Source organism: Phoenix dactylifera, unplaced genomic scaffold (genome assembly GCF_009389715.1).
Source record: "Phoenix dactylifera cultivar Barhee BC4 unplaced genomic scaffold, palm_55x_up_171113_PBpolish2nd_filt_p 000889F, whole genome shotgun sequence".
NCBI classification, from domain to species: Eukaryota; Viridiplantae; Streptophyta; class Magnoliopsida; order Arecales; family Arecaceae; genus Phoenix; species Phoenix dactylifera.
This window is the reverse complement of record NW_024068251.1, coordinates 28,083-100,171: the sequence shown is the minus strand read 5'-3', so window position 1 is coordinate 100,171 and position 72,089 is coordinate 28,083. Positions and strand designations below refer to the sequence as shown.

Sequence of the window (72,089 nt, the reverse complement as noted above, 5' to 3'; positions counted from 1 at the left end):
ATGCAAACAGCATTTTCATTATGCCCAATGATTCATAGCTTATCACAAGTTATTTTGAATTAGAGATTTGAGGCATAAACTTGTGTATTTCATGGTTATGCATTATATAGGAAAAAGTAAACTTCAATTTAATCACACCATGAAACAATCATCACTAGCATGAGAATGAAGCATGATATCAAGATGATCAGCAATTAAAGGTTTAATCATGCTACCATATAATTTCAGACTATTGATTTTGCTCAACTAACTCACAAGAGAAGAGTTTAGATTACCAGTGCATTTAGCATTCTTCAAGCCAAATACCTTTTAGATTCTTTACACCCTTGGCTGAAGAAAATCTTCCTCTTTTTTTGTTTCCAAGGGAATGTTTATTGTATCTTTCATCGAGGTGTCCTTCAAGTTGAAATTTCTTGCTCACAAATCCTATATCATTAGCAAAATCTTTTTCTTTTCTTGAAGGCAATTCATTAGGTTCTCTAGGATACAAAAACATTCATACAACATATCTCTTAACTAGATGACTCAACATGAGACATGACAATAATTGAATTTGAGTCACTTTACTCAAGAGATTGCCTAAATATAAGCAAGCACAAGTCACTTGAACTGAAGAGATAACTTTATTAAATAATATGGTTCAAGGACACCCATGTGAGGCAATAAGAAGATTTATCAAAGTCAAACCAATTTCTTATTTTCAAAAGCAATTTAGCTTAGATTCTATTTGCTTAAGATAATTATCAATAAGATATACCAGTTAAGTTTTAATCAAATTATCTTAAATAGTTGTTTCTATCAAAATTCAGATTGTTACATAGAATCAAAGTGATAAACTATATTCTCAATAAAAGATCTAGTTTTAATAAGAATAATATAAATTGATCTTTCTACAACTAGTATCTTTTCATTGAATATTCTATATGCATTGCTTAAAGAGTAATATCCAAAGAAATACTTGTTTTATCAGATTTGGCATATATTTCATTCTTGAGAACATAATATGTATAACTGAAAAACATGAAGGTATGCAACATTTGATTTTCTGTTTTTCATGAGTTCACATGGGGTTTTCTTTAAAAATAGATTTAATAGAAATCTTATAATATGACAAGCTGTGATGATAGTTGCTATCACAAAGCATTGTCCTTACACAACAAAGGTTCTATATTTTTTTTTATATATATTTTTATAACCCCTATATGCAATAGTGTTCTTGGTGCAAGCACAATTGTATTCAATACCATTTTATCAACAAATTGGTTTTCAAAGCTGTGCCATGAATTTTCACAGTTTGCAAACCTTTTTCATTTGAAACCTTTTGTAAGTTTGTGCCAAAACAGAAAATATTTCAATTTAAGTGCCAAGAATAAAACCAACATTAGCTTTGAGAAATCATCCATAATTACAAAATTAGAGAGCTTATCTCCTAGGTTCACAATCCTAGAGATCCAAATAAGTTCTTATGGAGAATTTCCAACGGCTAAAAGGTGGAAACAATGTTTTCAAATTTAGAAATGATTCTAGTTTATTTTTCTAGATGACATACATAGCAAACTTTGACCTTGCGAGAATTAATCTAAGTGAACCAATGACAAGGTCTTTTGAGATTAAGTCCATACTAGTATGAGTTGATTTTATATGCCAAAAGTGGTTTCTTTAATCTTGGTATTCATAGTGCATATATTTAAAGGCATACCAAGTTGAGGATGATAGTGTTATTTTGATGATTAACAAGCAATTATCTAAAGCATGCTATAAGCTAAATTGATGCTTCATTTATAAGTTCATTACTCTCAGTACATTTGTTTAATTGAGAATATATATATGGTCTTGTTCATTTGAGTGAATCTAACCTTAAGAATGCAGCAAAGTGTGGATTGAGTCGACCCAAGGTTGATTGGGTCGACCCCGGCACATCAAGGAATCATCTGGCACACTCCTGCAAAAACAGCACAAATGAACAGTGAGTTGGGTCGACCCAAGGTAGGCATGAGTCGACCCAACCTCCAAAGAACCTCAAAACATGAAGGAAAAATGGTTCTCTGGATTTACTGAGAGGGTCGACCCAAGATGAAGTTGAGTCGACCCAAGCTTGAGTCGACCCAAAGAAAGGTTGAGTCGACCCAAGTGAAGAAAGGCTGAAATTCAAGGCTCTGAATTTTCTGAAGCTGACCTTGGGTCGACCCAAGAAAAATGTTGAGCTGACCCAAGGTTTGAGTCGACCCAAAGAAAGGTTGGGTCGACCCAAGGCAACAGAAGGCTGAATTTCAAGTTTCTGTGTTTTCTGAGAGGGTCGACCCAAGGAATGTTTGAGTCGACCCAAGTGAAGGTTGGGTCGACCCAAGGACAGGTTGAGCCGACCCAAACACGGGCTGAACATAACGGCTAGTTGTGCAGAAATACTTTTTGGACTCCCAACGGCTATAAACAGCTAGTTTCTTCAATCCAACGGTCAGAAAGGACTATTTGGAGGTTGGAGAAGTATTTAAGAGGGAGTATTCATCAGAGGAAGCAAGCTTTTGGGGAAAATACATCAAGTGCATTCAAGAGAGAACCCTAGCAAGACAAGCTTCATCAAGAGCTTCATTCAAGAATCAAAGAAAGGGATTGAGCAGATTCAAAGAGGCATTAAGAGCTCCTTCCCCCATTGAAGAGTGAAGCTTCCTTGACCAAGAAGAGCAAAGCGACTTCAAAGCGATAATTTCTTTCTAACTCTTCTTGTTGTTCATATTGCTTTATATGCTCATCTAGGAGTTTAAATCTTTTCTTTTCATTTGTTTAAACACTTTGTAAAGGTTCGTTGGTAAGCCCGCAAAACCAACAAAGGTTCGTTGGTAAGCCCGCAAAACCAACAAAGGTTTTTGGTGAACCCGGAAAACCAAAGTTGTATAGGTTCGTTGGTGAGCCCGCAAAACCAACAAAGATTTTTGGTGAACCCGGAAAACCAAAGTTATATAGGTTCGTTGGTGAGCCCGCAAAACCAACAAGGTTCTTGGTGAGCCCGGAAAACCAAGTGTATAGGTTCGTTGGTGAGCCCATAAAACCAACAAGGTTTTTGGATTGTGAGCCCGGAAAATAATCCAACTGTAATCCGCAAGATTATAGTGAATTCCCAAGGGTACGCTTGGGAAGTGGACGTAGGTGCTAAGGAGAGCACCGAACCACTATATATTGGTGTGTTTGCATTGTGTTTGTGCTTTCATTTTCTCTTGCTTTATCTTCTCTTCTTGCATTAGATTAACTCACTTAAATAACCTAAGAGAGCATCCATCGCACTTAATTTAGAAAGTTTTAAAAGTACCAAAAATTTAGAAAAAACCAATTCACCCCCCCCCCTCTTGGATTGTCACCTTGGGCAACAAGTGGTATCAGAGCAAGGTGCTCTAATAGTACTCATTGATCTCACAATCAAGAGTTAAAGATCATGACAACCCAAGTGGGATATTCTATGAGTGAGGGACAATTAATTGATAGACCTCCACTATTTGATGGTATAAACTACACATATTGGAAAGCACGCATGCGCATTTTCATTCAAGCACATGACTACGATTTATGGAGTATCATAGTCAATGGGCTACACACAAACACTAATCATGATAAAGAAAGGGCTCAGCAAAATGCAAAAGCCATGAATATTCTATATTGTGCATTAGATGATAGTGAACTTAATAGCATATCTTTTTGCATAACTGCTAAGGAAATATGGAATATGCTTGAAGTTAAATATGAATGTACTAACGTTTCTAGTAAATTTGAAACTAGTTCCGAAGAAGAAGAGCATCAAACTGAAACTGAAAATCTATGCTTTGGAGCACCTGAAGATGAGGTATGTACTCGAACACAAAGTGATTTCTCATTCAAAAATCAAGTACATACTGAAGCTCAATCTGATTTTACATTTGATGAACTTCATGATGCTCTTCATGATCTATACTTTGAATATAAGAAGCTTAGGTTAAAGAATAAAAAGCTAAATCAGAAAAATCTATCTCTTGCTGAAAGCTATGATATAACTCAGAAAAATAATAAATTACTTTCAGAAGACAATGAAAGGCTAACTAAAGAAGTTAACAAATTTAAGTCTATAGTTGAAAAATCTACTATCAGCTCTGAAAAACTGAACTTAATGATAAATAATCAAAGAGCTGAATTTGAAAAGGCTGGATTAGGATATCAATCTTGGTACACACAAAAATTCCTTAATGACATGTGTGTTAAATCCTCTACTATCTGTCCTAAAACAGATTCTAATTTATCTGATGAACCTAATAGGCAAAAACAGAAAATTGTAAGTTTATCTACTACTCATGTTAAATCTATGTTTGTCAAATTTAACAAGATGATGCAGAAATTCACTCCTTGTAATCCTAAAATTTGCAAGTCTATGGACAAAATAGCTATTAAGAAAATATGGGTTCCAAAAGGAACAATAATAGCTAACCTACAAGGACCCAAAAGAGCTTGGGTTCCTAAGTTGAAAATCTGAATATTTTCTGTAAGTATATCTAGCACTCAAGGCTCCAACCAAAAGATGTTAATTTAGACATTGGGTGCTCTAGACATATATTAAAGAATGAAACTTAAAATATACTTAAGAAAAGTAATTGAAATGAAAAGAATAATGAAATTAGTAATCCTTGCATATATCATCATTCTCTTTGCCTTAGTATCCAATTAAAACATAAATTGCAGGTATTAATCATTTCTGTGATATAAGTGATACTTTTGGCATGAAAAGAAAATATATCCAAATCACTCCATCTTTCTATATTATGCTTCAGTTATTGATGGATGACTTGCTTAATCAATACTCTTAGAATAACTCTTTAAATTCTCTATATGCTTGATTGAGAGGTCTTATCCATGACATTATCTTCTATTGATCACAAACATAAGAATGTCTACTTGGTATAATTTTTTATATATGCATTAAGAATACCAAGATTAAAGAGTCTAATTTTGGCATATAAAATCAACTCTTACTAGTATGGACTTGATCTCAAAAGACCTTGTCATTGGTTCACTTAGATTATTCTTTGCAAAGTCAAAGTTTGCTATGTATGTCATCTAGAAAAACAAACTAGAATCATTTCTAAATCTGAAAATATTGTTTTCACCTTTTAGCCTTTGAAAACTCTTCATAAGAACTTATTTGGATCTCTAGGATTGTGAACCTAGGAGATAAGCTCTCTAATTTTGTAATTATGGATGATTTCTCAAAGCTAATGTTGGTTTTATTCTTGACACTTAAATTGAAATATTTTCTGTATTGGCACAAACTCACAAAAAGGGTTCAAATGAAAAAGGTTTGCAAACTATGAAAATAAAATTGTATCATGGCATAGTTTTGAAAACCAATTTCTTATTGAGTTGTGCACAGAAAATAATATTGAATACAATTGTTTCTACACCAAGAACACCATAAATAAAATAGAGTTGATAGAATCCTTGAAGAAATGAAAAAGACAATGTTGTATGATAGTCATCTACTTAAATGATTTCTGTTAAAAGCTATCATCATTGCTTGTCATACATATGGTTTCTATTAGAAAACTCCTTTTGATCTTCTAAAAAATAGAAAATGATATATTGTATATCTTTTATATTTTTCAGTCATACATGTCATGCTTGATATATTCTTATGAAAATAATGTCAAATCTGGTAAAACAAATATTCCTTTGGATATTACTCTTCAAGCAATGCATATAGAATATTCAATGAAAAGATACTAGTTGTAGAGATATCAATTCATACTATTCTTATTAAAACTAGATCCTTTATTGAGAATATAGTTTATCATTTTGATTCTACGTAACAATCAGAATTTTGATAGACACAACTATTTAAGATAATTTGATTAAAACTTAACTGGTATATCTTATTAATAATTATCTTAAGCAAATAGAATCTAAGCTAAATTGCTTCTGACAATAAGAAATTGATTTGATCTTGATGAATCTTTCTATTGCCTCACATGCTTGTCCTTGAACCATTTTACTTAATGAAGTTATCTCTTTAGTTCAAGTGACTTGTGCTTGCTTATATTTAGACAATCTCTTGAGTAAAGTGACTCAAATTCAATTATTGTCATGTCTCATGTTGAGTCATCTAGTTAAGAAATATGTTGTATGAATGTTTTTGTATCCTAGAGAACCTAATGAATTGCCTTCAAGAAAAGAAAAAGATTTTGCTAATGATACAGGATTTGTGAGCAAGAAATTTCAACTTGAAGGACACCTCGATGAAAGATACAATAAACATTCCTTTGGAAACAAAAAAAAAGAAGATTTTCTTCAGCCAAGGGAATAAAGAATCTAAAAGGTATTTGGCTTGAAGAATGCTAAATGCACTGGTAATCTAAACTCTTCTCTTGTGAGTTAGTTGAGCAAAATCAATAGTCTGAAATTATATGGTAGCATGATTAAACATTTAATTGCTAATCTTCTTGATATCATGCTTCATTCTCATGCTAATGATAATTGTTTCATGGTATGATTAAATTGAAGTTCACTTTTGCCTGTATAATGCATAACCATGAAATACACAAGTTTATGCCTCAAGTTTCTAATTCAAAATAACTTGTGATAAGCTATGAATCATTGGGCATAATGAAAATGCTGTTTGCATGATATATATTTATATGCAGCATATTAGATTAATTCTTTATTCTGCTCTTTCATGTAACTACTTGAAAATAACAAAAAGAGAGAGAGATAAAGAAAAAGAAAATGAACATTGCTCAGAAGAAGTAAAAGCTAAGTAAATACTCCAATCTTAAGTAAAAGCAGCGCAAGCATAATATATTCAGCATATTTGTGAGACTTGTGTGAACATTCTTTTGGAAGGGATAAAATCCGTAATTAATTATATTTAAATAGGGAGAGTTTGGAGTGAATATCTTGTTGCTAAAGAAAACAGTTAAACCTTCTATATTGCTCATCATAGGGATGGTGCCAATGGGGAGGCTAGTGGTAGTACCCGGCACTATTTGACCCAACTATTCGGTGCAGGGCATATTAGGGACGGCACAAGAGGGAGGCTAGTGGTAGTACCTCGTGCCCCTTCCAACTCCACCGGATAGGGAGCAAATAGAATATAGAGCATAGAAAAGTAAAACCGAAAAATAAATGAAGATAATCAAAATGTTCATTGAATGGTTAAAGAAAGAAATTAAAAAATTTGGGGAATGAATGATAAATAAATAAAAATATATAAGAAGGTTGTGAAAAATCAAATGAAGTTTGAATCACTTGAAAACACACCTTAAGGATAAAATCAGTGCTAAATTGTATTTAAATAAAGGAAATTTTATTTGAAAAGAATTGATTTTGATCCATGACATGCTTGTTATGTTTTGCATATTTTGAATTATGTGTTTTCAATATTCAAATAGCAAAGATCTTTCCTAGATATAACTTGTAATGCTTCATGCCTATAAATTTTGATTGAAACATGTTATTACCAACAACAACATCATTTTGTTTTAATGAATATATTTTGAAAAATAAAAAAAAATTTATTTGAAATTGCAAATTAGGCAAAATGGATTGATTCTGACATATCTTTTATCTTGCCTAACATTAGTACATAATATCCTCCAATTTGTACCAAAATTCAATATGAATTACAAAGATTCTGGATGTGCTCTAATGTTCTTGAAATATGTGTCTTCAATCTTAATAATTTAAGATGAGCTACAATGTAGAAGATGCATATCTCAAATTATAATCCTGAAAGGCTCCTTGAAAATTTTTATGAAATTCAGAATCTGATGTTGTATAAAAGCTTAAACTTAATTTAAAAATGCCTCTATCATTGTATTTTTGTAACCTTCATTATATGCTTCAATGATTGCATCATTTTGGGAAATAACTCAATATGAATTTCTAGATAAAATTACAGCTTAAGAAAAATAGAATAATTCTGATGCCTTGATTGCTTGCCCTGATACGCATCTGAAACATATCATTTCTTATCTTCAAAGTGTACTAATATTGGTCTGAATGATGTGTCTTTTGATGATCTTGATTGCAAACAAATATTTTTTAATATATGATTTTATTTTGATATTGAAAAGATTTATTGTGCTTCATATATACATTGCTGAAAAACCTTGATTAAGAAATTGAGTTCTATAAATACATATACTTCAATGGTCATCTATATATTTTTTCCTCTCCTACATTGTTAAAGACTTTCATCAAAATATATATGTATATATATTATTAAAAGAGTGAATGATCTCAAGTCTAGAAATATTTCAGCTCACTTAAATGATTCTTAAAAGAAAGAAAATGTAAATGCTTTTGAAAGAATTTGAGCTTCAAATGAATCATTTTCTGATTAATATTTCAGTACATTTTCTCAAAGATTAAGAGGAAGCATAACTTGTTCTTAAAAGATTAAAAAAAGAGTGATTGCTATAAATTTTGAATAACTCTAGATCACTCTACATTCTTGATATCATAAAGTTTCAGTTTTATTCACGTTTATCATTAAAATCTGAAATTCAACAAAAGAAAAGAAAGTTTAAAAGAAAATGCATCTTTTGAGGGGGAGCTTTAAATACTCAATCTCTTTATTGAAAATTATCTTCAAACTCTAAACTCTCAAATGGAATGATTAATTGAGGGGGAGAAAGAAAATTTCAGAGGGAGAGATCATATAGAACTTAATCATGTAAATTCACAACTAAAGATGAGAGAAAGAATACCAAATGTAAAGTGGTATTAAACTCTGTGCTTCATTGAATATCTTTTGAAAGTTGGATTTTCATCTGTACTTAATTGGTAAATCACTTGTTTTGAAAACTAAGTGAAAAGGATTCCATTTGTCTTAGTATTGGAAATTTACTTTGGAATCTACTAATGAGCTCTTATTGGCTTGCACTTTAGCGTTTCAATCATGAGCCAATTCATTTTAATTGATTTTGATGCTATGATCTTTAAAGGAGTAAAAGAAAGTCTTTAAGAGAGGTTTAAAAGAACTTTCAAAGCCCTGAATTTTATATATCCTACATTGCATAAATTCATGTCTTGGTGTCTATGCCCCAATACTTTTATATCATGAAAGAACTTTAAAGTCATTAAGAATTAAGGATTCAACATAATCTTATGTTTTTCAAGTATATAAGGTTTGATCTTTATTTGATCTTATACTATACTCTGAAAATTAATTAGATTGCTCTCATTTTGCTATATACTTAATATATTAAAAAAAAAATGTTGGATTTTCATCCGTGCCTTTCTTTGAATATTATTCTTGATACTCCCTAAAATAACTTGAAAAAGATTCCATCTACACTTGATTTCAAAACTATCCTTGGAATCTACATTTAGAGATCACTTCCGGCTTACATCGTAAATATCTCATTCCTAAAGCCAAACAAAGAGAAATAAGATGTCACTTTATTAGGGATCATGTGCAAAATGGAAACATATGTGTTGAGCATATATGCACTGAAAAACAATTAGCCGACATACTCACAAAACCCTTGAGTGAAGATAGATTCTGCACGCTAAGGAGAGAATTAGGTATATGTGATCCTTTTTATTGAAGAAATATAAAAGGGAGCAAGTAGTCTCATGATACATTCCTCCAATTTCTAAAAATCTATGAAACATGAGTCAAACTTGTTATCTATAGATTCCTTACTCATGTATCATTGTCCCAGAAAGAATTTATAAGGATCGGAAGCAAGGAAAATTTTTAGAAGCAAAAAGGAAGAGAAAAGAAAAATTCTGCACTTGGGTCAACCCAACCCAGAATAGGGTCGACCCAACGTTGAGTCGACCCAAGAAATTTCTTGAGTCGACCCAACGTCGGGACCCCACTATTAAAAGGGGGACCCGTGAGCTATCTAGGGCACTGTTTACCCTTTGTCCTCTTCCAAAAATCCTATTTCCCACTCTCAATTAGAGTCTCCCTAGGCTGATCTTAGCATCTATATTTAGAGCCTAGGCTAGAAATCTAGTTCTCGTATGTATCTTGCCTTTTCTCATATGTATCTTGCTTTTTCCCTTATGAATCTTGTCTTTCCCTTATATCTTTAAATCTTGATTGTGGAACATTGTACTTTTCATCATTTTGAGCATTAATATATGAAAATGTTCCTATTTTGATCAATGAAGTCTGAAGTTTGTTCTTTATTGCATCTTTTCCCATATATATGTTTTTTTGATGATAACAAAAAGGGGGAGAAGAGAAGGAAAGAGTATATAAAGGAGAAGAGAAGGAAAGAGTATATAAAGGGAGAAGAGGAAAGAGTATATAAAGGAGAAGAGAAGGAAAGAGTATATAAAGAGAAGAGAAGGAAAGAGTATATAAAGGGGGAGACGAAAAGATAGAGTATTCACTCTAAGAAAAGAAAGAGTATTACTTTTGTGAGAAAGAGTGAGTAAAGAAGTTATGAAAAGAAAAGAGAAATAAATGGGCAAACAAATTGAAAATCATATAAGAAAGCTTACATATCTAAGGGGGAGCAATTTGTAACAATGAAAATCATCAAATCAAAAATTTTCTATCATAATTCAGAATTTGGCACATATAAATTCAGAATTTGGCACGCTCCTTTCGCACCCCGATACATAAGCTGAAACTCATATGTTATCTCAAATTTTTGAAGTTTCATTGCTAATGAATTATAAATGAAAGGGGGAGCCATTCAAAAAGTCAAATTGGCAACTTTTGAATGATATAGGGGGAGATTTCACAAGTATATATGAAAAGCTGAAATTCAGAAATTTAATCCCTCTTATAAACTGATTTTAAAGACAAGTATCAATAGGCTTATACTCTTTATTTTGTAATCATCAAAAAGGGGGAGATTGAGGATGATAGTGTTATTTTGATGATTAACAAGCAATTATCTAAAGCATGCTATAAGCTAAATTGATGCTTCATTTATAAGTTCATTACTCTCAGTACATTTGTTTAATTGAGAATATATATATGGTCTTGTTCATTTGAGTGAATCTAACCTTAAGAATGCAGCAAAGTGTGGATTGAGTCGACCCATAGGTTGATTGGGTCGACCCCGGCACATCAAGGAATCATCTGGCACACTCCTGCAAAAACAGCACAAATGAACAGTGAGTTGGGTCGACCCAAGGTAGGCATGAGTCGACCCAACCTCCAAAGAACCTCAAAACATGAAGGAAAAATGGTTCTCTGGATTTACTGAGAGGGTCGACCCAAGATGAAGTTGAGTCGACCCAAGCTTGAGTCGACCCAAAGAAAGGTTGAGTCGACCCAAGTGAAGAAAGGCTGAAATTCAAGGCTCTGAATTTTCTGAAGCTGACCTTGGGTCGACCCAAGAAAAATGTTGAGCTGACCCAAGGTTTGAGTCGACCCAAAGAAAGGTTGGGTCGACCCAAGGCAACAGAAGGCTGAATTTCAAGTTTCTGTGTTTTCTGAGAGGGTCGACCCAAGGAATGTTTGAGTCGACCCAAGTGAAGGTTGGGTCGACCCAAGGACAGGTTGAGCCGACCCAAACACGGGCTGAACATAACGGCTAGTTGTGCAGAAATACTTTTTGGACTCCCAACGGCTATAAACAGCTAGTTTCTTCAATCCAACGGTCAGAAAGGACTATTTGGAGGTTGGAGAAGTATTTAAGAGGGAGTATTCATCAGAGGAAGCAAGCTTTTGGGGAAAATACATCAAGTGCATTCAAGAGAGAACCCTAGCAAGACAAGCTTCATCAAGAGCTTCATTTAAGAATCAAAGAAAGGGATTGAGCAGATTCAAAGAGGCATTAAGAGCTCCTTCCCCCATTGAAGCGTGAAGCTTCCTTGACCAAGAAGAGCAAAGCGACTTCAAAGCGATAATTTCTTTCTAACTCTTTTTGTTGTTCATATTACTTTATATGCTCATCTAGGAGTTTAAATCTTTTCTTTTCATTTGTTTAAACACTTTGTAAAGGTTCGTTGGTAAGCCCGCAAAACCAACAAAGGTTCGTTGGTAAGCCCGCAAAACCAACAAAGGTTTTTGGTGAACCCGGAAAACCAAAGTTGTATAGGTTCGTTGGTGAGCCCGCAAAACCAACAAAGGTTTTTGGTGAACCCGGAAAACCAAAGTTGTATAGGTTCGTTGGTGAGCCCGCAAAACCAACAAGGTTCTTGGTGAGCCCGGAAAACCAAGTGTATAGGTTCGTTGGTGAGCCCATAAAACCAACAAGGTTTTTGGATTGTGAGCCCGGAAAATAATCCAACTGTAATCCGCAAGATTATAGTGAATTTCCAAGGGTACGCTTGGGGAGTGGACGTAGGTGCTAAGGAGAGCACCGAACCACTATATATTGGTGTGTTTGCATTGTGTTTGTGCTTTCATTTTCTCTTGCTTTATCTTCTCTTCTTGCATTAGATTAACTCACTTAAATAACCTAAGAGAGCATCCATCGCACTTAATTTAGAAAGTTTTAAAAGTACCAAAAATTTAGAAGAAACCAATTCACCCCCCCTCCCCTCTTGGATTGTCACCTTGGGCAACACAAGTATACATTCTCATGTCTATGATCAATAAGATAACCATTGATAAAAACTCTCAATCAAGCATATAGAGAATTCATAGAGTTATTCTTAATAAATTGATTAATCATTTAGCAACTTATCCAGCAGTAAGTAAGGCATACTATAAAATGAAGTGATTTGATTATATTTTTTAAAAATATTACCTATATCACAAAAATGATTAATACCTCCAATTTATGTTTTAATTAGATACTAAGGCAAAGAGAATGATGAGATGCAAGGATTACTAATTTCATTATTCTTTTCATTTCAATTATTTTTCTAAAGTATATTTTAAGTTTCATTCTTTAATATATGTCTAGAGCACCCAATTTCTAAATTAGCATCTTTTGTTGAAGCCTTGAGTGCTAGACACACCTACAGAAAATATTCATATTTTCAACTTAGGAACCCAAGCTCTTTTGGGTCCTTGTAGGTTAGCTATTATTGTTCCTTTTGGAACCCATATTTTTTTTAATGGCTATTTTGTCCATAGGCTTGCAGATTTTAGGATTATAAGGAATGTATTTCTGCATACTCTTATTAAATTTAACAAACATCGATTTAATATAAGTAGATGATGGATTTTTAATTTTCTGTTTTTGTTCATTAGGTTCATCAGATAAATTAGAATCCGTTTTAGGATAGATAGTGGAGGATTTAACACATATATCATTAAGGGATTTTTGTGTGTACCAAGATTGATATCCTAATCCAGCCTTTTCAAATTCAGCTCTTTTGATTATTTATCATCAAGTTCAGTTTTTCAGAGCTGATAGTAAATTTTTTCAACTATAGGCTTAAATTTGTTAACTTCTTTAGTTAGCCTTTCATTGTCTTCTGAAAGTAATTTATTATTTTTCTGAGTTATATCATAGCTTTCAGCAAGAGATAGATTTTTCTGATTTAGCTTTTTATTCTTTAAACTAAGCTTCTTATATTCTAAGTATAAATCAGAAAAAGCATCATGAAGTTCATCAAATGTAAAATCAGATTGAGCTTCAGTATGTACTTGATTTTTGAATGAGAAATCACTTTGTGTTCGAGTACATACCTCATCTTCATGTGCTACAAAGCATAGATTTTCAGTTTCAGTTTGATGCTTTTCTTCTTCGGAACTAGTTTCAAATTCACTAGAAACGTTAGTGCATTCATATTTAACTTCAAGCATATTCCATATTTCCTTAGCAGTTATGCAAAAGGATATGCTATTAAGTTCACTATCATCCAATGCATAATATAGAATATTCATGGCTTTTGCATTTTGCTGAGCCATTTTCTTATCATGATTAGCATTTGTATGTAGCCCATTGGCTATGATACTCCATAAATCGTAGTCATGTGCTTGAATGAAAATGCGCATGCGTGCTTTCCAATATGTGTAGTTTATACCATCAAATAGTGGAGGTCTATCAATTAATTGTCCCTCACTCATAGAACATCCCACTTGGGTTGTCATGATCTTTAACTCTTGATTGTGAGATCAATGAGTACTATTAGAGCACCTTGCTCTGATACCGCTTGTTGCCCAAGGTGACAAGCCAAGAGGGGGGGGTGAATTGGTTTCTTTTAATTTTAACTATCTTACTTGTGTTAAATGATGAGTTAGTGAACTTAAACAAATCACAATACAAACAACAAGAAGTATAGTGGTTCGGTGCTCTCCTTAGCACCTACGTCCACTCCCCAAGCGATCCCTTGGGAATTCACTATAATCCCGCGGATTACAGTTGGATTGTTTTCCGGGCTCACAATCCAAAAACCTTGTTGGTTTTACGGGATCACCAACGAACCTTTACACTTTGGTTTTCCGGGTTCACCAAAAACCTTTGTTGGTTTTATGGGCTTACCAACGAACCTTTGTTGGTTTTACGGGCTCACCAACGAACCTTTACAATTGGTTTTCCGGGTTCACCAATCAACCTATTCCGTTGGTTTTGCGGGCTAACCAACCAACCTTTACAAGTAGTTTAATAAACAAAGGAAGAAGATTTAAACTCCTAGATGAGCAAATATAACAATATAATCTACAAAGAAGAGTTTAGAGAATATTTATCGCTTGATGTGACTTCTCTCTTCTTTGTCAAGGATGCTTCACTCTTCAAGGATGGATGGAGCTCTTGATGACTCTTTAAATCTGCTCAACCACTTTCTTTTGATTCTTGAATGAAGCACTTGGATGAAGCTTGCCTTGCTAGGGTTCTCTCTTGAATGCACTTGATGTATTTTCCAAAGCTTGCTTCCTCTAATGAATACTCCCTCTTAAATACTTCTCCAACCTCCAAATAGTCCTTCCTGACCGTTGGATTGAAGAAACTAGCCGTTTATAGCCGTTGGGAGTCCAAAAAGCATTTCTGCACAACTAGCCGTTATGCTTCTGCCCGTGTTTGGGTCGGCTCAACCTGTCCTTGGGTCGACCCAACTTTCACTTGGGTCGACTCAAACATTCCTTGGGTCGACCCTCTCAGAAAACACAGAAACTTGAAATTCAGCCTTCCTTCCCTTGGGTCAGCTCAAACTTTTCTTGGGTCGACTCAAATCTTGGGTCAGCTCAAATTTTTCTTGGGTCGACCCAACTTTCAGAAAATTCAGAATCTTGAATTTCAGCCTTTCTTCACTTGGGTCGACTCAACCTTTCTTTGGGTCAACTCAAGGTTTACTTGGGTCGACTCAACTTCTTCTTGGGTCGACCCTCTCAGTAAATCCAGAGAACCATTTTCTGAGTTGTTTGAGGATCTTGATGTTTGGGTCGACTCATGCTTTCCTTGGGTCGACCCAACTCACTGTTCATCTGTGCCATTTTTGCAGAAGTGTGCCAAATGATTTCTTGATGTGCCGGGGTCGACCTAATCATCCTTTGGGTCGACTCAATCCACACTTTGCTGCATCTCAAGGTTAGATTCATTCATATAAACAATGAAATGTATCTATATCAATTTATACAGATATACTGAGAGTAATGAACTTATAAATGAAGTATCGATTTAACTTATAACATACTCTTGTTAAATGCTTGTTAATCATCAAAATAACACTATCATTCTCAGAGTCGACTCCTGATCGTGCGAGTCGACTCCGATCCCAACGGTAATATTGTCAGGAGGTGCAGACTGTGTCCAACGGCTCTATTTTTGTCTCTAACGGCTAGATTCTTGTTTCCACGCCATCTAAAGCTATAAAAACAAGAGGAGAGCTAGGGAAGAAGGCATGGAAGTGGGAGAAAACATTTAGGGAAGAGATTTGAAAGAGATTACAAGGAAAATCTCCCATAAGCACAAAAGGGCCATTCAAAGTGAAATAGAGAGAAGAAGAGCATCCAAGTGAATCCCAAAGCTTCCTCTTCATCCGTGTGCTGCCTCGGAAATCCTCTACTTCGTGCCAAATCAGAAGAGGGTCAAGTAAAGAAGAAGCCGAGCTCCTTCATCTTCAAAACTCGGTTGAGGGCTTCTCTTTACACTATTTTGTTTATATTGTTATATATGCTTGTGTAAGAAGCTTTGATTTGTTTTAAACTTTGTTTTTAATATCTTGTAACTTGATTCAATCAAGGGATTGAATCAAGGGGTTAAGGGTTGTTGGTGAGCCAAAGAAAAAACCAACGGTAATAGGTTTGTTGGTAAGCCTAGGTTGAAACCAACGGTGTAAGGGTTCGATTGTGATCCCGAGAAAACAATCGGAGTGGTTCTAGTCGGTGAGCCTGGGAAAACCGACCGAGTTCGTTGTGCGCTCGTAAAACAACAAGTTGGGTTGTGAGCTTGTAAAACAACCGGCTGTAATCTGTAGGATTATAGTGAAATTCCCAAGAGGTCTTGGAGAGTGGATGTAGGTGCTGGGGTGCACCGAACCACTATATGTTTGTTGTGTTTGTAATGCTTCTTGTTATTGTCTAACGTACACACTTACTCACTTAGATAAATAGCATGCTTAACTATTATCCGCAAATTCTTTAGTAGCAAGCATATTCAATCAAGTCACATTCTACACATCAAATTGTTGCTAAGTTTAACTTTCACTGTGCATCTATACAACTTAGCATAATTAATCAAAAACTTATAGAAGTAGGTTAAAAGTATTAAAAGACCCAATTCACCCCCCATCTTGGGTTGTATCTACTGGGCAACAAGTGGTATTAGAGCAGGTGCTCTATAGTTTCTTGCCTTGTGTTTTTGACCTAACCGTCAAAGAGCCAAAGATCATGACAACTCAAATAGATAGTTTTCTAGGAGAGGGACAATTAATTGATAAACCTCCACTATTTAATGGCATAAACTATACACATTGGAAAGCACGCATGCGCATTTTTATACAATTACTTGATTATAATTTATGGAGCATTATAGTCAATGGAACACACACAAACACTAGTCATAATGAGAAAATGGTTCAACAAAATTCAAAAGCCATGAACCTATTATATTGTGCATTAGATAGGAATGAGTTTAATTGCATATCTTCTTGCATGACTGCTGAAGAAATATGGAATGTGCTTGAAGACAAATATGAATGCACTAACAAATCTAAAACATCATGTGTAGAAGAAGAGCAGTATCATATTGCAAATTCATGTTTCATGGCACATGAGGTACATGCTGAAACTAAAAGCAATTTTACATTTGATGAACTTCACGATGCCTTTTCTGATTTGTATTTAGAATATAAGAAACTTGTTTGTAAGAACAAGAACTTGAAGAATGAAAATCAAATTCTAATAGATGAAAAACTGAAACTAACTAGTAAAACTGAAATCTTAATTAAAGAAAATCAAGAACTAAATCAGAAAAAACCAACTTCTCACTGAAAGCCATGATAAACTTAAGAAAAATAATGAATTGCTTTCAGAAGATAACAAAAGATTAACTAAAGAAGTTGACAAATTAAAACCTGTTGTTGAAAGATTTACTTTCAGCTCTGAAAAATTGAACCTAATGATAAATAATCAAAGAGCTGAATTTGACAAAGTTAGATTGGGATATCAACCATGGTACATCCAAAAATCTTTCAAGGATACAGTTGTTAAATCCTCCATTGCCTATCCTAAAACAGACTTTTATAAATATGATGAACAAAAGTTAATTAAAATCCCTTTTGCTCATCCTGAAATAGTTTTTCATAAATTCAATGAACCTAATGAACAAAATCAGAAAATTAAAAAATTCATCATCTACTTATGTTAAATCTATGACTGTTAAATTTAACAAGAATATGCAGAAATACATATCTTGTAATCCTAAAATCTACAAGCCTATGGACAAAATAGCTATTAAGAAAATATGGGTTCCAAAAGGAGCAATAATAGCTAACCTGCAAGAACCCAAAAGAGTATGGGTTCCTAAGTTGAAAATCTGATTATTTTTCAGTAGGTGTGTCTAGCTCTCCAAGGTTCTAATAAAAGATATTATCTGAACAATGGGTATTCTAGACACATGCTGAAGAATGGAACTTAAATGTAATCAAGAAAAATAATTAAAGTAGAAGAAATGACTTCAAATTTCTCCATCTTTCTACATTATACTTTACTTATTGTTGGATAAGTTGCTAGATGATTAATCAATTTATTAAAAATAACTCTATGAATTTTCTATATGCTTGATTGAGAGCTTTTATCCATGGCATTATTGTTTATTGATCATAGATATGAAAATGTGTACTTGGTATGCCTTTGAATATTGCACTATAAATACCAAGATTAAAGAAACCAATCTTTGGCATATAATATCAACTCATGCGAGTATGGAATTAATTTCAAAAAGACTTTTGGCATTGGCTTACTTAGAGTATCTTCTGAAAGGTCAAAGTTTGCTATGCATGTTAACTAAGGAAACTGTTGGGGGAAAAATGGACCACCCCACAAATACAATTAAAGCACCCAAATCCGACAGCGAGCCGAGCTCATAGGCCGAGCCGAGCTCAGAAGGCTGCCGAGCACAGAAGGCTGCCGAGCTCAGAAGGCTGCCGAGGCCGAGCTCCGAAGGCTGCCGAGCACAGAAGGCCGAGCTCATAGGCCGAGCCGAGCTCAGAAGGCTGCCGAGGCCGAGCTCCGAAGGCTGCCGAGCACAGAAGGCCGAGCTCATAGGCCGAGCCGAGCTCAGAAGGCTGCCGAGGCCGAGCTCCGAAGGCTGCCGAGCACAGAAGGCCGAGCTCATAGGCCGAGCCGAGCACAGAAGGCTGCCGAGCACAGAAGGCTGCCGAGCTCAGAAGGCTGCCGAGGCCGAGCTCAGAAGGCTGCCGAGCTCAGAAGGCCGAGCACAGAAGGTCGAGCTGACCTCAGAAGGCCGACCTCGTCGTCTGTATGCTGCGGCCATGCCCTACAGCAGCCTCACCGCACCATGCTTTGCTTGCCGACATATCAATCAGGAACCATACCCTGCTACGACTGTCAACGCCTCACCATTCCTAAGAATGTACTGCACTGCGCGCCACAAGCAAGCTCTGGCTACACGCCATCTCCTCCCATGATGGGAACGGGCCATCCACGGCAACTCATTACTTCACACGCCCACGTCCAATCGTGACGGTAACCCATTAATTCGCCCAGTCACATCACAGGTAACCCTGCCACTCTCCCTATAAAAAGGAGGCTTCTTCCTCCCGAGGGGGGACTCCTCCTAACTCTAATTTTCTGGCTTGGACTGCTACATACGAACTACAATCTCCTTCTCCAAAATTAAGCCCCCCTCTGACTTAAGCATCGGAGGGCCGGCGCCGGGGAGCCCGGCCACCGGCTTCTGCAGGTCTCCCGGAGGACGCCGCCCGCCGACGGACCGCCACCCGCCATTCTCAGCGCCGGACTCCTCCTCCTCAGCCGAACGGCCGCCCCCGGGTCCAAATTCCAGCAACAGTTGGCGCTAGAGGAAGGACCGAGTTGCGGCCATGAAACTAAGGAGCAGAGGAGTCTTTAACGCCTCTCAGCCATCATGCTCCAAGTCCCGAACGCTCAGTCCAGAATTCACCACCAAGATCTCCGGTAGATAAGTCCACAAGTCCAACTCGAGCACTTCGATGCGTAGTGCAGCAAGTCCAAGCGCTAGCCATTGCAGCTCAAAGCCTGCAATAAGTGGAGGCCCCTCCTGTGCCGCCTCCACGGGATCATGTTAAGCAGAGGAAGAAACTTTCTCCCGAGCCATCTCGAATCAGGCATGGCTCCCGCTGCAACGACGTATGTAGGGGCAACCAGTGAGTAGTCCAAGTCTCACGCCAACGAGTGGAGGGAAAGAGAAATAAAAGCTGAGGTCTGGAGAAGGAGAGTTATGGAGCTTTAAAATGAGATTGTAAGCCCCTGTGACAAAGGGTACAGCCCCATTAAATTTCATTGTCCTTCCAAGTCTTCTGTCTTCCGGCAGCAAGCAAGAAACCAGCATGTATTCTCTCTCACGAGCGTAAGTCCTTAGGAAGCGCCCGCGACGTAGCTCCCCTTCAGAGCGTCGCCATCACAGAAGCCCCCGCCGAGCTCATGCAGATCGAGCTCAGAAGACCAAGCTCATGCAGGCTGCTAAGCTCAGAAGGCCGCCGAGCTCATCCAGGCCGAGCTCATGCAGGCTGCCGAGGTCAGAATGCCGAGCTCAGAAGGCCGCCGAGCATAGAAGGCCAAGCTCAGCAGGCCGTCGAGCTCAGAAGCCCGAGCGCAGAACACCTCCAGAAAATCGAGCCAAAGAAGGCCGGTGCCGAGCCAAGTCCTGAGGGACTTGGAGCTCGGAGCCATCAAATATCTCCAAAAGTACAGGACGCCACTTTGGCTTTCAAATAATTTCAATAGTTTATCTATTTTCAGGTCGGAGAATCCAAAAAACGACTAACGGGTATCTCATCTCCAACGTCGCCCCGGCTGCCTGATCGACCACAAGCCAAAGAAGCCGCTGAGTCAACCTGGAGCACTTAACTCCAACTGCATTAGAGGTAATCCTACTTGGCACGTACATCTCTAATACATATTTGGCTATATACAGGATGATCGACGCTGGACTACTTCCTTCGCCGAGCCAAAAAGCAGCTCGAACTCGGAAGTCGGGGGGTAGTGTTGGGGGGAAAAATGGACCACACCACAAATACAATTAAAGCACCCAAATCCGACAAGCGAGCCGAGCTCATAGGGCCGAGCCGAGCTCCGAAGGCTGCGAGCCACAGAGGCTGCCGAGCTCAGAGGCTTGCCGAGGCCGAGCTCCGAAGGCGTGCCGAGCACAGAAGGCCGAGCTCATAGGCCGAGCCGAGCTCAGAAGGCTGCCGAGGCCGAGCTCCGAAGGCTGCAGCACGAAGGCCGAGCTCATAGGCGAGCCGAGCTCAGAAGGCTGCCGAGGCGAGCTCCGAAGGCTGCCGAGCACAGAAGGCCGAGCTCATAGGCCGAGCCGAGCACAGAAGGCTGCGAGCACAGAAGGCTGCCGAGCTCAGAAGGCTGCCGAGGCCGAGCTCAGAAAGGCTGCCGAGCTCAGAAGGCCGAGCACAGAAGGTCGAGCTGACCTCAGAAGGCCGACCTCGTCGTCTGTATGCTGCGGCCATGCCGCTACAGCAGCCTCACCGCACCATGCTTTGCTTGCCGACATATCAATCAGGAACCATACCTGCCTACGACTGTCAACCCGTCACCATTCCCAAGAATGTACTGCACTGCGCGCCACAAGCAAGCTCTGGCTACACGCCATCTCCTCCCATGATGGGAACGGGCCATCCACGGCAACTCATTACTTCACACGCCCACGTCCAATCGTGACGGTAACCCATTAATTCGCCAGTCACATCACAGGTAACCCTGCCACTCTCCCTATAAAAAGGGAGGCTTCTTCCTCCCGAGGGGGACTCCTCCTAACTCTAATTTTCTGGCTTGGACTGCTACATACGAACTACATCTCCTTCTCCAAAATTAAGCCCCCCTCTGACTTAAGCATCGGAGGGCCGGCGCCGGGGAGCCCGGCCACCGGCTTCTTGCAGGTCTCCCGGAGGACGCCGCCCGCCGACGGACCGCCACCCGCCATTCTCGCGCCGGAGCTCCTCCTCCTCAGCCGACGGCCGCCCCCGGGTCCAAATTCCAGCAACAGAAACAAACAAGAATCAATTTCTAAATCTAAGGATGTTGTTTCCATCACTAAGTTTTCAAAAGCTTACATTGGATTTGTTCTTGGCAAATAAAATTGAAGTATTTTCTGTATTTGCTAAATCTTGTAAAAGTGTTTCAAATGAAAAAAAGTTTCCAAATTGTGATAAAGAGTCATGGCACAGTGTTGAAAACCAAAATCCTGATAAAGTTTATACAGAAAATAATATTAAATTCAATTATTTCAGCACCAAGGACACCTTAAGTAAAATAGGTTAATGGAATCCTTGAAGAAATGAAAGCAATTTGTATGATAGTCATCTACTTAAATGATTTTTTTAAAAGCTATCATCATTGCTTGTCATACATATATTTCTATTAGATATTTTTGATGAAAACTCCATTTGATCTTCTGAAAAATAGAAAATGATCATTGCATATCTTTCATATTTTTCAGTAGTATATATGCTTGATATGGTCTTTTGAAAATAATGCCAAATCTGATAAAGATATTTCTATCTTGGATATCATTCATCAAGCAATGCATATAGAACATTCAATGAAAAGATTCGTTGTAGAAATATCAATTCATTTTATTCTTATGAGACTAATGATTTATTATGAAGATACTAAAATAAATTATATATGTATATGGTTAATCTTTTACATATAACAATCTGAAAACTTGTTAATAATAACCAAATTGAGTTTTTCAGAAATGCACTTAATGAAGAAAAATTGATGACTACTAAAAGACTAAATCAAGAAAAGATGAAATAGATCTTGATTCTTGCATGATTAAAAGTAAAGATCACCATTATCATTTGCTTGCCTCATGAGCTTTATATTCTGTCAAATGAATGTGTAGAATTCACTCCTATGTGGTTATTTCATTAAAAGATCTATGTTAAATAACCACCATATTTAAAAACACTCATTACATATATGATAAAGCAATATGTGATTTGTAACAAGCATCAAAAGCATGATATAAAAGCTTGAGCAACTTTTTGATAAAAGTAATATGATAAATCTATCAAAGAGAGAATCTGTGATATCTTGCTTGCTCAAAGCACACATTGATGGCATCATTTTTGTTCTACTAATGAAAATTTATATGAGATTTTACTAAGCTCATGCAAGTGAGTTTGAAATATGTATGATGAATGAATTAACATCTTCTCTCAAACTCCAAATTAAGACAAACAAGAAAGGGATCTTCATTGACCAAAGTTAGTCACAAGAAAACTCTTATAGAAGATTGGTATGAAGAAGGTATGTCTATGACCCCATCTTGTAGAATTTGAAAAGGATGAGCAAAGTAGATCTATTTTTAAAGCTGTATTGAAGCATGATAGAATAATTATTTTATATACACTAGTAGACCAGATTGTATGCTCATTATGTGCCCTTGTGCAAGACTTCAATCTAACTCTAATGATTCATAATTTGAATAGAAACAACTGTTTAAGATAATTGATTAAAACTTAGCTAACATGTCTTATTGATAATTATCTTAAGCAAATAGAATCTAAGCTAAATTGATTCTGAAAATAAAAAATTGATTTGACCTTGATAAATCTTCCTATTGCTTCACATGCTTGTCCTTGAACCTTCTTGGTTAATGAAACTATCTTTAGTTCAAGTGATATGTGTTTGCTTATATTTAGGCAATCTCTTGAGTAAAGTGACTCAACATTCAACTATTGTCATATCTTAATTGAGTCATCAGTTAAGAAATATGTTATGAATGTTTTGTATCTTGAAGAAACTAATGACTTTCCTTCAAGAAAGAAAAGAATTTTGTTAATAATGCAGGATCCTTGAGCAAGAATGAGAGATTTCAACTTGAAGGATATCTCCATGTAAGATACAATAAACATTCACATGCAAACAAGAGAGAGGACCTTCTTCAGCCAAAAGTTCATACATAAGAAATCTAGGTATTTGACTTGAAGAAATAGAATGAATCGGTAATTTAGATACCTCTCTCATAAATTAGCTAAGCAAAGTCAATAACTTAAATCTTATTATGGCATGATTAAAATCTTTAATATTAATTTTGATATCATGTCTATATATGCATTAATTGACTTATGCTTTTAGAAATTGTTTCATGGTTTGCTCAAACTAAAATATTTCATTGCCTATATCATAACCATGAAATACACAAGTAATGCTTAAAATTTTGATTTAAAATAACTTGTGAGAAGTTATGAATCCTTGAGCACAATGAAAATGTTGTTTGCATGATATACATCTATATGATACATAAGATTATTTCTTATTCTGCTCTTTCATAAATTACTTGAGAATAACAAAAAGAGAGAGAGATAAAGAAAAGAAAATGGATATTATTCAAGAGAAGTAAAATCTAAGTAAAGGCAATTACTCCAATCTTAAGGAAAAGCAAAACAAGCATAATATTATTCGGTGAGCATTCTTTTGGAAGGGATAAAATTCGTAATTAATTACACTAAACAGGAGAGTTTGAAGTAAACATTTTAACTTTCTATATTGCTCATCATAGGGATGGTGCCAATGGGGAGGCTAGTGGTAGTACCCGGCACTATTTGACCCAACTATTCGGTGTAGGGCATATTAGGGACGGCACAAGAGGGAGGCTAGTGGTAGTACCTCGTGCCCCTTCCCAACTCCACCGGATAGGGAGCAAATAGAGTATAGAGCATAAGAAAGTTAAAAATGAAAGACAAAGTAAATGAAAGTATATAAGAAGAATCAAGTCAAATTTTTAATCACTTGAAAACACACTTTAAGGATGAAATCAGTGCAAAATTATATAGGGGGAGTTTATTTGAAAAGAATTGATTTTGATCCTTGACATTCTTTTTCTTAATATTTTAATGCATGACTTAACACATAATATATTATGCATGTGGCATGATGTTTTGAATTATGGGTTCTCAATATTTTGTAATGCTTCATGGTTGGATAATTTGATTGAATGTTTGAAATACTGCATAAATTTTTTTTTGGTATTATTGAAAAGAAATTTCAGATTTGTCGGTCACAATCATCTTTAAAATCTGAAAGTTGAATAAATCTGTAAAAAGAAGAAGAGAAAGATATCTCTATTTAGGCAAAATGAATTGATCTTGATCTATCTCTCAACTTGCCTAACTTTGATATATAATATCCTAATACTTGTTAAAATATCCTCCATTTTGTATCGAAACTCAATATTAAATACAAAGACTCTGAAAGTGATCTAATGTTATTGAAATATGTGTTTTCAATCTTGGTAATTTAAGATGAGCTACAATGTAGAAGATACATGTCTCAAATTATAATTTTGAGATCCTTCTTGGAAATTCTTATGAAAATTCAGAATCTGATTTTGTATAAAAGCTTAAACTTAACTTAAAAATGCTTATATCGTTACATCTTTGTAACCTTAGTCATATGCTTCAATGATCGTGTCATTTAGGAGAATAACTCAATATGACTTCTAAATGAAAACTTTAACATAAGAAAAACAGAATTAATTTTGATGCCTTGGTTGATTGCTCCGATACGCATCCGAAACATATCATTTCTTATCTTTAAAATGTACTAGTTTAAGTGATGTTTTTCAACGATCTTGATTGCGAACAAATGTTTCTAAATATATGATTTTATTTAGATATTAAAAAGATTTATTGTGTTTCATGTATACATTGCTGAAAAACTATGATTAAGAAATTGAGTTCTATAAATATATATACCTCAATGATCATCTATATGTTTTTCTCTCCTACATTCTTAAAGACTTCCATCAGAATTTATATATAGAGTGAATGATCTTAAAGCTAGAAATATTTCAGCTCACTCAAATGATTCTTAAAAGAAAGAAAATGTAAATGCTTTTGAAAGAAACTGAGCTTCAAATGAATCATTTTCTGATTAATATTTCTATACATTTTCTCTAAGATTAAGAGAAAGCATAACTTGTTCTTGAAGGATTAGAAAGAGTAATTGCTACAAATTTTGAATAATGCTAGATTACTCTACATTCTCGATATCATAGAATTTCAGTTTTATTCACGTTTATCATTAAAATCTGAAATTCAACAATAGAAAAGAATGATTAAAGAAGAATGCATCTTTTGAGGGGGAGCTTTAGATATTCAGTATCCTATCCTAAAGTTACTTTAATTTGAAGCATACCTTGATTTTTATGGATTGATTTTGATGAACCTCCTTATATTGCAAGACTTGCTTTAATATAATAAGTTTATACCTTGAGATGAGTTCTATAAAGGTTGTCTTATCTCAAACCTTGAGTCTTATGAAAATAAGCTGAAACTTATAGAAAATATATTTTTGAGATTGACAATTTTATTGAACATTATCTTCAAATTCTAAACTCTTAAATGGAATGATCAATTGAGGGGGAGAAAGAAAATTTCAGAAGGAGAGATCTTATGGAACTTAATCGCATAAATCTATAACTAAAGGAGAGGAAAGAATACTAAATGAAAGTGATCCTAATACTCTCCAATATGTATCATTGAAATTTAAATCTGAAAATCTTTATGATACACCTTGAGGCTTGTTATTTGGTTAGTATATCTTATGCATCATCATGAACCAAATTCAAAAGTTGATCTTAAGAGCCTCTAATTTGAAAAAGGGGAGAATAATGTGTTGAATTTTCTTGAGTATCTCTAGAAAATCTATTTTGAATTCACTAATGAGTCCTAATTGGCTTGCTCTTTAGAACTTCAATTTTGTGCCAATTCATATTTTTTATATATCAAATTGTGCTTATTTTCTAAAGAAATAAAAGAAAGTCTTTAAAAGAGCTCTAAGTATCAAAAATTGCATAAATTCATATTTTGGTATTTGTGCCCCAATGCTCTTATTATCATAAAAAACTTTGAATCATAATCCAACATGATGATATGTTTTTCAAGTATGTAAGTTTTGATCTTATACTCTGAAAATTATTAAATTCTCTCATGTTGATAAAATACTTAATAGATTGGGCAAAAGATCTTAAATGAACAAGCTTTCATACTTATTATTGAAGAGAGGTTAGATTTCCATTAGTGTTTCCTTGAATATCATTTGTGGTACTTCTTGAATTAACTTAAGAAAGATTCCACCTACACTTGATTAGAAAACTATCTGTGGTATCAAATTAGAAAACTTCTTGAAATCACATTCGATGTGTTCTGCTCTGAAATTATCTTAATTGGCTCTGATCTATGCTCGTTAATCTGATTCTAATATTATTGCCTTGAGTTATATGATTCATATCCTTGCAATAATTTGACATGCAAATCAGAGTACAATAAGGAAAAGAAATATTTGAGTATTCTTATCTTTGTGCTTAATGTTTCACTATCTTTTTGATATTGTCAAAAAGGGGGAGAAATATCTAAGTATATGCTCATAATGCTCATAATGCTTTATGTTTTGAATTGAATATACAAATCAGCTTAAATTGAAATATGTTGATTGTGGTAAGCTGATTAAATCTAAAGCATTATCATGAAGTATGTTTTAAATATATATGTTTTCTACTTCATGCAACTTAGCTATGCATTACTTCTAGAACACAATATATTTTATATTGCATATACTCCAAGTTTTGTCATCATCAAAAAGGGGGAGACTGATGACCCAAAGATTGATTTTGATGATCACAAAACCTTGAAATATAAATACTAATGTTTGTGTTGCAAGGAGAAAGATAGTTATTTTGCAAGGAACATAGCAAGTTGAAAGAACACAAGAAGGCCTCCAAAGCTCTCAAGAAAAGTTGGAAGAAAGCTGCAATTTATTGGCCCAAGTTTCAAGTTCAAAGGATTCAAATTGAGGAGCAAATTCAAAGAAAAATTCAAAAGAATAGTCTTCGAGTCGACTCCAGAGTAGAACGAGTCGACTCCAGGGTGTAACAGGCAGAAAAGTCAGAGAGCGATTTTCGACCCTGAGATTCGAGTCGACTCCTGTGGAACGCGAGTCGACTCCGATGGTTGGCAGGTCGACTCCAAAGAAAGCGAGAGTCGACTCTCAGTGTTACACAAGGGAAAAGTCAGAGAGCAGTTTTTTCGGACACTGAGATTCGAGTCAACTCCCACAAAGTCCGAGTCGACTCAAAGACAGCGCAACCCCAAAGACAGAATACGGTATTTTCGTCTCTGAGAGGCGAGTCGACTCCCAGACAGCTCGAGTCGACTCCAAGGCAGCGCTACACCAAAATGGCAGAAGGGTGTGTTTCGGAAACTGAGAGTCGAGTCGACTCCAAGACCAGACGAGCCAAAATACAGAGGATCAGTTTTCGGGCTCTGAGAGCCGAGTCGACTCCAAGAGAATCCGAGTCGACTCGAGGAAGAAAATCAGAAAGTATGTCCTCTGGATTCATGGGATGAGCCGACTCCGAAAATGCCAAGTCAGCTCCAGATGTTGGCGAGTCGACTCCGGGTTAAGTCGAGTCGACTCCCAGTCGAGGATGCACAATAATTCAAATTTGGAACAGTGGCCGAGTCGTCTCCAGTGAAGCACGAGTCGACTCCTGCAACAGGCGAGTCGACTCCTGATCGTGCGAGTCGACTCCGATCCCAACGGTAATATTGTTAGGAGGTGCAGACTGTGTCCAACGGCTCTATTTTTGTCTCTAACGGCTAGATTCTTGTTTCCACGCCATCTAAAGCTATAAAAACAAGAGGAGAGCTAGGGGAGAAGGCATGGAAGTGGGAGAAAACATTTAGGGAAGAGATTTGAAAGAGATTACAAGGGAAATCTCCCATAAGCACAAAAGGACCATTCAAAGTGAAATAGAGAGAAGAAGAGCATCCAAGCGAATCCCAAAGCTTCCTCTTCATCCGTGTGCTGCCTCGGAAATCCTCTACTTCGTGCCAAATCAGAAGAGGGTCAAGTAAAGAAGAAGCCGAGCTCCTTCATCTTCAAAACTCGGTTGAGGGCTTCTCTTTACACTATTTTGTTTATATTGTTATATATGCTTGTGTAAGAAGCTTTGATTTGTTTTAAACTTTGTTTTTAATATCTTGTAACTTGATTCAATCAAGGGATTGAATCAAGGGGTTAAGGGTTGTTGGTGAGCCAAAGAAAAAACCAACGGTAATAGGTTTGTTGGTAAGCCTAGGTTGAAACCAACGGTGTAAGGGTTCGATTGTGATCCCGGGAAAACAATCGGGGTGGTTCTAGTCGGTGAGCCTGGAAAAACCGACCGAGTTCGTTGTGTGCTCGTAAAACAACAAGTTGGGTTGTGAGCTTATAAAACAACCGGCTGTAATCTGTAGGATTATAGTGAAATTCCCAAGAGGTCTTGGGGAGTGGATGTAGGTGCTGGGGTGCACCGAACCACTATATGTTTGTTGTGTTTGTAATGCTTCTTGTTATTGTCTAACGTACACACTTACTCACTTAGATAAATAGCATGCTTAACTATTATCCGCAAATTCTTTAGTAGCAAGCATATTCAATCAAGTCACATTCTACGCATCAAACTGTTGCTAAGTTTAACTTTCACTGTGCATCTATACAACTTAGCATAATTAATCAAAAACTTATAGAAGTAGGTTAAAAGTATTAAAAGACCCAATTCACCCCCCCTCTTTGGTTGTATCTACTGGGCAACACTACCCTAGGTTTAAGCAATGCCTTGATGAGAGACTAATCAGTTCATACTGTTAAACTTAGAAACTTCTGCAACAAGCCTCTTCATCTGTATCATGATTAACTACTTAGGCAAATTTCTTCCCAAAGATGCCATGACTGGCATTATCACTGGCTCACTGCTCACAATCCCTCCCTCTAGCCATTCAGAAACTAGCAAAATCTTACAAGACTTTTCTACCTGATCCATCCAAAGGATGCACACTCCAGGCCGCCTCATAGAATGGGGAATCAATTATTGGGGCAATACACTTCTGAATTGAGTCAATAGCTAGAACTCTGAGTACCATAGGTCTTACCTATTGGGGCAATACCTATGTTAGAACTCAAGATCTACAAGGGAAAAAGAAAAATGAACAAAGAAACCCTAGATCTACGATAGGCGATCATTACCTTCTTTCTGAGGCCCGAAGTCCCGGGCTTCTGCCCCTCAAAAGGAGACGTCTCCTTCCGAGTCACCGTAAACATCACCATTTTCTCCTTCTTTCTGTCGAGATTGAGATCAAGATCGACAGAGCGTGCGAGAGGTGGGGAAAGAAAGGAAAGATAGACACGGGAGCAACGACGGAGGACGTGTGGTGACGAGAAGCGAGCACGGATTTAAAGATCCAGAACATCTAGAATTTAAAGATCGAAGCAAGATAAGAAGATCCCAAACCTGGCCTTGTCCCTGTCGTTGCCGGCTCTAAACTTAAACGCCGTGTATGCTATCTGCGCGGAGGAGGCCATATCACAGAGAGGAGGCCAACGGAGAGGGGGAGAGGGAAGGAGATGCGACGGAACGCAATTTGGAGTCGCACGAAGGGGAATGGCTGAGATCGGCGGAGGGAGGGGGAGTCGGTCGGCGTGAGCTAGCTAGGGATAGTAGGATTTAAGGGCGGAGGGAGAGGGTCGACGGTTTTGATGTGGGAGAAATGAATCCGACGACGCTTATAAGCGTCGTCGACATTTCTCCCTTATGCCGACGCTTATAAGCGTCGGTGATTAAACAATGCGACGCGTCAAAAGCGTCGCGGAAGATTTTGTACCGACGCTTTCTCAAAGCGTCGGCATTTACTGTCGCAAGAAAAAAAATTGCCGACGCTTTTATCTAGCATCGGCAATTTAAGTCGGCAGACACCTTTTTTGTTGTAGTGCCGGCACGGCCCATAAGGGCTGGGCTGGCACGATTCGTGGGCCAAGTATGCACGGCCCGCGGGCCGCTGGAACGGCCCATAAGGGCTGGGCCTGGCCCGCACGCCTCGGGCTCGCCCACAAGGGCTGGGCCGGGCCAGGCACGGCTCGTCCCCTTTAAAATAAATGAGAATAAAATTTTTTATTTATAAATTTTTTTAATAAATTAATAAATGTTGGGAATTAAGGATTTATTAATATAAAGCCCACCTTAATGGTGGGAGGTTTGGCATAGACCCCTACCAGTTTACTAATTTAAATCAAAATGGTACATGAAAGGAGGTTTGGTCTGACCTCCAGAATACAATAAGAAAGGAGAAAAATAGAGATGACCACTTTAACCAAATTAAAAAATAAAAATGTACAATTATAAAATTAAGAAATAAAAATAAATGATCAAAATCTTACTAATCATCGAGTATTCACTATTCAGTAGTGTTTGTATCATCATCATCAGAGGATGTTGTATCATGTCCACCTTTATCTTGAAGTCTTGCCTCAACATCCAACCAATCTTTGAAGCATAGAAGCATCTCAACCGTTTCGCCAGTCATCCTACTTCTCTTTTCGTCAAGAACACGCCGTCCTGCACTAAAAGCGGATTCCGATGCTACTATGGACATCGGCACAGCTAAAATATCACGTGCAATGGCAGACATAACAGGATATTGATTTTTAACACTCTTCCACCAAAATAATACATCTAGACTCTCTATTTGATTTTCATTATATGCAGACTGAAGATCATTTCGTAAATAAAATTCTAATTCACTACTTAAAGATGAAGAAGATGAAGATGAACTTGAAGCATGTGTGTGTTTTCTCTGTGCAATGAATGAAAAAATAGATGAACGAACGAGAACTACTAGAAGAAGAAATAGAGCTTTGTACGGAGAATCTAGATCCACGAATTTTTTTCATCATATATAGTATAATATCATTAAGAAGTTGTGTTACCTCAATTTTAGCAGGTTCAGGATCTTGACATCATATTTTCACAATATGCATCAAGTAAAATTAGTACGCCATTCCAAGTTAACTCTTGGATCAAATACAGCAGCTAAGTTATGCATAGGACATATCTGTCCCAATACTCATTCCATTTGATTCCATTTATTCAATAATAGGCATTAAAACATCATCATATCTATGTTCTGCAAATTTTTGACTAATCATATATGCTTGTTGTAAAAATGAACATGAAAGTTGGAAAATAAATACCAGAAAGAACATTAGTAGCATTATTAAAAACTAACAAAAAAATCTTCCAAATTTTTTTCTTATTCCAATCAATTTTAGTCAATGTAAAGCCTAATCACAATCATTAATATATGCAATTAATAAGTTTTTATATGGATATGCTTCATGTATCATGCTATACTGTTTGAGTTCCAATGAGTAATTACATCAAGTTTAAATTTTTTAAAACGTTTACCATGATTTATACATAGTTTCTTAAATTCTTGAAGTCTATGATCTTGAAGCATGAATAAAAAAAACTGTATTTCTTAATTTTTGAAATGACATCTTGAATCATGCCCATGCCAGCTTGAACAAAAAGATTTAAGATATGACATGCACATCTAATATGCAATAAATTTCCATTTAACATGGGATGCAATGAGTCTTTTAATAATATAACAGCAGAATTATTATTAGATGCATTATCAAAAGTAATAGACATAATTTTATCATTAATATTATATGAACATGCAGTTTGATAAATGGCATTTTGAACACTTGAGCAAGAACCTCCTCTTGTATAGGCACTTGAACACTTGGCTAAATGCAAACTAAAATTAAATTGCTAGAAGCCTAGAGCACTTGCTAAATATTGCTAGAAGAGAGAAATAGTAGTAGTAGAGAAGGAGAGAAGAGTTGGTTTGGTGTGGTGAGATGAGGGAAGAAAGGGGTATTTATAGGACTCCCAATTTTTTTCCCAAATACCCCTCAAATTAGCCGTTTTTATAGTTGTTGGAGGGGCAAAATGGGTAAAAAACACCAATAGCCGTTATGGGCAAAAAAAAGCCCATTATGGGCCACCCATAACGGCTATTTTTTTTGGACAGATGGGCCGTGCCAGGCACGCCCGTCTCGTGGCCGTGCCCGCCATCCCACGGGCCTAGGGCTGTGCCGGGCTTAGCCTTAGTAACAGGTCGGGCCAGGCACGGCCCGTTTGGTCTATAGCCCCGGTGGGCCTCGGCCGGCCCGGCCCGGCCCGATGCCCATCTCTACGCACAACCAATGCAAGCATGATTACAATTACATATAACTTCCTCCTTGCATCAGGCTTTACAGGCTCCCTCGTCAACACAACATATTTAGCCTTCATCCTTGCTGCCTCTACTTTGATGTCAGTAGCTTCTCTTTTTAAAACCATTTGCCTCTTCTAACAAACTAATTGCCTCTCCTTTTAATTCTACCACATATTCTTTCAGACTAGAACTTTATCCTCGATACCTCCCAATAATTATAGATGATCTTCTCATCCTGGCTTTCAAGTCCCTGGCACCATCCATCTTTTCAAGAAGAGTTGCTTTTGCTCAACCCTTATTTCAAGATCAATCTATAGGAAATACCCACCATAGGAATCATTCTGTCACCAATAAATACCGACAAACATCACAATTAAACAACCCACAATCAATAGCATAATTTAACAACCACAAAATCAAAAATATAATTTAAGAGACAATGATACCAATTACACTCACCTGATAGTTTATACATTTCCTAAACCTTTGTCCAGAGTTGTCATCATGCAGTCCATATTTTAGGTACAAAGCTACACTTGCATTGATCTGAACCTTCATAGCTTTCCATTAAGTCCATGCTGCACACTAGAGACACATGATGATCTTCTAACTCTCCTCGATGCCATTTCTTTCAAATGGACTTTAGATCTGAGACGAGACAGTTCCCTTCTTCCTCTCCTCTTTCTCACATTCTCTACTTGTCTTGTAACCATTATCAATCTCTAGTTGCTGGCCGAAGCGATGGATGAGATTGGGTGGTAGAAACACTAGCCAAAAAGAGGCAAAAATAGGGGAAACTAAGTTCAAGGTAAAATCCACCTACATGTCACTTTTACCACATGAACAACTTCTTGATAGCATATGATAGTATATGAACATCTATATCACAACCACCTAACCGAAGTCATAACCAGGGTATCAATTATAAAATTTTAAAAGTTCGATGACCTGACTGCCCTAAATTAAAGTTTAGAATAAAAATGAAAAAGCCATGTAAGTTTAGAATTTTTACCATGATTAATCCAAATTTATTTTATTTTTTTGTTGCTCCAAAATTTTTATCCCTATCTAAGCGGATAGGAAAAGAGAAAGCACTCTAAAACAAAATTGAGGTGTTCTGTAAAAAAAAATGTATTTGTAAAAATATAATTAAAAAATAGGTAAGGTAGAATCAAGGTTTTCACCAATATTGCACTCCGGGCAAAAAGCATCAAGAATGCACAAGCCTATACAAAGTATTTTGATTGAGTAGGCCATACACCAAGTTGACGCCAAATATTGATGCCAAATCAAAAAATGGTCTCAGAAAAATTGATCTGCCCGCTGCAGCACAACATTATTGTATTGGTCAAGAATAAGACATCACTATAGATTACACTGAACTGGACAAAATCTCAGCACCATCGCCGCTGAATTGGTACCGTTGGTAAACTTGTAGCAACAACTCTCTGCATGGCACCACAGCACCGAGTTTGATGCAAGCCAAGAATGCACCGGAGAGTTTTCCTGTGCAGACTGTAGGCCTCATCAGGTGGTGGAGTAAGCCTGTGCTTCAGCATCGTTGCTCCGAGGTTGGAGATGCTTTGAGCGATGTTGGTCAAACGGAAGTCATAGCCACCTGGTTTCGAGAAGGGTAGCCCCACAATAAAGCCAGCTTGGACATGAGCCTCTAACATAACCTCTGATTCCTCACCTGTAAGGAAGCCTAGCCTACGGGACATTTCTATCACGGCGTCTCTATCATTATTTGCACAAGCCATTACCTGCTCATTCAAGGTAAATTAATTTTAGCACCAAGAGCCGAAGGAAAAAGTTTCTTTACAAGATACCACGTTTCCAACATGTTTTGGAAAAGTGAAAAGTTTCAATCCAAAACATGATTTTAAGCATTATCTTTGATACATTTCACCATCTCCGATGTTATTGTAGTTTCAGATATCTCGTTATAGCTTGGAACCACAAAAAGCATTAAAATTATAATTGCAGACAGATAAGGATTTAAAGTCCTGCATAAAGATTTAGTGAGGAAGTAGTCTCTTTGAAAACCTCAGAAAGTGACTACATGAAAAATGCAGAGTGCATACCATTCGCAGGTAGTCATCTACAAAATGTTGTGGGTATTCATGAGCTGCCCCAAAGTCAATGAGATTAATCATTTTTGCAGTCTCATCATAAAGGAAGTTCCCCCAATTTGGATCCGTCTGAGAAAAAAATTAGGACATCATTACAGAGATGCACAGGATAAAGACGAACATAAGAGATTAACTAGGTAAACCAAAAAATTGAAAAACTAACTGAACTGATGCACAAAATCATACAAGCCAAATTCTGCAATCTTAGGATAGTTATTACAGCATCAGCACCCTTTCAAGTATGGAACTATCAATAACAACCAAATGTACATCACATAAAAGTATGATGCTCCAAAAATATGAAGAAAAAGAAAAGAAATTGTATATCAGATATCAGGTTGGGGCATCCATGATAAATTTTGTGCCATTATTTGGAAAGGAATAGCAAAACTCTTTTGAGGAAGTGCAAAATAACTATTCAATGAGGACATCTTTCACTGATAACCCTAAGAAAGGGATAATAAGCTAAAACTTGATTCATTGGAATATCTTGCAAAACCACCACATGCACATGCATGCACAGACATTTGCATATGTTTCATGCATGCATCATGCATGTACGACCAAAACATTTGGACATAGTCTTAACAATTTAAGGTCCTGTTTGGGATTGCTGTTGGCAGTAAAGCTTTTAGAACTTTTAGAAATTGAGCTTTTGAAAAATAGAGCTTTTTGAAGTAGAATTTTATAAAAAGCTACTGGTTGTTTGGTAACTATATTTCTAAAGTGTTGTGAAGCTTTAACATATGTTTGGTAATCAAAATGAGAAAGTGCTTTTGTTATGATAAAATGACAATAAAAGATATTGCATAGCATTGCATAGTGGAGTATAATATAATATAATATTACATATTATTACGTATTTAAACATTATTATTTTGTATAATATTATTATAATATAGTATAATATAATATTGAATACTATAGCATAATAATATAACATAATATGATATGATATGATACAATAATGTATTATTAATAGTACAATATTACTACAATATAATATAATGTAATGTACTATTATTAGAACATGACATAATATAATATAATATTATATAGTAATATTGTATATAATATAACAATATAATATAACAAATTAGAATCTAATTTAATAATAGATTATAATATAATAGATTATATTATATTATAGTGTAATAATATCATATTATTATTAAATATTATTATATTAGATTGCATTATTATAATATAATCATATAATATAATATAATATATTATCTTGTTATATTATTAATAGTATATTATAATATTATATTATATTATCATAATATAACTATTATTGTTATAATAATATAATATTATGATTGTAGTAATATGTTATATTATGGTTATATTATAATTATTTATTACTACAATAGTAAAATATATTATTATATTATGATGTAATAATAAAATATAATGTATTATACTATTTTATTAATTTATTATTATATTATATTATATTTATAGTATAATAATATATTATGATATGATATGATATAATATAAGATATAATCATGAGATTTGTTGGTGGGCTTTTTGGTCATCAATTTTTTTTTATTAAAATCAAAACAGCTATCCAATATTGGCCAGAAAGCACTTTTGGAAAAAAGCTTCAAAATAGAGCTTTTCCCAAATAGATGTTTTCAGCTTTCCAATAAAATTAAAACAACCTTCTGATTTTTTACTAAATACTACTATACCATCTAAAAATGCTTTTAAAGGGCCAAAAAGTGCTTTCTAACTCACCAAAAGCTTTGCCAAACAAGGTCTAAGTCTCAGAAGAACACACTAGGGGATTGAAGCGTTTATTTGATTTCAAGGACATAAGTATATAATAGGGCGAGATCATGCCTGCATGAAGCGGAAAACAAATAACTCCTTCAAAGTCAGCTCAAGCAATTTTTCCCCAACATAGTTACGAGTTTCCTGACTTAGTAGTGCCACCTTATCAATTGGAATTCCTGAGCATAGTAAAACAGGAAGTCAGAAAAACTGGTTAACATGAAAAACTGCATTGTCTATCAAAACTTTTGACCTTTATCCATGATGAAAATGCTGCACAAGCATATAATGATTTTTCTTATTAATTATTAACATAAAACAAATAAATAAATAAAACTTTGAGAGGAATATGACTTGTCTTTTCGCAAAGAGAAAAGTTCAATCATTAAGCAACTTGTCATGACTACCAAAATTTCAGCATCGAGAAAGCCTACAAAGCTTTTCCAAGGAATATACATCTTCAGCCAGACAAGTACACTTCAAACTCAAAGAAATGCAATTCTCAGTTTTCATTTGAGAACTCAACTATTACATATTTCCAACAATGAAATAACCAAAATGTTTGAAGAAAGATCTAAATGCTTGGTCAGAATAATACTAATAAATGGGATAAGGAGCATAGTTTTAGCATGCGGGGGAAGTGATACAAAATTAATATGCTTCACGGGATGGTTAACAAAGACTCAAAATAGTCTGTCACTCAATTTTATCTTCCAAATTACCCATGCATTTTAATGCCTCTTAGATCCAATCTCCAAAATGCAGAGTGCAGATATACAGAAATTGAGATTAAATTCCCAAATGGAAAATATAGAGAGCAACAGTTTCTGAGAAGGGGAGCCTAACAACGTGTGCAAATAACAAGGATTTATCTAGTATGAAATCAAACTCTTGCCATACATTTTTAAAGTATTCAATATTACTAGCTTCATATACGCTTCCATGCTTCAGTTAGCACTAGTGATTTTATATTATTTAATAAAACATTGCAAGAATCAGCTTAATCTAGGTTTATCTTTCCAAGTGCAATCACAAGCAGTCGTTAGGAAAACAAACAAACAAACTCACAAATCCATGACCCCCCATTGAAGCAATTGGTGCCTTAAAATCTCAAGAAAATGAATTAAAGCAAGAAGAAGCAATAATAGTACACTTCATCATAAATGTAATCAATACAGTAAAGAAGTCAATAGAATACTTATGTAATACTGTTAGAAACCTATCCTATAAATGATAGAGACAATGAACATTATCTTTCATATTACAGCCAAGCATACCTCAGGCTCAGGATACACTAGAATACACTAGCAAACTGGGATAAGATCAAGATTCCAAAACTTTCAGTTATTTAGAAAAGAAGAGTGATACAGAGCAGATGTCTATTACCTGTTACAAGCTCTGTTGTTAAAACTCTTCTGCTTGAAATCTCATCAAAGACCATAGGAACATAGAATCCTTCTGAACCAGACAGTAGCCCACGGAATCGTTTTTGATTTGTGGCTTCCAACACATAATCACATTCTCGAGATAGTTCCTCTTTTGCCACCTGCAAAAAGTTCAACATTACCCATGATTATTTTTATAATTTAACACAAAAGTTTGTTTCTTTCCTTCTTTAGAATTATGTCTTGAGGCATTGAGATCTACAAAGATTGATATTTGGGTTTTAAAATTGGAAATGAAAGAAATCTGAGACTATTTGCAGAATCGAAGTAAATAATGTGTTTGAACAATAGTACAAGAGTGTTCATGGTTGCTAAATACTTGGAAGGGCAGCATAAATTTTATTGTTGAATGTTTAGATGGTTGAAAAGCAATCAGTTAATTTAAGAATAATTAAAAATTTTATAGGGAATCAACATCAAAAATGCTATCACAATGAATCAATTTACCTTCATAGCTTTATCAAGAAAAAGCCCTTTTGGGATGAGATTTGTATAATCTAGAAGCCGCCTCACATTCTCAATATCGCTTTCAATGCTATCTGCAACACCAGGATACTGTATTTTCATAGCAACCTCCAAACCATCCTTCATAACAGCCCGGTGAACCTGAAAGGAAGAAGGTAAATCAGCCTTTCAAAATCAAAGTAAACATAAATCAACTGAACCAAATTCAGTTAAAATTAGATTAAACAGATTGGAAATTGGAGATGTAATTACTAAGCCTTTTAAGAATTGCTTTCTTTGATCTTGTGACATGGCAAAAGGAATGAATAACTTCGAGAGAAGAAGAAAGATAAGTATAAGCTACATAGTTAACATTAGATGGCTTGGGAATGAAATGACCTGTCCAATACTAGCAGCAGCCAATGGCTCATAATCAAAGCTCCTAAGTTTAGATGACCAATCAGGACCCAGTTCAGCATCCAAGACATCATTGAGCTGGCTCCTTGGCATCACATCAGCGCCTTGACGAACTATTTCTAAAGCTGCCAAAATCTGCATCAGAAAAAAAAGAAGAAGAAAAAAGATGCCATAAATGCACTTATGATAAACTTAACGCAGTATACATAATTCCATGCATTAATGGACAATGGTGACAGCTTTTGGCTAGATATAGAGAGTTTCCTCACAGTTCTTGTTCCAATAATATTGTTATACTTGAAGAAAAATCTGAAGTATCAATTTTGTTATATCATCAAATCCATTATACCAAACCATAGACACATGCAAGAAGATTCAATACGCTGTTTAGTTTCCAAAGAATATGGTCCACAAGAAATCAACTCAAGTAAATTATTTAGCTTGTATTAACAACAAAAATGCATAGCAGTATAGCACTAAACTAAAAGCCCGAGAAACGAATAATACCGGTGCTGGCACAAGGGTCTCATCCTGGATGCTCAACATCTGGCCCAATTTCAGAGCAGCCCCCCGCATTCTACACAGTGCAAGCGCCAAACGTTCTGCATTTTGCTCCGATAAGAATGGTGAAAGGACAGGCTGCTTCTCATCTGATTTCGGCGTACCAAAGACGATTCTCTTTGCTGATTCTTGGATTGTACCCCATGCAAGCCCAGCTCCCAGACCAGCAAACCTTCGGAATTACGAAAAAGAGATACATCTGAGCTCATGACATCCAATAATGAAGATTATATTTTTTACCAAACTTAATACACAATGAAGTGAAATATCGTTCCTGATGATGATTTATCCCCTGGAATCTCCAAGTTCCAAGCACAGAATAAATAGGATTCACATTTTAAAAAGAAATGGGTTAAATCAACACTTTAAATCCTTGAGCAGTGTCAAAAGAACATTTATACAAACGAATTATATTATCAGCGGGACTACCTGAAACTGGAAATCTCACGTTCAGTGGAGATTTACCCAGGAGAATCTGCAAAACCAGCGAAGAGCAGAACTCACTAATGCTATCAAAAGGAAGCACTTTGCCAATCAAAATTAGTCTTTTTGAAGGCTCTAGAAGTTGTCTTCATCTAGAAAACATCATCGATTTCGTCTTGTAATGGGAATTTGAATCAAGGTTTAACGTTACAGAAGAAAGTATAAGAATAGCTAATTGGTTACCATATGGATGGAGGGAACGGCTTGACTCACCCAAAAGCTCTGCTAAAAGGGGTCGATGGGACTCTTCTCTCCCGCGGCCGTCTCCTCTTCAATGGAGCAACTGCTACATTATTTTCACCACCATCACCATCGTTTCTTCCCCTCGAAGTGTCCAAAATTTGATCTTTCTGCTCACAAGTTCCGTCCAAATCCCTCAATTCGCCGCCAACCTTGGCATCCTTGGAATCCTCCAAGGTGATGACTTTCTCTTCGATCCCCACCGCCGGAGCCTCCCTGGAACCGTCCTGCTGAGGCTCGGATCCCGCGCCGGCCTTCTCGGAAACTTGGTCGTAGAAGTAAACAATGGACTCCTTGGTCCGAGGGGCAGAAACCCGATGGGGCCTCCCTCTGGTGAGCCCGGCGATATCGGTGCCGGAGACCACGGCGCTCTTGAGGGTTCTGGAAATTAGGGTTTCGAGGTCGCCGGCGCGGGCGGCCTCGAGGGCTGGGGACCGGCGGGCGGCCTCGAGGGCCACGAGGGAGACGCCGCGGAGGAGGCGCCGGAGGTCCTGGAGCGGCGGTGCCATGGGCGGGGGAGGGGATGCTTCTTAGCAACGGGCGCTCTCGCGCGCTAACGTGCGCTTGCCGAGGCGGAGGCGCGCCTATATGCGCGCCGCCGCTGGGAGAGGAGAAGAAAAGAAGCGTGGCGGGTGTCACGTGGAAGCTCTTCGCCCGCGTTGCATGTTACGCTCGGATCAAGCCTGAGAACTTTTCTCAGCCCCCCGCCTGGGAGTGCGGATCCCCCAGTTTTGCATGATGTGCACAGACGCCGTGGAGACCATTGAGCATGTCCTCTTGTAGTGTCCCAGGGCTAGGGAGATATAGAGGAGGTCACCTGTTCCTCTTCCTTGTTCAGTGGAGTCGGCACAGAATTTGTTACATTTGCTGAGAGCTTCCATGCGGAGCCCTAGGTTCGCCCAGGCGGGGATACTTAGAGCATATCTGGCCTACCATATTTGGTTGGATCGGAATGCATGTTTGTTTGAGGGCAGGAGGTTCACGACGAGGATGGTGGTGGACAGAGCTGTGCTTCAGGCTGGGGAGGTTTCTTCCGGTCTCGACTTGTGTTCTCTTGGGACGGCCAGGGACATCTGGGGTACTCATTGTGCTGTTCTAGCACCCAGGTTTGTGTTTGCTTCTTGGGTGCCCCCACCCCCTGGTTATCTCAAGGTGAGTTTTGATGGTAGTGTAGCATTAGAGGGCAGGTCCGGCGGGGTTGGATTCGTCATCAGAGATCATCTTGGACGACTGGTAGTGGCGGGTGGCCGATATACGCCTGGGCTCACAGTAGTGGGAGCTGAGCTACGGGCAGCTTGGGAGGGCATATCCTATGCGAGGCGGGTGCTTGGTACTAGGCGGGTGCACCTCGAGGGGGATTCCTCTATAGTGATCGATTGGATTCAGGGTGCGGACAGATTTGGTGATGGACATCCTCTCATTCGTGAGACCCGCAGGATGGCCCTGGAGATGGACGATTTTGAGGCAGTACATGTTTTCCGGGAGGCGAACAGTGTGGCAGACTGGGTCGCCTCTTACGTTGCACGACATTCAGGAGAGATCTGTTGGACTTCCACGGTAGAGCTCCCGCCCCTACTGTATTTTTTGCTTTCTTCTGATATGGCAAGGTGTACTCACGTTAGAGTTATATGAAATTGCCGTTTACACCAAAAAAAAAAAAAAAAAAAAATCTATAGAATCCCAATAATATTTTTAATATACTCCCACCAACATTGTAGCTATTCGGCAGAGTTTGGAATTGTCGTTGCTATTTTAAAACGAGCTGGTTCGATAGGTCCAGAGCAGGCCGGAAGAATGGCGGGCCACATCTTTATTTATGATGAATAGATTGATGCTGATCAGATCTGTACTTGGTTTCATGCCCATCTATCTCATGGCAAACACGGTGGTGCCAATGACAGTGCTATTGAAGATTGAACGGCTACTTAGGACTTTTTATGGGGCTCGCATAGTGGTGGTCAGAGGGTACATCTAGTGGCATGGGAGAGCATCTGCCTCCCATTTAATAAAGGTGGCCTTGGGGTTCTGTTTCTCCGGGAGAAATGGGAGGTGCTCATTGCCCAGCATGCAATTTGATTCCTTTTGGAGCCACAGGGGTTCTGGAGCCGGATCATGGCAGCCCGCTATAGGCGAGTGGGCCCTGAGGCACTAGCACACGGGCAGAGATGTTTCTTTCTATTGCGAGAGATTGCGAAGTACCTGCTATAATAACCCCTAAATTTTTTTTTATATAAAAAAGGATAGAATAGTCCATTAAAATTGATATAAGGGGTAAAATTGGAAAGAATCAAAAGATAATGACATAGTTGTAGATGCGTTGAAGTGGTAAGGGTAAAATTGGAAAGAATCAAAAGATAATGACATAACAATAGATATGTTGAAGTGTTAGGGGCAAAATGAGAATTTAATAATATTAAACAAACGATAAATAGTGTTTGATGTAACTTAATTCATGGGTTTGAGCTGGCTGAGGCGTTGGATTGAAATAGAGAGGGGGGAGTCTGAGGCGACAGAGGGGAAGAAAAAGAAGAAGAGGAAAAGAAAGAAAGAAAAGAAGAGGAAGAAAAAGAAGAAAAAGGAAGGGAAGGGAATTCCGATTGCGCTGCCAGTTGAAGGAAAAAGTGTATATCTCCTTCCCCTCTACGCAAGGACCTTGATTTCCAAAAAGAAAAGGTAAATATCCGTCCCTATCTAGTCTTTTGATGACATTAGGTTATACAAATGGTGGATGTAGTCTAGAGAGGTCGGATAAGGGTTGTAGAGGCGGTTAAAAGAGGAAGAATCGGATTTTGACAAATTTTTCTGGCACTACGGAAAACTGTGTTGAAGTTCCAACTTCGGTGAATTATTTCGGAGGCCAATCGGCCTCCGATGGTGATGCATGTTACCTTTTTGGAATTCCCTATGAGTGTAGAATGTTAGGTAAAAATTTCATCAAATTTGGAGTCTGGAAAGTGGATCAAACCCGGGATGAAGTAACCAGTTGTCGGTCCAGATTACTGTTCATCCGGGTGGAAAAATAGGAGATTTCATGCTATAATAGGGTATTAAGCCTAGATTAAGCTAAGGGGACCTTGTACTCATGCAAGGAAATTCCTAGTACACATAAATGATGAGTTAATTAATAAAAAAAGAAAAAGAAAGACAGAAAAGAAAAGATTTAGGGAACGGGGGAGTTGAATCAATTAAAGTTTCCTATATTATAATTGGCACGTAGATTATGGCCCTTGATACGAGACTAAATGTATTGTAAATACATGTCACAGTTGGGCAAGAAGCTAGGGAACAAGAGAAAGAAGTTCCTCCCTACTTGCTGTAGATTTTTTGTTGACCCCCTAATAGATTTTGATGAATACAAAACACTAGAGTAAAATTCCATTATATCTTAACAATTTAATTGAGAAATTCATGTGTTTTATTAAGAATATTGTTAAGAAATGTCTAGGCAAGTTCCCATAATTTTTATGAATTTATTGAAGAATATTTTGAGTTAAAGAAAACAGATCAGGGACAGCCGAGACGTCTCCGGATAGTTTCAGAGACGTCTCTGGCACAAACAGGAAGAACCGGCACACTTGGAGACGTCCCCGACACCTGCCGAGTCGTCCCCCGCGTTAGCGGAGTCGACTCTCTCAGTAGCGGAGTCGACTCTCTCAGTGGCGGCAGAAAGGCAGTTTTCAAGAGATATGCGCGAGACGTCCCCACAGTAAGCCGAGTCGTCCCCGCAAGTAAAAAGGAGACTTCCCGAGTCGTCCCCAAGATAGCGGAGACGGCTCTCTCAGGGTTTTCCAGAGAATAGTTTTTTTGGTAATAAGGAAGCGGAGTCGACCCTGAGACAGCGGAGTCGTCCCCATGCATAAAGTGCAGACAACCCGAGACGTCCCCTGAAGGAGCGGAGTCGACTCTCTCAGGAAATTCCAGAGGACATGTTCTTTGGAGATAAAGAAGCGGAGTCGTCCCCATTCAAAAAGTGCAAACAAGCCGAGACGTCTCCTGAAAGTGCCGAGTCGACCCCAGACAATGGAAAAAGTAAAATCTTGTAGCCGAGACGTCTCCCGTTGAAGCGGAGACGTCCCCGGAGCGACTGGAACGCGACTGACAGCTTTTCAGGTTTGGTTTGAATTTCAAATCCTTCTTTCTTTGTCTCTAACGGCTATATTTGCTTTTTGGGCTATAAAAGGGACCTCTTAAGTGCTTCTCAAAAATTCTTCACCAACCCAAAGCTAGATCATTCAAGAGAGAAGTAAGAAAGAAAAGTTCAAAGGAGTGAGTGCATTCAAGTGAAGAAATCAAGTGTTTTCAAGCTTCCCAAGTGATTTCAAGCTCAACCACTCTCGTGCACTTGGGATTCAAAGCTCACACTCAATCCTACGCGCTCCACATCGGAAGAATCAATATCTTCCACGCTTCCAACGGCAAAACGATTCTTCCGGGTTCAATTGTTCATAATTGTTATATTTGCTTTTTAGAGCTTTTATTTTCTTTTGTAAACTCTTTCATTGTGGTGCTTGTTCCAGTCAAGGGACTTGGAACAAGGGAAAGGCGTCCCAAGCCTAAGTGAAATTGGGGATTTTGGGTTTGTTGTGAGCCCGGTGTAAAACAACGAGTTGGGTAGTGAACTCGCAAAACTACCGTACTGTAATCGTGGATTATAGTGGAAATTCCCAAAGGTGATTTGGGGAGTGGATGTTGGAGCAGTGGAAGCTCCGAACCACTATAAAATCTTGTGTTTGCGATTAACCTTTCTCATTCTTCCTTCTTTACGTTAGTGCATATATTCGTGTGTTTTATTTTTTAATTAGTCAAAAGTTTTTAAAACACCCAATTCACCCCCCTCTTGGGTGACCATCTCTGGGCAACAAGTGGTATCAGAGCGGGTGCTCTGTGTATTTCTTGAAAGACCTAACTGTCTTAGTCAAAGATCTAGATGGCAACACCCTTTAACAATGTTCCTGCCGAGGGGCAAGCAACCAATAGACCTCCACTCTTCAATGGGACAAATTATACCTATTGGAAGACTAGAATGAGAATCTTCATTCAAGCACAAGACTATGCCTTGTGGAGGGTTATAGTCAAGGGACCACAAGAACCATCACATGTGGTTAATGGCATTCGAGTTCCCAAACCTGAGGAGGATTGGGATGAGAATGATGATAGGATGGCTCAACTCAATTCTAGAGCCATGAACTCACTATTTTGTTCTTTAGATGTAAATGAGTTCAATAGAGTCTCTACATGTAGTTCCGCTAAGGAAATATGGGATAGGCTTGAAGTTACCCACGAGGGTACAAATCAAGTCAAAGAGTCCAAAGTGAACATTCTAGTTCACAAATATGAATTGTTTAAGATGGAACCTAATGAAACCATCACATGCATGTTTACACGTTTTACCGAAATTATTAATGGCCTAAAAAGCTTGGGCAAATCTTACACTAACCCCGAACTTGTGAGTAAAATTCTCAGGTCACTGCCAAAAGCATGGGAAGCAAAGGTCACGGCGATTGTAGAAGCCAAAGACCTCAACACTTTGGGGCTAGAACAACTCTTGGGCTCATTGATGACGCATGAGCTCACGATGAAGCAGCATGAAGAAGAGTTGCCAAAGAAAAAGACAATCGCACTCAAGGCTACCTCAAGTGTATGTGAAGAAGAGAGCAGTGAGAGTGAAGAAGAAAGTCAAGATGAGGACTTGGGTTTAATAGTAAGGAAGTTTAAAAAATTCATGAGAAGAAAGAAACCCTTCCCAAGAAAGAAATTTGGAGGGAGAAATGATTGGGAAAAAGAAAAGGAAAAAGAAAGAGACCCAATCGTATGCTATGATTGCAAGAGACCGGGACATATTCGTTCCGAATGCCCTCAACAAAAGAAGTATTTTGTAAAGAAGAAGAAGAAGGCATTGAAGGCAACATGGGATGATAGTGACTCATCATCCTCCGAGGAAGAGAAGGAAGAGACCGCCAATCTATGCTTCATGGCGTTCGAAGACGACGAGGTATGTCAAAATCCAACCATAAATTTTACTTTAGAAGAATTATATGAGGCTTTTCAAGAACTTATGGGTGATTGTAGTATGTTAGGAGCAAAGAATAAAGAATTAAAAGCCTCCAATCAAAAACTAAAGGAAAATATTGAAAACTTATTAATTGAAAAGGAGAGCATTAAAAATATTGACACTACTAACCTAGAAATCAAAAATTCAAAACTGAGCATTGAAAATGAAAAGGCAAAAACACTAATTAAGGAATTAAATCTAAAAGTAAAATCCCTACTCGATAATAATACCTCACTTGTACAAAATGTTGAATCTCTTAAAAAGGATAAGGAAGAACTAGTCAAAGAAAATTTGAATCTTAAGAATGAGGTACATAAATACAAACCAATTGTTGAAAAATTTACACAAAGCTCTGAAAAATTAAATCTTATTCTTTCAAATCAAAGAGCTGTTTTTAATAAAGCCGGATTAGGATATAAAACTAATGAGCAACAAAAGTATCTAAAGAATTTCTTTGTAAAAGCAAAAGACGTAAAAACTGAAAAACCAACATGCTTTCTTTGTGGAAAGAATGGACATAAAGCCTACTCTTGTATTCAAAGAAAAATCCAAACTAACAAGAATACATTTGTAAAAGCTAAAAGCATAACTAAAGTATGGGTGCCTAAGGGAACCAACTACACTAACCACGAAGGACCCAAGAAAACTTGGGTACCTAAGAGCTTCACATGATCATTTTGCAGGTATGCCTTGCAGCCGGGAATAAAAAGAGAATGTGGTATCTTGATAGTGGTTGCTCAAGGCATATGACCGGTGACAAGAGTCTCTTCGTCACCTTGGAATCAAAAGAAGGAGGAGTAGTCACATTTGGAGACAATGCTAAAGGCCGAATTATTGGTGTTGGTAAAATCTCCATATCACCCTCCTCATTTATTGATAATGTATTGTTAGTTAATGGACTAAAACATAATTTGTTAAGTACAAGTCAATTTTGTGACAAGGGCTTTAAAGTATCATTTGAATCATCACTATGCATAATTAGTAGTCCATTTGACAATGAGATCATACTCACAGGACATAGGCATGGAAATGTTTACATGGTAGATCTTGATGATCTCACCATGAAGGATGGCCAATGTCTTGTAGCCATGAATCCCAAAGTCAATGAGACTAGTTGGTTATGGCATCGTAGGTTAGGGCATGCTAGCATGGATTTAATCTCAAAATTAATTACAAAGGATCTAGTCAAAGGTCTACCAAAAATAGACTTTGAAAAGAATAAAATCTGTGCTGCATGTCAATTAGGGAAACAAACAAGAAGTTCTTTCAAGTCTAAGAACATAGTTTCAACATCAAAATCCTTAGAACTAATTCACATGGATTTGTTTGGACCCACTAGAACTGCTAGTCTAGGGGGTAAGAAATTTGGTCTTGTAATTGTTGATGATTTTTCACGTTTTACATGGGTTTCATTTCTTGCACACAAAGATGAGTCCTTTCCCGCTTTTATCAAGTTTCATAATAGGGTTTCAAATGAACTCAATCTTAAACTAAAAGCAATTAGGAGTGATCATGGTACCGAGTTTGAAAATCAGTATTTTGAAAAATTTTGTGAAGAAAATGGTATCAATCACAACTTCTCGGCACCTAGGACACCCCAACAAAATGGGGTGGTAGAAAGGAAGAATCGCACACTAGCAGATATGGCTCGTACCATGTTGTGCGAATCGGATCTACCAAAGTATTTTTGGGCTGAAGCAATAAATACTTCATGTTATATCTTAAATCGTGCTTTAGTTAGATCCATCTTAAAGAAAACACCGTATGAGTTGATAAAAGGTAAGAAACCAAATATAAGTTATTTTCATGTTTTCGGTTGTCGATGCTTTATTTTGAACAATGGAAAGGACAATCTCAGTAAATTTAGTGCTAAATCAGATGAGGGGATCTTCTTAGGTTACTCCTCATCTAGTAGAGCATACAGGGTCTTCAACAAGAGAACTCTCGTTGTTGAAGAATCCATTCATGTTGTCTTTGATGAAACTAATGGAGATTCTTCTAGAAAAGAAGAAGATGGTGATTTAGGTATACTTGAAGACCAAATGAAGGAACTCTCCACTCAAGACAAACAACATGAGGATGAGATCAAAGAAGATACAAATCAGCGAGATGAAGAAGATCAACCTCCATCAAGAAATCAAGATCTTCCTAAAGAATGGAGGTATGCACATGGTCATCCAAAGGATCTAATCCTTGGTGATCCGTCACAAGGTATAAGAACTAGATCCTCTTTAAGAAGCACTAGTAATTATCTTGCTTTCGTTTCACAAATAGAGCCTAAATCACTAGAAGAAGCTGAAAAAGATGATAATTGGATGAATGCTATGCAAGAGGAATTAAACCAATTCGAAAGAAATGAAGTTTGGACTCTAATGAAAAGACCCCCTAATGTTTCAATTATAGGCACCAAATGGGTATATAGAAATAAACTAGATGAAGATGGGATAGTAATAAGAAACAAAGCTAGGCTAGTGGCCAAAGGATATAATCAGGAGGAAGGAATAGATTTTGATGAAACTTTTGCTCCTGTTGCTAGGTTAGAGGCTATTAGACTGCTTTTAGCATATGCATGCTTCATGGATTTTAAACTCTATCAAATGGATGTAAAAAGTGCATTCTTAAATGGCTATATAATGGAGGAAGTTTATGTAGGACAACCTCCAGGTTTTGAAAATCACTTACATCCAGATTATGTGTATAAATTGCATAAAGCATTGTATGGACTTAAGCAAGCTCCTAGGGCGTGGTATGAAAGATTAAGTAATTTCCTAATTGAGAACAAATTTAAGAGAGGAAATGTAGACAAAACCCTCTTTATTAAAAGAAAAGGAAGTGACTTATTGCTTGTACAAATTTATGTGGATGATATAATTTTTGGTGCTACTAATGATAGTCTTTGTCAAGAGTTTGCCAAGCTTATGCAGGGAGAATTTGAAATGAGCATGATGGGTGAGCTCAATTTCTTCCTTGGGCTGCAAATAAAACAATCAGAGGAAGGCATCTTCATCAGTCAGACCAAGTATATCAAAGAAATGTTGGAGAAATTCAAGATGAAGGATGCAAAAGAAATCAGCACACCCATGGGCTCAAGTTGCAAGCTTGACAAAGATGAAAAAGGTAAAAGTATAGACTGCAAATTATACAGAGGTATGATAGGCTCTTTACTTTACCTTACTGCTAGTAGACCAGATATATTATTTAGTATTTGTATGTGTGCTAGATACCAAGCATGTCCTAAGGAATCACACTTGCAAGCTGTTAAGAGAATTTTTAGATATCTAGTAGGGACATCTAATGTAGGCTTATGGTATTCTAAACAATCTGACATAAATTTAATTGCTTATTCCGATGCTGATTTTGCCGGGTGCAAACTCGACAGAAAAAGCACAAGTGGCACATGTCAATTCTTGGGTGCTAATTTGGTTTCTTGGTTTAGCAAGAAACAAAATTCAGTTGCCTTGTCCACAGCTGAGGCTGAGTACATTGCAGCTGGAAGCTGTTGTGCCCAAGTTCTTTGGATTAAGCAACAACTTGAAGACTTCGGTATCAAAATGGATAATATACCAATTAAGTGTGATAATACAAGTGCAATTAACTTAACAAAAAATCCTGTCCAACACTCTAAGTCAAAGCATATAGAGATTAGGCATCATTTTATTAGGGATCATGTGCTGAAAAATGATGTGATGATTGAATATGTATGTACTGAAAATCAATTAGCTGATATCTTTACAAAGCCCCTTTGTAAAGAAAGATTCAATTTCTTAAGGAATGCTTTGAGCTTGTATGATCCTAGCAAATGAATTGAACTTGTATTGCATTGTTTGCTGCGCAAACTAGTAATCAACCTCAAGGTAAACATAAGTGAAAACATGAATTCATGTAAGCTAAATGACGAGCTGTTTGACTTTCCGGAGGATGGTTACCCTCCCTTGGACTCTTCATGGAGATATTTTCAGAGCCTATTTCATAGGTATTCGAAATTTGGTCAAACACTCCTCATTTCAATATTAATAATTCAAAAATCATTATCAAATTATTATAGGATGTATCATTAAGGGGGAGGATCACAAACAAATTCACTCTAAGTTTATCAAAAGAGATCATGTTGATTAGGATGATTTAACAGAAATTGGGAGAAGATAGAATACAGTCTGAAATTTTTTAGTGCCGGAGACGTCTCTGGCAAATCGCAGAGACGTCCCCCCAGGGGAGACGTCTCGCCTTAGTCGCGGAGACGTCTCGGGGACCGAATGAGAGCTTTTTAAATAGGTCGAAATCGCTCGAGCCGACTCGAGCTTTCTCCTTCATTCCCGACCAAAACGAAAAACCCTAGCCTCCATTTGCTCTCCACCTCAAATCCTAGCCTCCATTTGCTCTACATCACAAACCCTAGCATCCATGGCACCAAAGAAGGCTAGGACGACCCGTGGAAGGCGACCTAGGGTAGCGGCCGACGGTGAGGAACGACGGGAAGAACCCTCCGCGCCGTCTCCTCCGGTTGCTCCGCCAACCACGACTATTTCCTGTGCAAATCGCACAGTCACGACAGGAAGGTACATAGATTTCTCCTTTTTAGATCATGAGGGGTTCTCTATTGGAGAGAGACTCCGAGCCCAAGGGTGGGAGCACCTTTGTACCCTAAATACCTTGACCTACCCCGGCCTAGTTAGAGAACTTTTTAGCAATATGGCCTTAGGGGACCTAGGGTACACTGGATATGTCAAAGGGACATTAGTAGAAGTCAATGAAGATGTCCTATCCACTGTCCTACAAATTTCTAGGGACGGTGAGGCTCCAACCTCACATCCCCAAAGGGAGTCAGCCCTAAATTTACTTTTAGGAAGAGAGGACTGCGGCCCTCTTGATGTTGTTAATTCCCAGGACCTAAATGCAGAGATGAGACTTCTCTTAAGTATTGTCAACCGGGTCCTATTTCCTAAAATCGGTCGCTTCGATTTTGTTTCGGAGCGAGACTTAGTTATAATGCACCACATACTACTAGGGATCTCTCTAAACCTCCCTAGACTCATGCTAAATTACATTGCCCTATGTCATAGGTATTCTAGGTTTAGTATACCCTATGGCATGATCTTTACCTTAATCTTTAAACACTTCAAGGTTCCCATTCCAACAAATGAACCTGCAAAGCCCTTGAGAAACACCGACTATTACAATGAGGGCACAATGAGAAGAATGGAATTTCATAAGATAGATGGATCGTGGGTCAAGGTACCAAAGAGAAAAACCCAAATCCTAGAGCCTGAGATCCCACATCATGAGTCTGACCATCACTCTCCTCCACCTAGCCACATGGATATCTCTGATATTCCCTCCAGCTCAGCTGGACCTTCCACATCCATGCCACCACCTCCTCCAGTTAGTGGGCCCTCCTTTCTGTCAGAGGATCAGATGCGCACCTTAGCATCTGCCATTTGCCAGCAGATGAGGGAGGAGATGAGATCCATGATCTCCACAGAGTTGGCCCCCATCAGAGCTTCACATGAAGGGCTTCTACAAGAGATGAAGGATATTAGAAGTCAAATTGAAGCTACAACACAAGAAATAATTGGTGTGGGTGCCACCCAAACCATCAGATCATTAGAGCTCAAGGACAGCTTGAAGAGCATTTCCAAGAGTCTTAAAGAGCTAACAAAACCAGATGGCAATGTGAGCACCTTAGTTGCCCAACTCAGAGGAAGAATTGAAATGGCAACTGTTGCTGGTGGTCCAAACCGAGAACGATTGGCACAGCGGTGTGAACGGGGTTCCCTTGGAGTTGGGTTGATTGCGCTCCACCTTCCACCGGGAAACCTGCAGGCAAGCCTCGCACCACCACTGGGGTAGTGGGGGCCCTCCGACGATCAAGTCAGAGGAGATTGAAGGAGAAGGAGAGATAGTAGTAACGGATAAGAGAATACTCTGGAAAACCTTTGCTTACCCTCTCCCTTCCCCCCCAGCCTCATATATATCAGGCTGGGGGGTTTTTCTGGGGATTCGTCATCGTGTGGCACGATGGGGTTGCCACTGACATGGCCGTTACAGGGCGTCGTGGGGCAGCGCTGGGTACGGCCCTGGCGGGGCATAGTGGAGCTCCGCTTTGTACGGCCGTTACAGGGGATCGTGGGGCAGCACCGGATACGGCCGTTGCAGGGAGTAGTGGAGCAGGGGGCCGCAGCGTGCCTCAGAGGAACAGTCTGTTGTTGTCGAGAGATTGCCGACTCGGGGTCGGATGACTGGATCAGGGGGCAGCCGACTCGGGGTCGGGCTGCGGAGCCGAAGATATCCGACTCGGGGTCGGATTGCTGGATCAAGGGGCAGCCGACTCGGGGTCGGGCTGCGGAGCCGAAGATATCCGACTCGGGGTCGGATTGCTGGATCAAGGGGCAGCCGACTCGGGGTCGGGCTGCGGAGCCGAAGATATCCGACTCGGGGTCGGACTGCTGGATCAAGGGGCAGCCAACTCGGGGTCGGGCTGCGGAGCCGAAGATATCCGACTCGGGGTCGGATTGCTGGATCAAGGGACTGCCGTAGTCTTCCTGGGCGCGCGTGCCGGTCATGTGGGGCATGGTGGCTAAATTCCCCCGTAACAGTAGCCCCCCACTTCCGAGCCTGGAACCAGGAGGGGAACGGGTGAAGGGAGTGATGCTTCGAGATTGCCGCCATCCCTCGGAAAGGCGCGCGCGCTTCGAGCTCCCCGCCTCCTTTATGGCGTATAGCGGTTGTCGCTGATCTGGCAGTCTGCGGATTTCGGCGGACATCCTTCCTTAATGGCGTCGATTCGCCTTTGGGGCGCGAGCGATCCTTCGGCAGCCAGGCGTCCTCTGGCGTCACCGAGGCGTCACCCGCCTTTCCGCCTATTTAACCGGGGGCCCTCCCCCGTCCGCTTTTCTCTTCGCAGGCATCTTCGAGTTTCTCCCTTGCGCTGCTGTCGTTGCCGTCGGACTGTTGCTCGCTCCTCCTTTGACGCCCTCGGAGCCGTTCTTCCTTCCCTTCCGGTGAGTTGCCCCATTCTTCAATTTAGGGCTCTCCATACTTTCTCCTTCCGTATTAGTGTACTTCAGTCGTTCCGGTCCTTTCCCCCTTCTTGGCCCCGTCCTGACCGTAGATCCACTGGCCATTAGGTATGGACGAAGTAAGAGCGGACCGCATTCAGTCGGATCTGGTCCCCGAAGACCTAGATAGGTTCGTGGCCCGGTACCACCTTCCCGAAGCCTGCAACGTTACGCTCCCGGGGCCTGAGGAGAGGATGTCCCATCCTCCTCCAGGGAAGGTCGCCATCAACGAGGACATCCTTCGGGCCGGGTTCCGCTTTCCCTCCTCGGACTTAGTTGTGCAGGTGCTTCGGGGTTTAAGAGTGGCGCCGACGCAACTGGTGCCGAGCTCATGGCGCGCCCTGACGGCCTTCCAGGTTCTCTGCCGCATGCACGAGGTTCCCGCCACCCTGAATGTCTTTTGGGAATGCTACGGCCTGAACGGCCACCCCCAGGACAGAGGGTGGTGGTGCTTTGCGGCGCGGCGAGGGTGCGGCCTCGTCAAGGAGGCTCCTTCCTCCATCCACGGCTGGAAGGAGCGTTTCTTTTTCATTGACGTAGATCCCTCTTGGGGAATCAGGGCTGTTGCTGGAAATTGGACCCGGGGGCCGCCGCGAAGCCGTGGAAGGAGGAGCTCCGCTGCTGCAGGAGGCGGACGGCGGTGCGCCGGCTGGCTGCGTCCTCCGCTGCGGGGGGGTGTGCAGGTCCTGCAAGGAAAGTCGGTGGCCGGGCTCCCCGGCGCCGGCCCTCCGATGCCTAAGTCAGAGGGGGCAAGTATGTGGAGAGAGCAGGGAAGAGAGTATATGGAGAAGACAGCAAGAACATTCGGATAAGATAAAGAAGACGAAGAGGATGATGTCCTCAATTGTGTCTGTGCTTCCCGGCGGGTTCAGTTCCGGGGTTCTGTTTCCGTTTTTTGTTGTTCTTCTTCCTCCCTTTTCCCCCCAGGTTTCCTTTTATAGGAGGATTTTGGTTACCTGGGAGGTGACAGGAGGTTTGTCCTGTTTTGTAATAATTGGGCACGATTTAGCCCATTAATGGCGTAATGGAGAACGGGACCGGATCAGACCGGAATCAGGGAGTTGTCACGGTCGATCGGACATGTTGGAGTGGTTGAACCGCCGGCCGTAGCGGGCCTGGGGTCTGTAGATGGTAAGTGCATTTATTACCGAATGAACCGGTGGCCAGGTAGAGCCATACGCTCTGATGGTTCAGTGATCCGGAGATCGTCTTGGGCCGTGTTCATTAAATGTCTGAGTGCATCGGAGACTTGAGGGAGTCTCATGCATTAATGGCGGGTCGTGCCGAACGCCTGCGGAGATCTTATGCCTTGATGGCTTGGAGATAGTGGCGGGTCACAAGCCGTAAGAGTTGTCAAGTCCCTTGGACTTTAGGCGGGGGTTGAACATTTGGTTAAGGCATCGGCTCGGCAAGGGTGCCGAGCCGAGCTGGTCGCCCAATGGGGCACCCTGTGGCGGGGCTGCTTTGAGTACTCCTGGTCGGCGCCCTTTAGGCGAGCACCTTCTAGCAGAGCGCCTCGGCGCTGTCTCTGGTCGGTACTTTCTAACCGAGCAGCTTATTTTGGTTGGGCACCTCTTGGCGCGCACTCTGGTCGGCGCCCTCTAGTCGAGCGCCTTCCTGGTCGGCATCCTTTGGCCGAGCAGCTTTCTGGTCGGCGATCTTTGGCCGAGCAGCTCTCCGTTCGGCACTCTTTCACCGAGCAACTTTCCGGCTGGTGCTCTTCGGCCGAGCGCCTCCGTGAATGTATGGCTTGGGGTTCTTTCCCCAACAAGGGCAACCTGGGAGACGCCGATGAAGTCCCCGATCGGCCTATCGAGGTTGTCGAGGGAGGAATCCGATGGCGTCGCCGTCTTGAAGGGGTTGGTTGCCGAGGGCCGGCTCCCCCCGGTGTCTCGCCTTATTTCTGAGGACACCTTGGTGAACGTCGGCCTGAGCTCGGTCCCTGCTGACCGTGAGCCCGCCACCACTTCTTTTTTAGCTTTTTTCTCCTCTTTCGTTTCTTCTTTCCATCAGCTTCTCAGTCTCCGATCATCTCGTCCTTTTTGCAGAAATCGACGACGTCATGCGGTCGGACAAGGCGATGGCTGTTGGTAGGACGTCCCTACTGGATGCGGTCCGGAGGAAGAAACGGACTCCTCCGAGCGGGGCCCCACCGGCGAAGAAGTCCCGCCAGCAGGCGACTCCGACGCCGACAGACGGGTCCGGACCCACCGATCAGGGGGACGCCGCGGGCTTGGACCGACAGTTGGCGCTGTATCAGCCCTCCGGTGATGAGACTACCGTTATTCCGGAGGTGTCATCCGAGCGCGCCCGAGACGGCCGGGTTGGACGCGATCGGTCCCCAACCCGGCCTTCGACTCGGTCGGCTTCGGATGACACGAGAAGGAGGGGCGCACCGAGGCCCCGGCCGAGCGGGACCCTGTCGATTCCTGGAGCGGCCCCCGCCCCGAGCACGGTCAGCATGACTCTTCCCCAAGCGATGGGTAAGGGTAAGGCTGTAGAACCACCGTCCGGCTCCGGGGCGAAGTCGGGGTCGGCCTTCACTTTCGCCGGCGCACGAAACCTCATTGAGACGGTGCTGCTAGAGAAGGACCGTAGGCAGGTCCGGCAGATGAGGATCCCTGACGTCGGGGCTGCCAGCTGCGTCTGTCTTATGTCGGTGAGTGTTCTTTTGGTCGCTTGCGCCACTCATAAGCTCTATTGATCCCCGTCTGACGCTCTCATTTTTCCTATCTTTTAGCTCGCCCAGTACATGATTCGTCTGGAGGAGAGCCACGAGGAACAGGCGAGGCTCCTGGCGAGGGCCGAGAGCCAACTGAAAGCAGTAGAGGAGGGAGGCCAGGCTGCGGCGGGGAGGACGACCAGGGACCTCGAGACGAGGCTCCAGGTGGCCGAAGAGCGGGCACTCGGCTTCGCCGCCCTCGAGAGGCAACTGTTGGAGGCTCAGGAGCAACTCAAGGTTGCCTCGGGTCTCGAAAGCGAGGTCAGGAAGGCGGAGGAGCGGGCCGAAAAGCAGTCCCGGAAGGCTGCCGACTTCCGGGAGAGGTGGGAGAAGGCCCAGCGGTCAGCCGACAACGCCCGCAACCGAACCCGGTCTCTTGAAGCCAAGCTGGGCGAATTGGAGTCAGTCTTGGAGGAGTCCCGCGCGAGCGACCGGGAGCTTCATTCGCGCCTGGAGGAGGCTGAGGCTGCTCGCATTGCTGCCGAGGCGAAGCACAAGGAGGCTCGGGCTGATCTGCTGAGGGTCTCCTCCGAGGCGGACGACCGGATTGTGGCGAAGGTCATGGAGGCAAAAGCTCAGATTACGGAGCGAGCAGAGGCGGCGCTGGCCGAGAAGAGCGCGGAAATCGGGCGTCTGGCGGTACAGGCCTATCGTCAGTCCGCCGAGTTCATCCGTGACATGTCGGAGGCGGTACAGGCCTATCGTTAGTCCGACGAGTTCGTCCGTGACATGTCGGACGCGGGGTCCGACTCCTTTGTCTTAGGCTTCGATGAAGGCTTGGCAAGGGTGTCAGCTAAATACCCCGGAATTGACCTGAGTGGGGTCTCCTTCCTCGACTCCCCTCCGGCGCCATTGCCTGCTGATTTTCCAACCGCCTCCCTACCCCTTGCGGACGTGCCCAGCGTTCCCGACTCAGGGGTTCCTCCAAGCTGACCCTCTGTACCTTTCTTTGTCCTTTTCTTTGTATGTTGGCGTTTTGCCAAGTTGTATGGGTCTCGGCCCTGAAACAATGAAAGTTAATGCAAATAGAGTGTTTTTTCATTTCACTTTCATCCTTCCTCTTTTTAACTCTTGGTAGCGTCTCGCCGACTCCTAACTCTTGAAGTTCTTCCGGCGCTAGGCCAGGCATCCGAGGGTTAGGCCTCAGGAAATTCTTCCGGCACTAGGCCAGGCATCCGAGGGTTAGGCCTCAGAAAATTCTTCCGGCGCTAGGCCAGGCATCCGAGGGTTAGGCCTCAGGAAATTCTTCCGGCGCTAGGCCAGGCATCCGAGGGTTAGGCCTCAGGAAATTCTTCCGGCGCTAGGCCAGGCATCCGAGGGTTAGGCCTCAGGAAATTCTTCCAGCGCTAGGCCAGGCATCCGAGGGTTAGGCCTCAGGAAATTCCTCCGGCGCTAGGCCAGGCATCCGAGGGCTAGGCCTCAGGAAATTCTTCCGGCGCTAGGCCAGGCATCCGAGGGTTAGGCCTCAGAAAATTCTTCCGGCGCTAGGCCAGGCATCCGAGGGTTAGGCCTCAGGAGATTCCGCTCGTTGGTCGGCCAAGGCTGGCGCAAGCCGAGGCGACCGGTCGGGGCTTCAGGCTAGTCTGCTCCCGAAATGATCATCGGGTTAGCCTGGCATCCGAGGGCCGAGCCTCGGGGAATTCCGCTCGTTGGTCGGCCAAGGCTGGCGCAAGCCGAGGCGACCAGTCGGGGCTTCAGGCTAGTCTGCTCCCGAGATGATCATCGGGTTAGCCTGGCATCCGAGGGCCGAGCCTCGGGGAGTTCCGCTCGTTGGTCGGCCAAGGCTGGCGCAAGCCGAGGCGACCGGTCGGGGCTTCAGGCTAGTCTGCTCCTGGGATGATCATCGGGTTAGCCTGGCATCCGAGGGCCGAGCCTCGGAGAATTCCGCTCGTTGGTCGGCCAAGGCGGGCGCAAGCCGAGGCGACCGGTCGAGGCTTCAGGCTAGTCTGCTCCCGGGATGATCATCGGGTTAGCCTGGCATCCGAAGGCCGGGCCTCGGGGAATTCCGCTCGTTGGTCGGCCAAGGCTGGCGCAAGCCGATGCGACCGGTCGGGGCTTCAGGCTAGTCTGCTCCCGGGATGATCATCGGGTTAGCCTGGCATCCGAGGGCCGAGCCTCGGAGAATTTCGCTCGTTGGTCGGCCAAGGCTGGCGCAAGCCGAGGCGACCGGTCGGGGCTTCAGGCTAGTCTGCTCCCGGGATGATCATCGGGTTAGCCTGGCATCCGAGGGCCGAGCCTCGGGGAATTCCGCTCGTTGGTCGGCCAAGGCTGGCGCAAGCCGAGGCGACCGGTCGGGGCTTCAGGCTAGTCTGCTCCCGGGATGGTCATCGGGTTAGCCTGGCATCCGAGGGCCGAGCCTCGAGGAGTTCCGCTCGTTGGTCGACCAAGGCTGGCGCAAGCCGAGGCGACCGGTCGGGGCTTCAGGCTAGTCTGCTCCCGGAATGGTCATCGGGTTAGCCTGGCATCCGAGGGCCGAGCCTCGGGGAGTTCCGCTCGTTGGTCGGCCAAGGCTGGCGCGAGCCGAGGCGACCGGTCGGGGCTTCAGGCTAGTCTGCTCCCGGGATGATCATCGGGTTAGCCTGGCATCCGAGGGCCAAGCCTCGAAAAATTCCGCTCGTTGGTCACGCGCCTGTCGCTTGCCGCTCGACGAGATTTCTCCATGGCCAGCTACGATCGTGTTTCTCCTCTTCTCCAAGTGTCGCCTAGGGAACACCAGAAGGGTATTAAATGCTAATTGAGGCGTTACCTGAGAAATCGGATCGCCAGTTGCTGCTTGCAAGGAGTGTCAGTTAAGCGGCCGCGATACGCGCGTTCTTCGAGGCGGATGCGGCCTGGGCGCGAGCGGAGATACGTGGGCCGTGGGATACACACCGCCCGGAGTGTTCTGCATGAAGAATGCAATTAAGGAGAACGACGCTTAGGAGATCGTGGGAGGATACGCCTCGAGAGCTGGAACGGCTCCGGATTCGGTGCGCCCGCCTTTATTGGAGCCACCCGCATCGGAACGACCGGGGGGCCACAGTTTGGCTATAAATATAAGTGCAAGCGCGGTGGAGCCTGCCAAGCCGGAGCTATTCAGGTTACCATGGATCGTGGACCTCCTCTCCGGCGTGTGGCTGGGAAACCCCCGCCGGAGGAACGGGAGGTGCTTCCCTCGCGACTTCCGCCAACTAGCCGTTTCATCTGGGATCAACAAGGAGGTTCTCCCCGGCGGAACTCCGCTCTAGGCGTTTCATCCGGGATCACATCCCCCCTCCTTTCAGCCCCGCCTCCCGATTGAGCTCTGCGCCAGACGCTTCATCCGGGATCGCGCCTCCTCGCGCTCTTCTCCCTTGTATTCCTTCCCTCCCCTTCTCCTGGGGAGGACCGGAATATCCCTTGGAGGTGGCGTTTCTCTGGAGGCAGCGGGAACTCCTCCTTCGTCCACTTCTTCTTCGTCCGCGCCGGCTCTTCGTCCTTTGCGTGAGGCGTGGATGGCGCCTCCGGGGAGAAGCACCCACGCCCGGTGGGATTGCAGCTGCTTCGGATGGAGGGTTCGGGGTCCCAGATCTTCAGCTCCTCGGAGTCTCCACCTCTTCCTTGTTTTTTTTTTTTTTTTTTTTTTTTACTCCCCAATTCCCCTCTGGGAATTCTTTGTAATCACACGAACACACCGTTGTAACCAGGAATTATTGAAATGAAAAGAATTGTACATTTTTCGAACTGTCTTTCCAGCTTTGTCGCTCTACTGGTGATACACCCGCAGGTTAGCGGAATTCCAGCTCCTCGGAATTTCTCGACCATCTAGGGCTTCCAACTGGTAGGAGCCAGGTCGGTTTACCCAGCGAACCCTATACGGGCCTTCCCAATTTGGCGCCAGCTTCCCACCTTCCGCGGGTTGAGATGCTTTGGCTCGCCTTAGCACCAGATCTCCGATTCTGAAAAGTTTCGGTCGGACCTTGGAGTTATAATATCGGGCCACCCTCCGCTGATACATCGCCATCCGAACCTGTGCCATTTCTCTTGCTTCTTCCAAGAGGTCCAGGTTTCCTCGGAGTTGCTCCGAATTGGCCTCGGGTCGGTGCGCGGCGACCCGGGGCGAGGGGAGTCCGAGCTCCACGGGAACAACCGCTTCCGTGCCATAGGTTAGGCTGAAAGGCGTCTCCCCGGTAGGGGTCCGATGCGTGGTCCGATACGCCCAAAGGACATTCTCGAGTTCTTCGACCCAAGCTTGCCCCGTCTGACCGATTCGCGCCTTAATTCCTTGGAGGATTGTCCGATTTGTGACCTCGGCCTCACCGTTGGTTTGGGGATGCGACACAGATGTGAACCGATGCTCGATCCCGAACTCCTCGCAGAAGTCACGGAAATACTTGTTGTCGAACTGTCGACCATTATCCGAGATGAGGACCCGAGGTACCCCAAATCGGACAATGATGTTTTTCTTCACGAACTTCCGGACTTGCGCCTCCGTGATAGTGGCCAGCGGCTCTGCCTCCACCCACTTGGTGAAGTAGTCGATTGCAACAATCAAAAATTTCCGCTGGGCTGAAGCGACGGAGAATGGTCCGAGGATATCCATTCCCCACTGTGCGAAGGGCCAGGGCGCGGTGATTGGTGCCAAGGGGACAGAAGGGACTCTCTTGACATTGGCGTGGCGCTGGCAGGCGTCGCATTTCCGTACGTGATCCTTCGAGTCCTCCAACAAGGTAGGCCAATAATAGCCTTGCCTCATGATCTTGTGCGCTAAGGACCTAGCCCCCAAGTGCGATCCGCAGACGCCCTCATGGACTTCGCCGAGGACGTAGGCCGCCTCCGAGGGGCGGAGGCACCTTAAGAGGGGGGCGGTGAACGAGGTCCGATACAGCCTCCCTTCATAGAGTACGTAGTGGGCGGACTTCTTGACAAGTCGCCGAGCTTGATCTTCGTCTTCAGGGAGGATCCCTTCGGCGAGGTAGGCGACGAGCGGGTCCATCCAAGACGGCTCCGGATCAATCGCCATCACCGCTCCAGCCTCGCCGATGCTCGGGGCATCCAGGGTCTCCAGGTAGATTGCCCTCGACAAGTTGTGCGCCTCTGTGCCCACCAAGCGGGACAACCTGTCGGCCCTGGCATTTTTGCTTCTGGGGACCTGCTGAATGCCGACACTGCCGGGGTCGGGAATGAGTGCTTGCACCTTCCGGACGTAGTTCTGCATGGTCGGGCTTCGGGCCTCGAACTCCCCACGAACCTGCCCGACCACCAGCTGGGAGTCGGTGAAGACCTTCAAACGCCGAATGCCGAGCTCTCTGGTGAGTTTGAGTCCCGTGACTAGGGCCTCGTACTCCGCCTCGTTGTTGGTCACTGGAAATCCAAACCTCAAGGCATACTCGGCTATCATTCCATCAGGACTGGTAAGGACCAGCCCGGCCCCTCCACCCTCGGGGTTCGACGATCCATCGATGTGAAGCGTCCAAATCGGGAGGTCGAGGCTGGGCGTTTCCGGCGGTCTAGGTTCCGCCTCCTGCACCGTGCACTCAGCGAGGAAGTCTGCGAGCACCTGGGCCTTGATGGCGGGTCGAGGCTGGTAGCGGATGTCGAACTCACCGAGTTCTACTGCCCACTTCACCAGTCGTCCCGCATTCTCGGGGTTGCTGAGGATCTGCCGTAGTGGTTGATCGGTTAAGAGGGTGACCGAATGAGCCTGGAAATAGGGGCGAAGCCTCCTGGTCGCGGTCAGCAGCGCGAAGGCGATCTTTTCAGCCTTCGTGTACCGCGTCTCGGCATCCCGTAGGACCCGGCTGATGTAGTACACAGGCTTCTGGAGCTTTGCCTCTTCCCGAACCAGCACCACACTGACCGCGGTTGGGGAGACCGCCAGATAGAGGTAGAGCATCTCCCCTTCTTGCGGCTTGGACAGTAGGGGAGGAGACGCCAGGTATTCCTTGAGCTGGTCGAATGCTGCTTGACATTCGGCCGTCCAGAGGAAGTCTTTCGGGCGTTTTAACACCTTGAAGAATGGTTGGCAGCGTTCGGCCGATTTTGCCACAAATCGTCCAAGCGCGGCGACCCTTCCAGCGAGCTCCTGAACCTCCTTTACTTTGGTCGGAGGGGACATACCTTGGATGGCCTTGATTTTGTCTGGGTTGGCTTCGATATCCCGCTGGTTGACAATGAAACCGAGGAACCTCCCGGCCGAAGCGCCGAAGGCGCACTTCGCTGGGTTCAGCTTCATGCGAAACTTCCGCAAGGTGGTGAAAGTCTCCTCCAAATCCGCGATGTGCTGGTCTGCATGGCGGCTCTTCACCAGCATATCGTCCACGTACACCTCCATGTTCCGGCCGATTTGCTCTTTGAAGATTTTGTTAACGAGGCGCTGGTAAGTGGCGCCAGCATTCTTCAGACCGAAGGGCATTACCTTGTAGCAGTACAGCCCCCGGTCTGTTATAAAGGCAGTTTTCTCCTCGTCCTGTGGGGCCATCATTATCTGGTTGTAACCGGAGAAGGCGTCCATGAAAGACAGCAGCTGATATCCGGAAGTCGCGTCGACCAGTTGGTCTATTCGCGGAAGCGGAAAGCTATCCTTAGGGCACGCCTTGTTCAGGTCGGTATAGTCGATGCACATCCTCCACTTCCCGCTCGCCTTTCGGACAAGTACAACATTTGCCAGCCACTCGGGGTAGCTTACCTCCCTTATGAATCCTGCCTCCAAGAGCTTGTCTACCTCCTGGTCGACCACCCGGATCCGATCCGGGGCACAGTGTCTCTTCTTCTGCTTTATTGGTCGGTGGGTCGGGTCGACGTTGAGGGTGTGAGAAATGACCTCCGGGTCGATCCCAGGTACATCGGCCACCGACCAGGCAAATACATCGGCATTGGCTCGGAGGAATTCCACCAACCGGGCCCGAGCTCCCGGGTCGAGATTGGCGCCGACCCGGACCGCCCGGTCGGGGCGGCCTTCCTCAAGGGGGACTTCGACCACTCCCTCGGCCGGCTCCCCGTGCCGCAAGGCCACCTCGTCTCTGGCATCAAGGGACTCGAAGCTTAGGGCTTCCACGGGCTTCTTCCCTTTGAGGGTTGCTAGAAAACATTGCCGTGCGGTCGGTTGGTCACCTCGGACCTCTCCGATCCCGACCGCCGTGGGGAACCGCATGAGCAAGTGGTACGTGGAGACCACCGCGCGAAGGGCGTTCAGCCCGGGTCGCCCGAGGATAGCGTTGTAGGCCGAGGGGATACGGACGACCAAGAACCCGAGTCGCACCGTGGCTTCTGCGGGTGCGACGCCCGCAGTCACAGGCAGCTCAACGACACCTTCCGCCGGGACAGCGTCACCGGTGAATCCTACGAGGGGGGTGGACACTTTGTGCAACAACTGTCTAGACAAGCTCATCTTTTGGAAGGCCTCGTAAAACAAAATATCAGCTGAGCTTCCACTATCCACAAGAACACGCCTTACATCATAGTTTGCCATAGTGAGGGAGATCACCATGGCGTCATCGTGGGGAGTCTGAACCCCCTTTACATCCTCATCAGAAAAGGTGATTACATTGCCGACCCTCTGCCTCTTTACGACGGCCGTCCCTGACGCTTCCATCGAGCCCCCTGCGTTCCTCACGGGCCGAGAGCAGCCCCCAGTGATAGTGTGGATCACGCCCGCAACGGGTCGATTCTGCTCCCGAGGCTCCGGAGGAGCCGGGTCGGCCAGACGCGGGTCTGCGGGGGGACGTCGGTCGCTCACATACCGACCGAGACGCCCCCGACGGATAAGAGCCTCGATCTCGTCCCGAAGCTGGAAGCAGTCCTCTGTGTCGTGGCCGTGGTCTCGGTGGTACTCACAGTACGCCCGGGAGGGCCTCTTTTCAGGAATCCTTCGTATCTGTCTCGGGGCCGAGAGGTCCTCCCGCCCCTTGATCTCCATAAGGATCTGGGCCCGGGGAGTCAGGAGAGGGGTGTATCGGTTGAAACGTCGGGGCGGAGAACGAGGGCGTGGGGCGCCGTGGTTCTTCGCCGGCGACGGGCTTCTGCGCCGACGCTGGGGCGTCGGGCTCCTCCTCTGGCGTGCCTCTTTCCGCCTTTTCTTCCCAAGCTTTTGTGGGGTCTCGGCGGCCTCCATGCTCCGGTGGGCGGCCGCCTCCTCGGCGTCCGCATACTGGTTCGCCCGGGACAACAGCTCTGGGAAGCTCCGCGGCAGGCGTTTGTCCAGGGAAAAGGTGAGTCTGCCCTTCCGGAAGCCACGCTTCAGGGCTGAAAGAGCTACCTCCTGACTCAGGTTCCGGACCTCCAGCGTAGCCCTGTTGAAGCGGGTAAGATAATCCCGCAGGCTTTCTCCCTCGTTTTGCCGGACATCAAAGAGGGAGTCGGAGACCAGTCGCCGCCGGCTACTGACGGCGAAATGAGTGATGAAGAGGCGAGTGAACTGGTCGAAGGACCGGATTGAGTCAGCCTCCAGCCCGGCGAACCATGCCCTCGCCGGGCCACGGAGGGTTGCCGGGAAAGCCTTGCAGAGAAGGGGATCTGATGCTCCGTGGAGGAGCATAAGGGTCCTAAAACTCTCGACGTGATCCCGCGGGTCCGCTGCCCCGTCATAGGGCTCGATCGCCGGCATTTTGAACCCCGGCGGATTCGGGGTCCGCAGGATCCTCGAGGCGAGCGCCGGCTGGGAGGAGATCTCTAAGTCGGCGAAGGGATCTTTGGAATGGCCCTTCAGGACCTGGAGTTGTCGGTGGAGATCGTCCACCCGCCGGTCCAGGGAACGCGACCGGTGGGTGGGAGACAAGGAACGGCGAGAGGGGGACCGACTGGAGCGCGGGTTCCTCGAGGACTGGGGGGTCTGGGAACGCGCCCGGGCCCGCCTCTCGTACCCCGCGCAGCTCCGGTGGGAAGGTCCCGGCAGAATGGAGCGTGCTCGAGAATCCTCCTCGCGTCGGCGCTCCTCCCCATGGGAGAGGAAGGAACGCGGGTTGAGGAGGACAGGCGAACGCTCAGGCAGCGGCGGCTCCTGAGCCTGCTGTGGCACCCGGGACATCGCACCCTGCAGATTCTGCACCGCCTCCGCGAGGGTGCGAACCTGCTGGGTTAGCTGGTCGAACTGGGCGGCTTCGACCATCTGAATGGGCGGTGGGGCGGTGGTGTGTTGCTGAGAGCGTGTTGGCGATGCAGCGGCCTCCCGGCCAGTGGCGCGAGAGGCCCCGCGACCGGAAGCATTGGAAGCTCCACGACCACCTCGCCGTGCCATTACGATCGCTCTGAGATCCGGCCCTCCTTCTAGCGCCAACTGTTGCTGGTGGTCCAAATCGAGAACGATTGGCACAGCGGTGTGAACGGGGTTCCCTTGGAGTTGGGTTGATTGCGCTCCACCTTCCACCGGAAAATCTGCAGGCAAGCCTCGCACCACCACTGGGGTAGTGGGGGCCCTCCGACGATCAAGTCAGAGGAGATTGAAGGAGAAGGAGAGATAGTAGTAACGGATAAGAGAATACTCTAGAAAACCTTTGCTTACCCTCCCCCTTCCCCCCCAGCCTCATATATATCAGGCTGGGGGGTTTTTCCGGGGATTCGTCATCGTGTGGCACGATGGGGCTGCCACTGACATGGCCGTTACAGGGCGTCGTGGGGCAGCGCTGGGTACGGCCCTGGCGGGGCATAGTGGAGCTCCGCTTTGTACGGCCGTTACAGGGGATCGTGGGGCAGCGCCGGATACGGCCGTTGCAGGGAGTAGTGGAGCAAGGGGCCGCGGCGTGCCTCAGAGGAACAGTCTGTTGTTGTCGAGAGATTGCCGACTCGGGGTCGGATGACTGGATCAGGGGGCAGCCGACTCGGGGTCGGGCTGCGGAGCCGAAGATATCCGACTCGGGGTCGGATTGCTGGATCAAGGGGCAGCCGACTCGGGGTCGGGCTGCGGAGCCGAAGATATCCGACTCGGGGTCGGATTGCTGGATCAAGGGGCAGCCGACTCGGGGTCGGGCTGCGGAGCCGAAGATATCCGACTCGGGGTCGGATTGCTGGATCAAGAGGCAGCCGACTCGGGGTCGGGCTGCGGAGCCGAAGATATCCGACTCGGGGTCGGATTGCTGGATCAAGGGACTGCCGTAGTCTTCCTGGGCGCGCGTGCCGGTCATGTGGGGCATGGTGGCTAAATTCCCCCGTAACAGTAACTATATAGTTTGAGGCACTTGTGGCAGGTTTCCACAAGTCACAGGAAGATCAATTTAAGACCCTCATGGATTCCATCAACACATTCATAGATGCAGCTTGTAAAGTTTATGAACAAAATACAGCTGGTAGGGGCCATGAGCAACGTCGCCGATGATGGATATCTTGTAGGATCTTCTTTTTGTAAATCCTAGGCTATTTTGAAACACTTTTGTATTAGAAATCAATACTTGTAATGATTTCTTCTTTTTGACTATGTACTGACTTCAAAGGTTCACAATGATACATGAATACAATCCCTTTTGAAAACTGTGTACATTGCCAACTCTATGTATGTGTTTCTATGAATGTGAATGTGCCTCTTGATGTGTCATAAGAATCTCATAACATACATTAAGTATTCAGATTTGGCACAACGTATCAAAGCATCTGAAACAGGGGGAGCACAACCTGAATATCAAAGGGGGAGTAAAATGAACACTGAATATATTGAATATAGAGATAATTTGTCCCCTTCATTGTTGATGACAAAAAGGGGGAGTAGATATTGAATGTAGAGATATTGAAAGGGGGGAGCAGTTATATATATGGATATTGAATATGGAATGCAAAATTTATAATCATACTCCAAAGTTGATTTAGAAAAGATAAAATTGAAGATTATTGACCTTAAGATAATTGCCCTTCTGGAAAAGAAAGGGGGAGTCAAAAAGAATCTAGCTTTCAATTATCCTCAGCATCAATACTTCATTTTAACTTGATTCAAATTCAGTTGATATGCTAAAATCATTTAAGAACTATAAAGATCAATCTTATGCACAAGGAAAGAACTGAAAATTGAATACCTTGAGTGATGCATATTGTATCTAGTTCTAATCAAAACATTATACTTGTACATCTGATCAAATACTGTGCATACGTTTAAATCTCAAATTTTGCATATACTCAGTGTTTTGTCATCATCAAAAAGGGGGAGATTGTTGACCCCCTAATAGATTTTGATGAATACAAAACACTAGAGTAAAATTCCATTATATCTTAACAATTTAATTGAGGAATTCATGTGTTTTATTAAGAATATTGTTAAGAAATGTCTAGGCAAGTTCCCATAATTTTTATGAATTTATTGAAGAATATTTTGAGTTAAAGAAAACAGATCAGGGACAGCCGAGACGTCTCCGGATAGTTTCAGAGACGTCTCTGGCACAAACAGGAAGAACCGGCACACTTGGAGACGTCCCCGACACCTGCCGAGTCGTCCCCGCGTTAGCGGAGTCGACTCTCTCAGTAGCGGAGTCGAAGAACCGGCACACTTGGAGACGTCCCCGACACCTGCCGAGTCGTCCCCGCGTTAGCGGAGTCGACTCTCTCAGTGGCGGCAGAAAGGCAGTTTTCAAGAGATATGCGCGAGACGTCCCCACAGTAAGCCGAGTCGTCCCCGCAAGTAAAAAGGAGACTTCTCGAGTCGTCCCCAAGATAGCGGAGACGGCTCTCTCAGGGTTTTCCAGAGAATAGTTTTTTTGGTAATAAGGAAGCGGAGTCGACCCTGAGACAGCGGAGTCGTCCCCATGCATAAAGTGCAGACAACCCGAGACGTCCCCTGAAGGAGCGGAGTCGACTCTCTCAGGAAATTCCAGAGGACATGTTCTTCGGAGATAAAGAAGCGGAGTCGTCCCCAGATCAGCGGAGTCGTCCCCATTCAAAAAGTGCAAACAAGCCGAGACGTCCCCTGAAAGTGCCGAGTCGACCCCAGACAATGGAAAAAGTAAAATCTTGTAGCCGAGACGTCTCCCGTTGAAGCGGAGACGTCCCCGGAGCGACTGGAACGCGACTGACAGCTTTTCAGGTTTGGTTTGAATTTCAAATCCTTCTTTCTTTGTCTCTAACGGCTATATTTGCTTTTTGGGCTATAAAAGGGACCTCTTAAGTGCTTCTCAAAAACTCTTCACCAACCCAAAGCTAGATCATTCAAGAGAGAAGTAAGAAAGAAAAGTTCAAGGGAGTGAGTGCATTCAAGTGAAGAAATCAAGTGTTTTCAAGCTTTCCAAGTGATTTCAAGCTCAACCACTCTCGTGCACTTGGGATTCAAAGCTCACACTCAATCCTACGCGCTCCACATCGGAAGAATCAATATCTCCCACGCTTCCAACGGCAAAACGATTCTTCCGGGTTCAATTGTTCATAATTGTTATATTTGCTTTTTAGAGCTTTTATTTTCTTTTGTAAACTCTTTCATTGTGGTGCTTGTTCCAGTCAAGGGACTTGGAATAAGGGAAAGGCGTCCCAAGCCTAAGTGAAATTGGGGGTTTTGGGTTTGTTGTAAGCCCGGTGTAAAACAACGAGTTGGGTAGTGAACTCGCAAAACTACCGTACTGTAATCGTGGATTATAGTGGAAATTCCCAAAGGTGATTTGGGGAGTGGATGTAGGAGCAGTGGAAGCTCCGAACCACTATAAAATCTTGTGTTTGCGATTGACCTTTCTCATTCTTCCTTCTTTACGTTAGTGCATATATTCGTGTGTTTTATTTTTTAATTAATCAAAAGTTTTTAAAACACCCAATTCACCCCCCTCTTGGGTGACCATCTCTGGGCAACATTTTTGGAGGCGTATCAAGGCTGTGCCCGATTGACAGGTGAGTGGGAGTTTGTACTTTGCACCATGAGCACATTCCTTATTCATTTTCATGAATGTTGCCAAGTGTGACTTGATTCCACCTGAGCTTATTGATTAATTGTTGTGGTAGATTTCTCTATATTTTGTTCTTCATGCTTGTGTTGGGAATTGTATCCTAAATGTCAATCGTCAGCATATTGATGATTGAATTTTGTAAATGAATTGACAAATTAATAAAGTATTATTTGGCATTATTCATCATTTCATCTTCAAATGAACTCTTATATGATGAAGTCCTTAGGACTTATGTTATGATAAAGGAGGATTTATCTTTGAGTCCTTAAACTTGTTCGCGACCAAATGATATGTTGTTACTAGGACGACAACATTATCGAGATTAGGTCGTTGTGTGACATATACGTTGGTTGTCCTCTTAACCAAGGAGTGTGGAGACACTGGTATGCCATACAGGTGAAGTGTAGGAGTACATTTCACTGAACGTGACCAATTCTAGAACGCTCTACTGTCAAGAGATGTTTCGAGTGGATATGGGTATAAGTTTGGTCCTTTGACCTGAGACCGCAACTTGTGACTAGCAAGCAACTTATTGTACTTTGGTAGCAGACTACCTGGATTTCTAATTCAGTGACGGAAGGTCACTAGGTGCAGTCAAATACTTGCGTAGTCAGTTGTGAGTCGAGATGGAATTGACCCCTCCTGGAAACAGGAGATAATATCTTGTGATTAATTTAGCAAAACCTTGGCCAGGATAATCCCAGTGAGGAGTCACGGGATATCTAAAGTTAATCACATAATGGATGTACTAATTATAGGGTTGACAGTGAGCTCTAAGTCATCCTGGCATTAGGAGTCAAAGGGATTGAATTATACAGTAACCATAGTTCAAGGTTCCAGAATATTTGCTTCGCATATATTCGGCCTATCCGGACGTCGGATACCATTGCTAGATGGTCACATCGATTAGTGTAGGAAGTCGTTCCTATACTACCGTCTTAAGTTCGAACCTATGAGGTCACACGCATAGAAAATTCCTGATTGATCAAGAAGGCTGATGAATGATTAAGAATCATTCAGGGGTAATTTGGTCAATTCGATTGGCAAATTATCTTATAAAATAATTAAAGTAATTATCGGAGGATTGATTAGTAATTAGATTGCTAATGAACTCAATTGGATTGAGTAATTAGACTAAGGATGAGCCAAATTGAATTAGATTCAATTCTGGGCTCAATCAGGTTTTTTGACCTAATTGGATTAGGTCTGAATCAAGAGGACTTAGGTTGACCAAATTAAATTAGATTAAATTTGTGCTTAATTAGGGATTGACCTAATTAGATTAGGTTCAACCCATGATAATTGGATCATTCTAATTGTTAAGATTTAATGAAAAGAAATGGGTTTGATCTGAAACTGTTCGGATCTTGAAATCCACTTGTCACATATCCATGCAAGGCGCCATAAATTGATTTTTAATATGATTAAAAATTAACTTAATTTATTTAATGGTGCCATGGGACATTTGGCAACATCAGGGACCTCTTTCATCATTAGATGGGTCCAAATGAAGAGATAAATTCATGAAAAGAATTGGATAAGATCAAATTCTCTCTCTTCATGACATATCTCATCCTTATCTTTATCTCACTTCTAATTATGGTTGAATTTCGAATTTAATCACCACAAAATCACCACGTGACCCTCTAATCTGATTGGGGGCATGGGAATTTCGAAATTGAAAGAGGGAAGTGGCAACTTGATGAATGGTTTAGATTAGATCAAGTTTCATCATGTAATGGCACATGAACTTGAAGTTTGAATTCAAAATTCAAAACCCCACAAAATCCTCCACAAATATGGGATGGTTGGTATGAAGTTGGGTGGGAGAGCAACATTAAAAGTACCTCCATCAGCTGGTGGTCGAATTTAAGGAAAAAAGAGAGAAAAAGAAGAAGAAAAAAGGGAAAAGAAAAGAGAGGAACCCTAGTTCATGCGTGGAAAAATTCTGCATTCAATCTAGCCGATTTCTTCCTCCTCTAAGTCCATCGTGCCATTAGTGTTAGGGGTCCCTTATAAGAGTCTTTAGATCAGATCTAAGTCCTCTTCAATCCCTTTAAATCTTTCCTCCAAGTTCTTCCAAGAAGGCGGATCAAAAGTTGATAGCGTTGGGAAGATCAAATTTCAGCCTCAAGAAATTCTACGCAAGCTAGCACTTCCGTAGGATTGGATCTCTTCAGGAACTTCGCGTGGACTTCTCGTAGAGGCCATTCGTGTGCGTGGCTGCGAAGTCGAGGATCAGATCCACAAGTTTCATCCATCATAAAAGGTATTAATCCTACATTAATCTTTTATTATGGTGTCAAGATCTAGGTCTGATTCTCCGAGGTTTTACCCTCTTTTGGGGCTCCTCACGGAGATATCTCCAGAATCCATTCAATGGATATTCGGAGATTAATTGGAATAGAGTTTTTAAGTTTCAGATCTGATAGTTAATCATGCATGAAAGTTTTAGCATAATTGTTTAAACGATTCCGGCCTAATCCTATGTGTTCTTAATGTGCTGATTTCTAGATTTGATCTTGTAAGCATGCATGAATTAAATTGTTTGATTCATTTTTCCGCTGCGTTTTTGAAACTTAAAAAGAACTATGTATGGCTTGATCCTCCTTATGAAAGGGTACGTAGGCAACCCGATCAGGTTCAGCCATGGTTTTCAAAAAAAAAAAATCAGCATGCTTAACATCGAAAAATCTAGGATCCACTTTTAGTGGCATCAGAGCAAAGGTCCAAGAGTTGTGACCGATCTCCGGAAACTCTCACGCGTGATCGTGTGACGAAGCGTGGCTCTCCGTCCGGAGGCGTATAGAGATGCGTGCTCTGATAGGTATACATGGGTGTCACCCTATTTTTAATAGGACCGAACTCATGTAGGAGTGGAGACTCCCCCTTCAGTGGTATCAGAGCCAGGTTCATGTTTAAACTTTTATGTTTTAATTTTTGCAATTAATTCTGAAATCATGAGCATGCTTAGATTAGATCTAAAGTATTTTTTTTATGATTGATTTAATTGCTGATTATGCATGATTAACTAGATCTGAAATTTTGACTGCATATGATGCATGTTTGTGTTAAGATTTGTAACATAAATAAATCTGAAATCATAATATTGTTTAGATTAGATCTAAATAAAATTTATGATTCATATGATCTCTGATTTTAATGAACAAATCAGATCTGAAAATAAAAGTCAAAAAAAACAAATACATAAGATGTATGTTGTTTGTATTAATTCATGTTGTTATGTATATGTGATGCATGAACATTAAATATAATGACTTAAACATTAATTAAATCTGATTACATGTGATTAATTACAAAACCCAGATCTGAAAATATGTTTTAA

General features: G+C 42.1%; 1 protein-coding gene across 1 annotated transcript; it reads right to left on the bottom strand.

Moving 5' to 3' along the window:
- Positions 1 to 33,771: 33,771 nt before the first annotated feature.
- On the bottom strand, positions 33,772 to 40,795 carry LOC120107524 (protein ABC transporter 1, mitochondrial-like). The gene is given in 9 exon segments (XM_039120821.1): positions 33,772 to 34,114; positions 34,116 to 34,373; positions 34,695 to 34,811; positions 36,594 to 36,703; positions 37,911 to 38,070; positions 38,417 to 38,575; positions 38,813 to 38,965; positions 39,338 to 39,563; positions 40,088 to 40,795. Coding segments are annotated over 9 exon segments (1,851 nt in total). The 5' UTR covers positions 40,624 to 40,795; the 3' UTR covers positions 33,772 to 33,982.
- Positions 40,796 to 72,089: the final 31,294 nt, after the last annotated feature.